We start from the raw sequence: 72089 nt of genomic DNA on the forward strand, positions 1-72089 counted from the left end.
AGCCCCTAAGAAACTCAGCTGGCCTTGACCAGAGCCCTGGCTCTTGCCTGTTGGAATGAGTCCCCAGAAAACCTCAGGGCCCTGTTGGAGCTCACTGAATTCTGCAAGGCCTGTAAAATGGAGCTCTTCCAACATGCCTACAGTTGAGACCAATAAAATCTCATTTGGCCTAACTCATATATCACAACCTTACTCGGGTCCTAGAGTTCTGGCTTTAGACTTCTGGTTTTAGATATTTGTGTGTGTGTGTATTTATATTTCTGTTTTACTGTGACTAACCTGTATCACAATGTATATGTTACCAGCTGCCCTGAGTCTGCCTTTGGCGAAGTGGGTGGGTTACAAATCCAAACAAACCAACAAACCAACAAATATGTTCCATGTGGTCTAAAGCCATAATTGGCTGCTTCTCCCGAGAGGCAGAGCTTGAAACTTGTCTTCCTTAAGTTGGGCCACTTACAAAGCAAGGCTGAGCATAATTAAGTCATTAACCTGGGGCTCAGAGAATAAAAGTGGAACACAGAGAGGCAAGGTTAGGAGAGACAGGCTGGCAGACTCAAGCACAAAACCTGGTAACAACTCGTTAACAATATCAGGGATCTGAGTGTCTTTATCAGGTGAGATTTACAGTCAGGTGCTTCAGCAGTACACCAAGTTTGATCAGAGACCTGCAGTCATGTCACAGTCAATAAAGCCACTGCTGGGAATACCCATACTCATCTAAACCCCATTTCTTGATCCAGTTCAGTATTTTAGTCTGTCCTGAATTAACCATATTCGAGTCCACTCCAGATTTATAGTGGAATAAAAAGACAAAAAAACGAAGCTGTTGCAGCAAGTTCAGTTTCTTGTTGCTCAAACTCTGTGGAGAGAAGGGTCTTCCTTACTGCTCATTAAAAGCTGTTCTGTTTCCAGATATGATTGCCTCAACTTCTGGCTATAACAAATACTAGCCAAATATAGTCCTCAAATGACTTATTAAACAGTTCCTGTTTCTTCACTAGCTGGCAACTCCCAGTCCCAGCTCTTCATCTCCTTATGACACTGTTAATCATTCCTTTAGCAGTATCTGAAGTCCCTCATTGGTTATTATATAACATTATGGAGAGCTTGAGTTGCAGAATAGTCAAGTAAACTTTTATCGTCACTATTGTCAAGGTGGCCTTGGCATCCTCCGCTGATTTCCTGGAGGATGTTCATTCATGCAATAGTTGCTAGCCCTGACGACTGTGTCACTGCTATGCACGGGGGAGGAACCAGGCCTCTTCCTCTTCCACCCTCTGGGGGGAGAATGCTTCCTTTGGTTACACCAGCAGGAGAGAGCTTTTCTTTCTGCTGCTGACCCCGCATAATCTTGACATTGTTCTCTCCTTTTTGCTTATCTGAAATACATTTTTGGAAAAAAGAATTTTTTAAACCCAAAATCAGAACATGCATTTCTAACTGGTGCATGGCAAATGCTTGGCAGCAAATTTGGCAGCAATTGCACCACGGCAATGAGAAACTGCTAGCATCTCTTCAGCGTTCTGGAACCTCTCTCCAGCATGGAGTAAAGTTGGCCACAGTTCCTTGCATTGGATACCAAAAAAAACATAGGGCTCCTTCTGAGCTAACATCTGCTTAGCTTGGCGAGGCTTACCTGGCTCACCTGGTAGACTTACCTTGGGCTTGGTGATGGGGATTCTGCCTCTCTATCTAACATGCTTTATCCAGCCCTATACCAAAGAATCTGAAAGCAGCAGGGGCCTGTTGAAAGCATGACTGGGTTTGTCCCTTCTTATAGGGGCCAAATTTTAATAAGCCACTCCTGGAGATGTATGAATCCTACTGGATTCCAGAAAGCTCTGGCTGACTTTGGAAGTTGATGGAAACCCTGGCGACAGTGTGAGAGATTGACTCATTCATGGCTAGAGACAAGACCACTGGCCTTTCCTTCCTTAATATAGTCTGCTTCAAACCAGCTTGGTTGATGTTTGAAAGGGATTGTAGTATGACAAGCACCATGACAATCTGGACATGTTCCCAGAACAGGATGTTCCTGTAACTGTATGACCGCAAATATCACTTCTTCCAGGAGAGATGTTCAGATTTATAGGAACGAGAGACAAAATATCAAGACTATCAACTCGTACAATCTCGATGTGCCTCTGTTTATGAAACAAAATATTGATCTTTCCTTCAGTGCCTTCTGTCACTGCACATCAAGACGCAGGCCTGAAAGTGCAGCAATGAACTACGGGTAGGGAATTTGTCTTACGGAGGAAAAGGCGGCTTATTCCTAGCAGAAAGGACTGCGAACCGAGGAGGGGAATGAAGTATGAAAACCATCTGGGATGGCAATGGCTTGCAGAGCATTCCTGACCTTGAATGCTGTTTGAGTTGTTCTCATTGGTCTCTGTATTCTGAGCTTCCTCTAATGCCTTCCGGGCCTCCTGTGCTTTTTGCTTGTTCTTCTTTTTATTTTCTTCAGCTTGCTAATAGTAAAAAATAAAAAACATCCCGGAATTATTCTTATGAATTCTTATGTCTAACCAGGGTGGGATGGGGGAACGAACAACACCGAGTGCAACATCCTTACACTTTGCAATTTCTTTTTGAGCTCCAAAATGGCTTCCTGGTAGGATTTGGATGTTGCATTGAGATAGTAGATACTCAAGCTGATGAGAAAAACAAGACGTGCAGAGTCATATAATGGTTACATTAATGCAAGCCCATTTTACTACTCTGAAACTATGGGAAAATCACAGAAAATCTCTACTGGCATGAAGAGATTTTTGTCAGTGAGTGGGACTTCCTTGCTTTTCCGCTCCTGATATAGCCCCAAGGGCACCGCACAGAGGGATGGGGGGCCTTCAGGAACAGCACGAGGGGGGTTTGCCTCCCCTCCCCTCTTGGGTTTCCCTCCTCCCACTCCTCTGCTGGCATATATTACCAAACCTGCAGGCCAGGTAGAGGATGGCTGGGGGGGGTGGGTGTTAGTTCCTGATAATTTAAATGTTAATTTTAGGATTTTATGCTGTTTTAACTGCTTTATTGATTACATTGTCCTACTGTTGCAAACTGCCCTGAGCCAGTTGAATTAATAATGATGATGATGATGATGATATGATTATTATTATTATTTACTGAATTTCTAGTCTGTCTTCCTCCTTGGACTCAAGGCAGATTGCATAGTAGAACCCCATAAAACCCCATAACTCCCCAATCTTTAATTATAATTAATTAAAGGTGGAGGAAATTGCTCCCTTTCCCAATACACCCCTTATGTTGCCAATAGCAGATCCAGGTTAACTGAAATGCTGCCCGAAGGTTATTCATTAACTTGTAATACAATTCCCCCCAAAGGCATATGCCTGATCTGGCACCTGTTCTAATGTTGTTTCCCTCCCCTCTTTGTTGTGCACCAGAGGAACTGAGAGGGGGAGTTGCCATCACAGACAGCCTTAAAATCAAGGGACATTAAACATAAAGAGTCAAATGCAAGATCCCGCAGAAAAGCAGAGGGGTGATGCTGTACATACACCATCAGCAGTATAACAGGGAGGATCACTCCAGGGTTTGAGGCGAGATTAAAAAGTTTCCGAAACCAGGCAGGGAAATCATGCTCCAGAGTTTCTCCAATGACCTCAAACATTCTCGTTTTCCCACTGTTGATATACACACAAAAATAAGTTAAAAGCATTTTTAGTCAAGAGGACACTAAGCAACTTATATCTGCAGGGATACCAGAAGAGTAACTCTGACTTCAAATTCAGTCCTGTGTAGACCACATCTATTTATAGTGCAAGCCCACTTTTAATAGCAGGGAGAAAAGGATAATTCTAGCCTTAAGAACTTCTCTTCTGGGGCTGGTTCACAGATATAGTGGCCACAGGGTTCTCAATTCTGGATTCACATAGTGATACTGTTGCTTCCTCAGCCACCTAGCTGGTAAAATGGATTGCATCACGTCAGGCTACAGGTGGGGAGAGGGCTATCATTTGAGTGCTGCCATCAGATTGGGGTTAAATACCTTTCCAAGCAAAAATAATACTTGTACAGCTGGGGAAAAGCCTAGCCAATTTCTTAATATTGAGAGCCAGTTGAGAGCCAGCTTGGTGTAGTGCTTAAGAGCTGTGGCCTCTAATCTGGACAACTGGGCTTGATTCCCCACACCTCCACATGCAACCAGCTGGGTGACCTTGGGCCAGTCACAGTTCTCTCAAAGCTCTCAGCCCCACCTACCTCACAGAGTGTTTGTTGTGAGAAGAGGAAGGGGGGAACAATTAGAAGCCCCTTTGAGACTCCCTCAGGCATTGAAAAGCAGGGTACAAAAAAACCAGCTCTTATAAGCTGGTAATAATTTTGCAAGGAATTTTATCTGTGAGGAACATTCAAAATAGTGATCCCACCTGTAATCTGGAATGGAACAATCTGTTCTATTGCCTTATTTTGCTACTTCTGGAATGCAGGCCAAACACATGACAGTGAAAGCAGCAGATTGACCTTAGAATTGGCCCCAAGACAGGTAACAGTGTTCTTAGGCAGCAGTCCCCAACCCCCGGTCCGGACACCGGTACTGGTCCGTGGATCAGTCAGTATCGGGCCGCGGCTCCTCCTTGTCCTCCTCCCTGACTGCTGCCTCATGTCACTCTGTGCTTGTGCCAACCTACAAGTGTTCATCAGGTATGAGTAGACAGGCCTGAGCAAAGAGTCCAGCAGGAGGCACGGCGGTGGAGTAACTATTCCTACCCTCTTGTTTGAAAGAAAGACTAAAGTTACACTCCCTAACTTGCTGTTGGATTTGAAATCTCTCTAATATTTTGGGCAAGCAATCTATAATCTTGAAAAAGTAGCTAGTACTCAAAATCTAGAAATATAATATGTTGTTTCCCACATCATAAGATCAATATAGGGCATTAAACATTTTTCATTATATTTGTTTGGAAAAATATTTTTATAGACTTTTCCAACTTGAAAGGTTTTTAATTTTTAAGGCATATGATAAGCAAGCAGAGAAGAAGGGGTGGGAAAATCACAGTAGTTTATTAATGACTCCTTAAGGGCCAAAACTCATTTACTGCTTATGTATAGGTTCTGAGATTGCATTTACCTATAACCCCCTCTAGATGTCACCCATGTTTTTCCACAAAAAGGAGCTCACCTCACCTGCTCTGTAGCTATTATGGCTCATCTAGGAAATATATACTTTCAATAGTGATTACATCTGTGTAGACCAGATACCTACCCACTCCTTTTCCGCCGTTAAGTCACAACTGACTTATGGCCACCCTGTAGAATTTTCAAGGCAAGAGATGTGCAGGGGCGGTTTGCTATTTCTTGACTCTGTTTCACAATCCTGAAATTTCTTGTGGTGGTATCCTATCCAAATACTAACCAGGGGCAAGCCTATTTAGCTTTCAAAATCTGTTGAGATCAAGCTATCCTGAGCTGTCAAAGTCAGGATAGATCATATTTATCTGTTACACATTCCCATAGTAAACAAATCCATGTAGGTGATAGTTACCACTGAGAATGGCCTGAGGGGTAAAGTGGCAGGGAGAAAAGGCAACTGTATTGATGGATGCCATTAAGCAAAATATTTGCAATTCCTACTTATGTATGTAAAATATAGATAGCTCCATATACCAATTGTTGACAACATCGGATTGCCAGGTCCATCCCCTCCAACCACTGGTGGATGATGGGGGTAGGGTTGCCAGATTACAGGCTGGGAAACTCCTGGAGATTTGGGAATGGAGCCTGGGGAGGACAGGCCCCTCAGTGGGATACAGTGCCCACCTTCTCAAGCATACATTTTCTCCAGGGAAACTGATCTCTGGAGTCTGGAGATGAGCTGTGATTCCAGGGGAGCCTGAGGACCCACCTGGTGGCCAACATCCTTAACATGTGCTTAGTTTGGTTTCCATTGATATCTCTGAAACATGCCATTGTATGTGTTTAAGTGCTGTCAAGTCACTTCCGACTTATGATGACCCTAAGAATTAATGTCCCCCCAAACACCCTGTTGTTAACAGCCTTGCTCATACCTTGCAAACTGAGGAGATTAAGACTGGGAAGAGCAGCCATGAAGGAACTAGAAAAGACACTGCTGACCAAGATCAAGGTAATTCATACCTGTTACTATATATGGGCATGAAAGCTGGAGAATGAAGACAGCTGTCAAGAAGAAAGTTGATTAATTCGGAATGTGGTCTTGGGGGAGAATTCTATGGATATTGTGGACTACCAAAAGGACAAATAACTGGGTTCTAGACCAGATCAAGCCTGATCTCTCCCTGGAAGCTAAAACAACTAAGCTTTGGGCACATTACGGGAAGACAAGAGGTAGCAGGAAAGACAATAATTAGGGTTACCATATTTTGAAAAGTAAAAAATAAAGGACATATATCCTGACTGATTACTTCAAACAAGTGATCACTCTGACAATTTGGGACAGAAATGCCCCTACTTTTAAATAAATTACTTTTAAGATGTGATCATTTTTAATAACTAAATATATTTCTAACCTTCCAACCCAAAAAGGCATTTCCATCAGGTTTCTTTAAAGAGTCCAAAAGAGAACAGACACAAAAAAAAAGAGGCTAACCGGTAACCCTACAAAAATGCTACGAAAAGTTGACGGCTGTGGGAAAAGAGGAAGACCCATCAAGAGATGGATTGACTGAATTAAGGAAGCCATGGCCCTCAGTTTGTAAGACCTGAGGAAAGTAGTTAGCAACAGGGCATACTAAATATGCCTTTAATACATGAATAATGTGTAAATTAATCAACAGGAAAAACTTCCCCTTTCACTCCTCCCTATATGGAAAAGGGCCACTTGTTGAAATTGCTCTTGTCACTCGTTAATAAAGGTGAGGGGATCTTATTTGAGAAAGGTGTGAAGGAGTAAAATCATCGTGCACTAAGCTCTTATGTAGGAGCACACCTAGAAAAAAGTTATCCTTCTTTTAAAAACAAAATAATGTATGAAAATGCAGTGACACAAAACTTGAGCTGGAGGTGAAAACAAAAGAGATTCAAGGAAGGATTTAACCTTGAAAACACTACTGAAATGATTTTGCTACTCAACTTGTAGTTTGGGGGTACAATTCAGTGAAAAGTGGCCACAGAATTTTTTCTTCTTAGGACATTGTCACCTGTACACCTGTCCCCAAAGAACGATCAATTACAATTGGTTTACTGTTTAAAGAAGCACATGGGTAGAAAATAAACCCAGACAATCCATGCATTTTTGACAGTTGGGGTATTTTTTTTACCCATTGGAGAACCAAATTGTTCCACTGGAGTGCTAAAAATAGCCCTATTGGGCTCTACATCATGAGTTTACTAAGAAAATAGTAATCCGGGGACCTGTTTTTGCATGCTCTACATAGATACAGCTTGCTGGGGGGTAAACGGTAATGACTGGGGAAGGCACTGGAAAACCACCCCATATTGAGTCTGCCAAGAAAATGCTAGAGGGCGTTACCCCAAGGGTCAGACATGACCCAGTGCTTTACCTTTAGATAGATACAACCCTTCATGACATCCACAAACAAGAAAATCTTTGTGAAATGTTTTTAACTCCTTGATGCATGGGGAATTTGACTTGGGACATATATATACCCCCAAAGCAATATATCTTTTCACTGCCTGCATTAGGTTTTATTGCGGCCCAGTCGTGCATATTCTGTTTCCTAGAAAAATGTCACCCAATTTACACAAATATTAATGAGATTTCAATCTGAATCACAACTGCAATATTCCCAAGTATTTGTTCTTGTACAGCTTGATCCTATGCTTACTTAGTCAAAAGCAAATCTTACCAAGTTGCTCCCAGCCAAACAAGATTGCAGTTAAAATGATCACAGAATTACATGTTCTAACTACAATTACAGGAGCCATCTTCTCCCTCCCTTTTGAGGCTGATAACTACAACACTCAAGCAAATCTCCCTGTCCAAAACTTGTCTGGTTTTAAAGAATACTTCAGATAGTTGAGGACCCAACCATCAATCACTGGTTTGTCATCTAGTCAAAGGAAAGATACCAGTGTTTCTCAGCAAGTGTGCTCAGGATTGTTGCCTTGAATCGTTTTGTTGAACTTGACGGGACTGAGTCACAGCTGCCTTTCAAAGCAGTATGCCTGGCATCTTTATTTCTTGAGCTTTCCCCCAAGAGCCAATGAAGACATGCAACAGACCTGAATGGGCCACAGTCAAAAGATGGTGGGATAGAAACAACCGTGTAGACAACTGGCAGTGTGGAAAGGAAAAGAATAAACAGCAGCATGGCCATGTAGAAGTTATTCGATCTTGAGGCTTTGAAAACTCTCTCATGAGGGACATTGCAGCACATCACAGCCCAACACTGCAGGTACATGGAAGTGTGGAGGCGAATCACGTTGATAGCTGGGAGACATGGCGCATAAAAGGCTCCCATCCTGAAAACAATCGACAAACCGTTCTATCATACAAAAGCAAGAAAATATATACCACCACCAGGTGACCAAATTCCTGCAGCTTCATCTTGTTAAGAATCCAATTAATTTAACTTCCTTGTGATTTAGTCCATCAATCTTCTGTCTAAGGCTACAACTCCTTTCTTTTCACCACATTTTGAAAAGCCATTCCCCCCCCCCCAAAAAAAACCCAACCTATCTACCAAACTCACAGACTCTGGAAAAGACGTTATCCAGAGCACCTCTCAAGAGTTTTCAATCTAGAGATCATGGGGGAAGCATCTCCATGTCTTGGCTAAATCTCTGTGTTCATCAATTTGTTCATTTATTAGTCCAAGTTCACTTGCGAACATGGGGAGTGGGTGTTGTTCTGAGGCCTCCAGGCATGATTATTTTTCCTGCCACACCAGTGCAGAACTGGAGCAATCAAGACCAGAAATGACCAGTGTGATTCTTCTGCATTTCTAATAGTGTGAACAAGCAAAGTGAAATAATTCAGTCAGGCTTTTGCCCAGATGGTTTATACGGATCTAGTTTGCTGGTTTTGCTTACTCACCAGATCATGCCTTGATTGAAGATCAGACCCAACACATTGCCACTAATATCAAATTCTGAATAAGAAGGCTGAAGGGAAAATAAAAACATATCAGATTTGCAATAAAATCTTGTGCAGTTTTCATTTCCAGGAACAAATAAACAAAACTCCAGAAACATGAGAGAGAGCTGATACATTATGCAGGATTCTACTTCCACCATATTAGTAAGTGCTGTGATAGAATCAAACTCTGGTTTTTAAATGATAGGAAGTCACAAAGCTGGCAGTGGAGAAACTCTCATTTTAAAAATGCATGTCAGAAAGCAAGAAAAAAATGTTTTTAGATGCATATCTCCAGGAAGGCAGAAAAATCTGCTGAAAGAAGCAGAAAAACGTTCTGTGTGTTGCTACCAGAAAAATCTGGTAGATAAATAGATATATCTTGCATTCTCGAGATAGTTTCCTACACAAGTTATAAAATGCAAGGAGGGAAATGGCATATCAGCAAAAGCCCTTAGTATAATAATCAACTTTTTTTTTCCTGGCAGGGCATCTCTGCCTACAACAACAACATGGCAAGCAGAAATTCAGAAGTTTAAGCTTTCCCAGGGATGCAAGTATACTTGGAACAGCTTTGTTTGCTGAATTTCTGCTTGTCACATAGCTATTAAAAACAGTCTTGCCCCAAAGGCCAATTATAACCTATATAAACCTAAAATGCTAGGATGGGCACATATGTTTTCTATTGGTGAAGTAGCAGAAAGAGATCTGAATTCCAAATATTAGAATATTCTCTTAGTTACAGTGTTACAAACTGGACAAATCACCTAGTAATTAGACTTGGTGTAGTGGTTAGGAGTGCCAGCTTGGTGTAGTGGTTAGGAACACGGACTTCTAATCTGACGAACCGGGTTTGATTCCGCATTCCCCACATGCAGCCAGCTGGGTGACCTTGGGCTCACCACAGCACTGATAAAGCTGTTCTGATGGAGCAGTAATATCAGAGCTCTCTCAGCCTCACCCACCTCACAGGGTGTCTGTTGTGGGGAGAGGAAGGGAAAGCAACTGTAAGCCGCTTTGAGCCTCCTTCGGGTAGAGAAAAGTGACAAATAAAAAACAGCTTCTTCTTCTTCTTCTAATCATCCATGGCCTATCTGGCACCATTATGGGCAAAATCATCATTGGCACTGAATAAAAACAAGGCACTGGCAATCATGTGAACTCTTTCTTGAAGCCTGAATAACTTTTCAGGGGTTTATCAGTGATATAAATGTTGAGAAAGGCTGGATTAGGCCATTCAACAAAGATGGGCTTATTAATGGCTCTTCACAAGGCTAGTTTAATTGAAGAGTCATGTTCAGGAGCACTCAAAGAAACACGAGCTGACCGTCACTGGAGACAGAATACTAGACTTGACAGAACTGGGTGCTAAACTTGACATTAAACCTATTGGGACTTGATGGCACTTAATTTACACAGTATGATACTGGCAGTTTTATTCTCTGTTTCACTTCTAATTATAGTGTACGTGTAATTTTCCTTTTTCACAGCAGCTACACATTGGGTTAGCATCTTCACTGAGCTATACACTGCCACCCCAAGATCCCTTTCTGGGTCTGCTGCTGCCAGCTCAGATCCCATGAGTGTACATGTGATGTTGGGATTATTTGTCCTCAAGTATATCCCTTCCTACTTCTGTCCCCGAGTATATCCCTTCAAAAACACTGGCCACAATACAGGTCTCTGAGAAACCCCACTGCTAACATCCCACCATTGCAAGAACTTTCCTTTTATTCCTACTTTCTGCTTCCTGTTGTTTTAGCCAATTTTCAATACAGAAGAAGATTTGTTCTCTTATTCTATGCATGGCAGGAAACCTCAAAAAAGTCTGCAAAAAATACTTTTCTTCAAATTTCTGAATGTGGCATTGGTTTTTCCATGGAAATCCCATTGTGGTAATTTTGATTCTGCATGGCAGTCACCCCTCATGGCAGTGAGCGCACATTTTCTGCATCGTTTCCTCACAGTATTGTAAACTTGCTTTGCTATTACTTTTTCTTTTATGCCAGTTCCAGGGACACTTTTTATGGCATGCATAAACATTACTGTGTTTTCTGTCTCCTCCCTTAAGCTGTATTACACCAATGGCTGAATGGAAAGCCCATGAAATAGCATTCCCATGAGGCTCTGCCAGCAGCATTTGTCAGTCAGTGAGCTCCTAGTACAATGGATGAAGTACCCTCCCACTTGAGGAAAGCTCTCTCAAATGCATAATCATTTTCTTCAGTCTAATATGGTATGCAAAAAAACCCTGCATGTTTTTAAAAGGGGCAATTTAACAGCATCACTGTACTAACTTCAATGAAGAACTGTGAATGCATAATAGCCCCAAGACTCTAAAATTTGCTCAGATGTTTTTGCTGTGAGACTTTATCAAAAACCTTTAGATAATCCAAATAAACAATGTCTACTCTGCTGGCTCATTCCTGTCCATGTGTTTATTGACATTTTCCAAGAACTCTAAAAGGTCAGTGAGACAGGATCTAAAACTGAGTCTACATCTTCGAAAATTTAGTAATTAGCATAAGGCTGCTAATACTATAACTCAGTAACACTGAGTATACAGCTACTTTTAGAATGGGCTGCTTAGAAATAGGAAACAAGAAGAAATGGGATACTTACAAATCCATATTCCAAGTCCCAGCACCAGCAGTAATTGAAAAATCTGACAAAGACAGCTTTCAAGAAATCGCCAATTAAGATTGTGACATAAGTTGTCACAGTGTCAGAGACTGTCAGCCGCACAAATTCCTGCTGAAACAAAATTTCCCTTTTTAAAGAGAAGCAAACCATTTGAGTTGAGTTGCGTTTTATATTGGGGTGCTTAGAAAACACCAAAGAGAAAGGGAAGAAGAAGAATGATTCCAATGTGAAGCAAAATTTGAGTGCAATAGCACCTTTAAGACCAACAAAGATTTTTTCAAGGCGTAAGCCTTTGAGTGCATGCACTCTTCCTCAGACAATGGAACAATGATCATAAGAGTACAGACATAAGTCAAAAGCACATTAGTAGCAAATTAGTAAACTGTGTTATAACATCCAAATTATGCAGTCCGGTAATTTTTTGCTTAAAAAGGTAATCAGTCTTTCATGTTCAGCTGTAATTCACAAAAACACTGGAGAAATAAAAATATCAAGGTTATGTGATGACATTATGTGAAGTAAGTTTCACACCTGGGAAAGTGTCTGCCATTGATTGCTAACCTTGACATTTTTTATTTCTCCCTGTTACCACCAGGAAAGAAGTTGGTACTTTCATACACCAGAAAGACAGTAATGAGACATCCAACTCACAGACTGCTCTGTAAATAGTTGGGTCCACACTGCAGAAAGATAAAACTGCCAGCTTTTGTTCCTTCCTATCTATCTGTTATGAAAACTATCTAAAATGTATGTCTATGTACAAAGTTTCACTGCCCAGCACAGTAGAAGGAGCTGACCTCATGATGGCTTGCAAATAAAAACAACAACAATTAATAACTTTATGAGAACCAGCAAGAATAGTTTCATGAGAAAAAATAGCGTTACCTGACCAACCATTGTTTCCCAACATGGGCCTCTAGGTACATCAGCAAGATGCACATGCGGTGGAGGATCGGTAACATTTTCAGGGATTGTCCCATTGTACAGATTGGTTAACCAAATTGTCATGTTCTGCCTAACAATCTTCTCTTCCTCCAGCTAAGAAAAACCAGGACCAAAAAACATTTGTTAGTATCATAAATCACATTAGTTGGAGATCTTTGATCTACCACTTTTTCCTTTACCCTTGTCATATTATTGTTTATTTTATCACCCCAGAGGGCATGAATGCATGTCTAAGTGTGATGGATGTTCTGACCACATGTGAAGGTCTTCCTGAAGAAACCATCTTTGGATTCTAATGAATTTAACAACCATCAAACAGTTGTAAATGTCCCTTTTTAAGTTAAGGTGCTCTACCAATTGATGGCTGTTCAACACCAGACATCCTTGGATGAGATTGGTTATCTGAATCACCACCTTTCTAATTAAATTTGATAAAAACAGTTTTATTCCCCTGGGGCACTGGATAGAGGTCAGTTTATGCCTGTGTAAGCATGTGTGTATTCAGACTGCTGTGGAATTGTTGCTTTCTTTCACTGATTTGTTGCTGCTGACTGATGTTCTTGTATTTCGTTATGCATAGGTAATTTAAGATTGATTTTAATTATTTTAATAGTGCCCTTGGTACTTGGTCCCTACTACTGTTTTATTGGACACACTATTAAGAAACTATTCAAGTCACTCATCCTGTCAGAGAAGCTTATTGTATTAAGAATACAATTGTATTCAAAATACAATCAGCTTTGGGCTGATCCCGTGTAGAGCAGGGGGTTGGACTAGATGGCCTGTATGGCCCCTTCCAACTCTATGATTCTATGATTCTATGATTCTAAGAATATTTAAATAGAAAAGTCAAAATGATAAAAATGATGTATTTCAAATTGTACTTCAGTTAATTTTGACTTAACTCTTTCCATTTGTTTCAATGGGATTTAGTAATGACTATCTGAATCAGGGCGCACAAACTGTATCTTTACATATTTCTGGAAGTCATCACTTCAGCCATAGACCTGCATAACAAAAATTGTAAGAAAAGATACAATATAGGAAAGATGACATTCCTTGCCTTAAGATTGATTTCATCCATCAGAGCAATGATAAACGTGTACAGGTTGCCCAGGAAAAGAGCAAAGATGCGCCCCAGCTGCCACCGTAAAGCTATTCGAGGGTGATAGTTTTCCAAAGCACTAATTATATCAAATACTGTTGGACAGAACATTCCCAGAAGAGACATGACCATGTTCACCTGGATAAAAAGAAAAAAAGTGTGAAGATTTCATTCTACGTACATTTATCTTGCACAGCTAATATACAAAGAAAGCTTCTGTTAAATCTTTAAAAATAAATATGAGATGAGGGTGTAAGCTGCACGGAGCTTTTATTCCAATCCCAGGTTAATTCAATCCCTGCCATCTACACAGAATGCGATTTCCATTTTGATTTTGGGCGATTTAACTTTTCCCTCTGCAACAAGCAGGACTGATCCGGAGTCACCCTACCTTTATCCTGCATTATCCAAGAGTGGAAATAACTCTCAATATTTTCAGAATTGGATTGAGAAAGCATGTGGATCCCCGGATGCATTGCATTTGCTGTGGTAGAGAAGCCCTGATGGGTCAGGGCTGACTCCCATGGTGGAGAAGTCCTGATTGGCCAAGGCTGCCCAGGCTGTAAGCTTTTCTTAAAGAGGAAATCCTAATTTTCTCTCCTCAGAAGCTTCAGAAGCAGTAACTTCTGTGGGTAGAAATTTGCCTCGTGGTTTTTTTTTTCTCCCTCCTCTGTTGTCTTCAATCCTCTCCCCCCCTTCAAGAAAAGAAAAGAAAGAGGCTCCATCTGGGCTTGGCTCCCCCCTCCCCTCCTGAGCCTCCCTAACCTCATGCAGAACACTTTTCTGTTTCAATGGGGAGGAGGGGGGGAAGAGATAGACCGAGTTGAAATCGATCTGGATTCAGCAGGATCCACACCAGAAAAAAACAAAGTAAGTGCAGAATCAGCCTAGGTTAAAAGACTAAGATGTTTCATGAACATGGGCAGTTTTATTTCTGTTGCCTCTTCTACATGATAGTTCCCGTCTGATACTTGAGAATTTGATAATGAAAAGGAGCAGGAAAGTTTTTGCAGCAAATCATACCACAATGCATAATTTTTATGATTATTGCAGTTATCTGAATTTCTTTCCAGTTATTGATAAGTAAAATCTTTTACTGAGATTGTATTTAAAAATCAGAAACCCTGAGAATATGGCTCAACCAAATATTGCAAACAAAACAGAAAAAAAGATGTCTTCCAGATCATGAATAGCATCTTAATTGGGGATAACAACATCATCAGTATTGAATAATCTAAGGAAAGGGATGACTCGCAGTTGGAAAAAAAAAACCTACATTGTTCTAAAATTTGTGATGAATGCATCGATCTCATTTAGACATTTTCTAGTTTCTAGTAACAAAGCTTGCCAATTTCCACTGAGCTGTAACCATGACTGAGGTTCTCACAAAGAGGTTCACCATCAGGAAGCCTAAATGCCACACTTCCAGCCTGATAAATTATACTATGTAATGATTTCTCAGTTATGTGATATGTGATATTTAATGGCCAAAACAGAAATTGCAGCCAAGTCTAACTTCTACCCCTAAGCAATCTCCAACATGCTAGCACAGAAATGAATATTTAATTCTGCCCACTCACATTGTAATACATTTATATGCATTCCAATAAATGTATATATAGTTTTTAAACTGTTTCTCATTCTAAGTTTGGCTCCTGCTTGCCTGGTAAACACTCCATTTCTCCTCAGATTTCAAAAATGATGTTTCTCAGGTACGTTGTTAATTTCACCATTACTACATAGTTGTAAAGTTTATTTTCCTATTCTTCTAAGTGTGGACAAATGTCCAATTTCCATTTTTCTGTACAGATTATTCTAGATTATTCTAATATCTAGAATAACAGATTATTCTAATATCTAGAATTTTATATTTTACATTTTCTTTGTATTTCTTTCCAGTATCTTTTTGCTTTTTAAAAAGTCCACCACATATGGTAAATGGTTCTGCCTATATAGGCTTTCTTAATCAGGGTTTTGTGAATGGGTGTCGTCCTATGCCCCCACAGGGCCTTGTGCTCTGCAGGTTCCAACTTACTGGTCATTCCTGGCCCCAAAGAGGCTTGCCAGGCCTCAACTAGGGCCACAGCCTTTTTGGTCCTGGCCCCTACTTGGAGGAATGAGCTCCCGGAGGAGCTATGGGGTCTACAGGAGCTTTCAGCTTTTCACAGGGCCTGTAAGATGAAGCTCTTCCACCAGGTCTATGGTTGAGGCCGGTGTGAAGAAAAGATCTGTGGTCCCCCCCAAGGAAGGTATTCCACCACATTTGAACTTTGGTGGCCAGTAGTTCTCCCCTAGTCCCCAGCAGAGGTAAGTGGGGGGTTGGTTTGTCACTGTGTTTGTTGTTGGTTTCTGGATGTTTGTTAATGGTTGTGTTTTTAGTGGGCGGTTTAGGGGACTTTGTATTTTTATTTTTATCTTGTAACCTGCCATGAGCTGGCTTATCTGAGAGTGGTGGGAAATAAATTCTAATAAAAATAATATAAAATATATAATGTTATGTCAACCCACCCTCATCTCCCAAAATAACCAAAGATAAGCCTGGAGGGGAGGGGCCCTGGGTGGATGTGTATACAGCTATGCTTCCCAATCATATTCTGCATGATTGTGCCATTTCTAGAGCTTCTCAAAGCCAGAAGAATGCTACAGGGGTTTCTCAATGGTAAAAAATGTCCAAGAATCAGATTGTTGCAGATGATGTGGAACACCCATCAGGAGTGCAGGTAGATGAGGGATGGGAGGGGGTCATTCCAGAAGATGTATTTCACATCAAAAAGGTTGAGAAAGGCTGGCCAATATCTGGACATTTCCAACAGTTCCCTTTGTTGTTTTTATTTACTTTCTCAATATCCTTTGGTATACTAAATCATCTGAAAAAACATTTGTACCAATTTTCTCTTAACATCTGACTGGTTATGAATTTAATTTCTTTTTCTTATATCCATACCCATTGGTGCATAGGCATTTGCTCCCTAAAATTCTGCATCAATTTAATCATACATTTCCCACTTCTCCTTATGTTTCAAACTGAAGTAATGACTTTTATATCCATCATAGTAAATGATCTTTTTGTTGTAATCAACTGTTTGAACACAATTATCTCTCTTAGAGCTCCATCTTCCATATTGATGATCTTCTTTATACCTTTGTTGATTAAGACCAACTTTGTTGGTCTTAAAAGTGCAACTGGGCTCAAACTTTGTTTTGCTGCTTCAATATAACTTTTTAAGTTTTGAAACAGATTGGTAATAAACAGATTGGTAATATAATAACCACTAAATATTAATTCCTTCCTCTCTGATATCTTTCCAGGACTTGAGTTTCTCCTATTTACCACATTGCTGTAAGTTAAAATCCACTTTTATTTCTCGTATTCTTATCATAAGCTTCTGTTGGAAATACAGGAGAGAATCTGGAGGACTCAATATATTCTGGCATGTGTACTATATTCTCAAAAATCCATCTCATATGACACCTTTCTTGTGTTATGATCATTTGATTTGATTTCTTTATCCATAAATAATTGTGTAAACTTTCATCTAGGTGTGCTGATTCAAGTTTTACTATTCTTTGTCTTGGATTTTTATGCTGCAATCTAAACCAAACCTACCACTTGATAATATAATTTTGTATTTGGAACCGCTAACTCTCCTCTATTTTTCTCAAATTGAAGTATTTTAAAACTCATTATTGGTTTCTTGCTATTTCAAGTAAATTAATTTATCTGTCATTGCCACCTTGTCAGCATTCTTTCTTCTATATCAGGCTTTCTCAGCCAGGGTTTTGTGAAACCCTTGGATTTCTTGATGGCCTTGGAAGGGTTCTAATCCTTGGGTGGGATCTAATTTATTTTGTATATATTTTTAAAACTTATTAAACATGTATTGGGAGAAATGATAATAGATGGTTATATTGACCCTCTCCCAAATGGCCAATGATAGGACTGGAGGGGGTGGGAGCATGACTGTTTACACACTGGGAACTTCACTGCCCCAGTTCCAGTATAGGAGCACAAAACAGGGGCTGATGAGGTGCACCAGGCCAAATGCTTCCCCGTGTGGGTGCAGGAAGAGATGGGGCAACCTGCCACGATTAAAACTCCAGCCTGCAGCCTGGCATGAAACCTCCAGTGTGAGGGCTAAACTACACAAAACATTGAAGATCTATGATGTTGAGAATTTAGTGCAAAAAGAAATAATGAAGGAGAGAGATTCTAATACAGGTTGGTTACTATGCTAGAGCAGAGGGTTAGATCGTTCAGCTCATACATGTTGTTTCCCTGAAAGTAGACTGCTTTTAGACTTAGCAGGGGGAAAGACAGGTAACTTTAATATTTCCTGCATTCTGTTCTATTTTCACAGACCTTTGTTCCCTGGAAAACTTGTTCCTGAAGACACATGACTGCACAGAGGAGGAGCTGTGTCAGCCAGGGTGAATTGGATTAAAGAAGGAGGTGAAATTATCCCTATTCCTTATTCCTCAAGTGCAGCTCTGCTAAGGAAAGGAAGCAATTTCATCCTGTTGTTCTCTTCATCCTAACCCACCACTCTTCATTGTTGCTCCTCTGGCTAGAACCAGAAATCTCAGGAATCATCATGCCATGGATCAGAGAAAAACTTGCATGAAAGGAAAGGAATGTGGAGAAGCTCTAGGTCTTTTTCACACATGGATGATGAAAAAGATGAAGAAGAAGAAGAAGAAGAAGAAGAAGAAGAAGAAGAAGAAGAAGAAGAAGAAGAAGAAGAATTGGTTCTTATATGCCACTTTTCTCTACCCGAAGGAGGCTCAAAGCAGCTTACAGTCGCCTTCCCTTTCCACTCCCCTCAACAGACACCCTGTGAGGAAGGTGAGGTTGAGAGAGCCCTGATATCACTGCTCGGTCAGAACAGCTTTATCAGTGCCGTGGCGAGCCCAAGGTCACCCAGCTGGCTGCAGGTGCGGGAGTGTAGAATCGAACCCGGTGTGCCAGATTAGAAGTCCGCACTCCTAACCTCCTAACCACTACACCAAACTGGCTCTCTGATAGGATACTGCCCAATGGAAGTAAGGTCAAATAAAGTCATGCACACCAGATTTAATTTTCCACAGTCTGTGGACAGATCCTTTTTGCTCTTTTCACCTAACCGTAGGTCTCTATAGGGATAATGGAGACATAAATGACGATTCCCTTTGAGAAGATTTCGTTCATAAACCATAATAATTACAGCTTCATTATCACACAACCCAGGTATTCTATCATATCCTGTTTAGAAGGCATGCTGGGACTCACTTCATTTCGTTCCCACCACCCATAGTTTTCCAGGCCTTCCAAAGCGAACTGTTGGGATCGCCTCACAACAAAGTAGATGAGATAACCACTCCCAGCCAGTGTGCACAATGCAAAAAAGTTAGCGAGGACCCTCAGAAATCGGACCAAGTGGACATTCTCTTCTTTGCGGCTCTCTTGTTCCTCCACAATTGCTTCCTGTACTTATTTGAGTTAAAAGAAAAAGGTTAATGTAAATAAGTGCACTGGAAAACGTCAGTTCCTTCAGCTTAAGTTGTCGATGGTTGCCTTGCCATGTCCAGAAAATGATACAGGGCAAACACCTAGTTCCCTCTTTCTCAGTGCTACAGTGCCAGTAAAGATTGCTCATTCCTCTGCCATACCTGGCAATTATTTTTTAGACATTACATGTCTAAAATTACAAAACTGCTAAATTACATGTAGCCTGTCCCTCAAAACACTGCAAAAAGTGTGTGGGGGGAGAATTTTGGGTTATCCACACTTCCTTCTTCTCAGCCACTTCATTGGGTGGCAAAAAGCAACGATTAGGCACTGGGATAACGCAGGAGGGGTCTCCCATCAGGATGTTTCCTGTCACACATTTACAACCAGGAGGTGGTGCACATTTTACGCCTCAATGTGGAATTGGTCCGAATTTTAGCCAGTTGATAGTGTTATTTAACTACACGCAAACATCTGTGGTTAATATGGAAATTAGAGACACTGAGGGAATTTGTTGCTATGGGATTTGATTGCACTGGTTTTGTTTATATGCTAGATGTCTTACGTTTGGAATTCAACCCATTGTCCTCCATTAAAAACAATCAAACAAATAAACAGCATTTTGAACATTTTAAATAAGCATGTCTAAAATCTGTGTATAGTGTCTATACATCCCTATATCTATAAGTGGTATGAAAAAGGTAAAACAAAGGTACTATTCTTTTGATGTATAACTTTTGTATCCGGTTCAACAAGCAATTTTCTTATCAAATAATAGGCAGAATAGCCTCCCTGTTCTCCCTGTCAGCCTTTTCATGAAAGGATACATGGACTCCTCTGTTCTCTCCATCTATCTTATCTTACAGGGCCATAAAATAGACATGAGCTGACAGAAACCATGTGAATTGTGTAATGTGTAACAAGACTCTATGAGACCACAATGTTAAAGAATATCCTGCAGCCCAAGTATTCCTCTTATATGCATTTACTAGTCAGGTGTAGTGGTTAGAACATCAGACCAGGATCCAGGAGACCCAGCTTCAAATCCCCACTCTACCATGGAAGCTTGATGGCTCATGGAGTGAAAGGTATTACTTTTATGATCATGTTATTTTTATTGCTATAAATCAGTAATGTAACCTGTAAAATAACTATATAATGTCACTATTTTCTATTGTTCTGTTAAGTGATTTCCTATTCATTCATGGAAGTGGGCAGAGAAAGCAGGGCACTTTTTTCCAGCAGGCCATATATTACCTTGAAACTAGTTGTTATGGATGCAAATTTGTTATCAGCAGTTTCAGGATTACCAATTAAGTAATCCCAGCTGGTGAACATTTTCCAGCTGAAATTAAAACTTGTATCATCTCCACCGCCATCGTCGTTTGCGTTCTTTGCCATTCTGAAAATGCCCAAAACATCTGAGTGTAAGTTTTATCTTTTTCTTCCCTATTACATTCATTTTAGTTGATTAACCAGCACATTAAGTAACAAATCACATTTAATTATATGCACACATTATTTTAAAAAATACAGTGACTTGGACCCCACAGTAAATTTCCACAAATGTGAAGAAGAGGCAAATGTCAAGAATGCCCCTCTCCCCAATTAAGCTGTTATGCCCCAAGAAGCAGTATTTTGGGAAGCACTTCAGCCTGCAACAGGAATGGGGAGATTAGGCAGTCCATTCCATTCCACTGACAGAAGTACCTTCCCTACATCTTTAGGGGAGGTACTTCTGTCAGTGGAGGTTAGTGTAGCTGAGATTGGATTCAAGCAGTTCATAAGACCTATGAACAGCAGCAAATTAGCATACAAACACAAGGGTTAACAAACAGATGTGAGTCCTAAACTTGAGTCCAGTGGCATTTCTAAGGCCAACAAAGCTCAATTCTGGGTATAAGTGACAATTGAATCAGCATGCGTAGATACACACTTCTACAGGTATATGGAAACAGATTTCCTCAAGCATTACATAGAAGTAGAGAGGAGGACTTGCCAGGATGGGCTAATTATGACTATGACCCAATTCCAATTCAGAGAGGAGTTAAACATGGTTGTGTCCTGGCCCCCATTCTGTTTAATCTTTATTGAATGATATTGTTCTGAGGTTAACTGGACCAGAGTTTGCTCCTCCCTCCTTTGGGCAACAAAAAGTATCAATCTTATTATATGAGGATGATATGGTTTTGATTTCACGCACCTGCATTGGTTTAAAGAGGTTGTTGGTTAAACTAGGAGATTACTGTAATGAGGAGGCTCTTAATATAAATTACAACAAGACTAAAGTCATGATCTTTAAGAGAAGGCGAAGAGATTTAAATGGAACATCCATAATATTCCCATTGAACAAAGCAGCTCATTCAAATACCTGGGAGTGACCTTCACTGAGACACTGAGTTGGAACAACCATTTAGACTTGATTAAGGCCTCCTCTCTTAAAATAATTGGGGCCATACTAAGATTCTATGCAGCTAAGGGAGGATTTCTTATTGATCCAGCAATAAAACTTTTCGTAGCGAAGGCCTTACTCCATCTCCTTTATGGTATCGAAGTCTGGGGATGGAGGGATCATCTGATTTCTAGTTTGGAAGCAATTCAGAATCACTTCCTTAGACCTATTTTGGCCTTACCTAAAGGAACTCCTGCCGCACATATGCGTGCAGAGTTAGGGCTTCCATTGATCAGGGCTCAAGTCCACTTAGCTTTGTTAAACTTTTGGGCAAAACCTAGGAAAAACACTACCAATTCAATATTCAAGCAATGTTTTGAACTAACCTTGAATACTGATCCTTTCTGACTTGCCAGTTATGATCAAATACAATCACGGTATTCCATCCCAGATGATTTATTAAGAGCAGAAGTTGATGGGTCTATTCTGAGAGATTGGATCTTTAATACCGATGCCATACTGAATAGACAAACAATAATAAACTCTAACTTTTCTCCTTTGTTTAAACTATTCAAAACAGTCCATCTCAGACCAGACTATCTTGTAACTATTTCTGTACAAAAACTTTGAATGGAGTTTGCTCATTTACGCTTTCAAGTTATGCCTTCAGCCCTACTCTCAGGCCGTTTTTCTGGTGTACCTTTGGCCCTTCGCCTATGTATTTGTGGAGAACCTGCTGTTGAAGACCTTTATCATTATGTTTTGGATTGCCCACTATACTTGGAGCCAAGAACCAAATATATTGAGAGATGTTTGAGTGGCCAGAACTTCCCTATGAATTTGGACAAAATAGTCTTTTTATTATCGGATACCAACCTCCTAATTAGTTATAATGTTTCACTGTTCGCATTAGCAGCAAGGAAAATTCAAGCCAAATTTACGCGACCAGAGAGCTAGAAACCTGAATTCTTATTGTCTTTTATTATCTATGGACTACCGCATGTATTGTTCTAATTCTTTTACTGTTTTTATATCAACTGATATGATATTGATCGCATTGTAATGGCCTATGGCTGGAAACAATAAAGTCGTATGTATGTATGTATGTATGTATGTATGTATGTATGTATGTATGTAATTATGACTAGCAAAGTTTAGTTCTGGACATAAATGAGAACTGAATGGCTTAGCATGTGCAATGAGATAAGAAGCTGGTATTCTGGATGTTAGATTTGTGTCCATTTATCCTTTGGCATAGGATATGACCTGACCCTAAAGACATCTACCTGGCCTTGACCCGAGCCAGAGCTTTTTCAGCTCTGGCTCCAGCCGAGTGGAATGAGTTGCCAGCTGAGATCCAGGCCCTGATGGGCATAGGCCATGGTATATAGAATCATACAGCCCTCTGTCCTCTCCCCAGCTCACCCTGTACATTATAGTACCCTGGCAGATGAAATTAGATGGTGGAGGAGGGAACAGGTGTTTAACTATGTTTTAACACTGTTTTTATATTTCTTTTATTATGGTAAATCATCTCAAGCCCACTTGCAGGGAGGAACAGTATAAACATCAAATAATAAATACATAAATAAAATAACCCCCCACCTATATGTAATGCTTGAGAAAATCTGTTTCAGTGGATCAGAAGACATGCTAAGTCTTTCAGTTCTCACTTATACCTAGAATTGGACTTTGTTGAACTTGGGGATACCCCGGAACTCAAATTTAGTTCTATTTGTTAACTCTTGTATTTGTATGCTAATTTGTTACCATTCACAAATCTTACTAACTTCTTTAATTTCATTTCAGCTGTACTTATCTCCCAAGAACTTATGCATCTTGACTCTAAGTAGGCCTTTCTGACAACTAATCCCCACCTTCTCTCTACCAATATGAAAGGCCTGAGGAAAACCATTTTAATGTATCTGGCAGAAGGTGCATGCACATGAAAGCTTAAACCCAGAATTAAACTTTGTTGGTCTTAGACGTGTCACTGGACTCTAACTTTGTTCTATTGCTTCAGATCAAAAATGATCAAAGTACCTTCCATTCGTGGAGATTTACCATGGGATCCAGAAAAAGTAAATCTTTTGAGAAATTAATTTGCAATGTAACTTTAAAAGGTACTACATATTCTTGAAGAATTTCATGGATACTGGGACTTTTTCTTAAAACATAGTAATATATAGGTTATTGGATGGTTACACTATTCCTTTAATTTTTCCTTTATTTCTTTATCTGTTTGCTTACCATTTAATTTTTTTAAAGTTATAATACACCCCCTCCCAAAAACAAGAGGTATTATTAAGTTTTTTCATTTTATTCTCTTGACTATTAACACACAATAACTAACAAAACCTCAAGCTATAATTCATAGCCTCACTGAGTAGTTATTCCATAAACAGAGCATCACCATTGAAAAGTCCTACAGGTACCATTAAAAAAATACTTCTATTGCTTGAAGTTGTTATTGCTTCCACTTGACATACAAGTCATATTTTATCATTTTATAATTCAATTATAATTTTAGATTTTTTTTATTTTGTTTTTAATTTTACTGATAAACCACTTTGGAGGTTTTATAGGAAAAATGAATAAATAGTTAAATAAACTGAGCTTGTGTAAAATGTATTTAATGGGTAGTATTTCAAATTTGGCAAAATTACAGTATTTGCAGGCGTATAAGACTACTTTCCCCCCCTGAAAAACATGCCTCCAAGTGGGGGGGTCGTCCTATACGCACTTCAGTTGGGATAGACATAGCTGCCCATAGTGGCCCATAGTACTGTAATGTAATGTAACAAACTATATTTTGAGTGGAAATGTTGCGGGGTCGTCTTATATGCCCAGTCGTCTTATACGCTGGCAAATACGGTACCTGAAAGTATATGAAATTAAGATGGCATCAAATTAACTGCATTATCAAAATTTAAGATTAACAGGTAATTTTGTTCAAGGGCTTCAAAATGAGAAGGTAGGGATGATGATGCCCTAGTAACAGTTCTGACAAACACAATATCAATTCCTTTTTTATTTTGTCTCTCCCCTTTTCTGAAGTCTATCTAGCTAACAGCTAAAAAAAATTAGCAATCCTAATAAAAAGCTCAATAATAAAGGAACTTCACGCTTATCATATTGTTTATCTGTGAAATCATCAACAAACTGAAGAATATAAGAGGATTTACTCTTAAGGTTACCTAAATATAGATCAAGATTATCTTGTGGCCAGATGGAAATTTAGCACATACAGAACATTCTGACCCAAGGGTATTTCTTTTGTTTTGGCCCCAGGGATTGTGCTGTAAGGATTTTTTAAATTCAGTAACTGGCAGCCACTCAGTTATAATTCCCTGATAGAGTCAAAAGAATCTTCACAAATCTGTATCAAAGTAATATTTATAATAACTTTCTTCAAACTGGGTCAAAAAATGTGCATTAGGTATTGAAAACCTTTATATGTTAATCAGGCATATTTTGGCAGCTAATGGGTCTGAAACGGCAAGGCCTATGCAGCTTGCTGTCTGTAAAACTTAACATTATTTGTTTTCAGTCTCTCTCAAATACTGTATGTTAAATTTCTACATATTCTGTAGCGATGACATTTATCCCTTTATCCTGGCTTTGATCTTTGATCATGCTGAGACACACATGCACCACACGCATACACAATGTCTATACTTTGCACAATAGAAAGAGTGTTGTGATGGTATCCTTCGATGCTGACATCTTTCTCCACCACATGCCAAAGTGGTAAAATACCTATGGGATGAGCAATTTTTCTGAGGTAACTTATTAGGTTAAATTGTGATTATGTTAGCTCATAGTAAATACAGCAACTGGATCTCAGAAGTTTCCTTAGGACATCAAAGTCTACATCTTAGTGACATATTTAGGCTTTGAGAAAAATACTCTTTAGGGCCCATTATGCATGGAGTGGAAGGTCCGCATTCGGGGTGGAATGGCAGCAGCTAAAATCACCAATTATGCACGCTGCAGGTGGCAACCAGGCGCAGAGTCAACGTATGCCGCCAAAAAAGCCGCATTAGCGAGACCCGGAAGGAAGTGGAGCTTCCTGGGACCAGGGCTCAACCAGAAGCGGCTCCAGAGTAGCCGCATGCATAATCGGATACTCTGAGTTTTGCCGCCATTGCGTTGTGTTCCGTCTCGTGCAAAAACGGTTTGCTTCGCTTCTTCCTCCTCCGTGTTCTCCATGCTGCCGTTTCAGCGGCCGTGCATAATAGGCCTATGAGGCACAATGTTGGCCCAAGAAAGGAAGGGAAGTATTTTTTTAGTTCACATTGTGGCAAGTATTGGAGAGGCAAGTTCTGTGTAGGATCCCCCCCACACACACACAAGTGACAGCGCAAGTGAATATTTTCAGTCCTTGTCATCATCATCAATAAATCTAATTCTCAACATGACCTCACCTGTAGAAAAGAGATTGGATCATGAACAGATAATTTCTACAACCTAAAACATACCCCCCAGGTTTGCAGAAAAATCTGAAATCTAGAAAAAGCACGCAAACACAAAAACCACTGGGGGGAACAGAAACCACATAAGTAGCTTTGAGAAATTAATGTTCTCTCACTGGCAATTGTAGGGATTCGCTAAGGTACCTCAATAGTACATCAAGCCTTCAAGCCTTGGATTCAGTTAGGGTGAGTCAGGGAGGTTCAGGGGAGAAAAGAAAGAAGGAAAAGGGGAAAGGATATGGGGGTTTCCAGGAGGAGGGAAAGAGGGACTAGTGTGGAATAAGGAATACAGAGGAAAGTCAGGTGCCCCCACAAGTCCTTCAAGGAACTCTCCAGTGTAGCTGGGCTCAGTGACTGGCACCATACCACTGGGCCTGGCATCCAGCGCTGTACAAGTTAGCCAGAGTTGTCCCAACTGCCAGGAGGAGGGAAGGAGATAAAGCAGAGGACTGGGAGGAGATAAAGTTAGGTTGGCTGGTGGGTAGGAAGGGGAGAAGTAAGCAAGAAAAGGCAAGAGATTATGGGACTGCCGGGGAAGGGGGAAATTATGTACATGCCCCTCCTGCAAACCTTTGTAGATCCCCCACATATTGGCACTAATTGTTGGAAAAAAGCACCTATGTAGTCTTGTGCACAGCTACTGACTGTGAAGCATTCAGCGAGATGCTTCACAATCTGCTCCTAACACTTCCCTCCTCTTCTGTCAAGAGGAATGATTGTAATTTCTAGATGATCTTTAACACAGTGCAAGATAGAATGTATTTTTTTAAGTTGACATTACTGTTCTTTTTGTTACACATTTAATTCACACTTCTGAGCTATATAGAAAATGTGTTATGCTCTTTTAATAAAGTCTTTTTCCACCTCTGTAAAAGTTGTTCTAATATGAATAACTTAATATTGACATTACATTGTAAATAATGCTATAATAATCCAGGGTTAACTACTCAGGTTCCCTACCACTACACAAAAATCCTGGTGTTTATGGTGCAGCTCTAGAGAAAGCAGTTCAGCCAATCAACACCCCATATACAAGCTAAAAGTGCTATAGCGTTTTCATTTTGTTATGATATAGTGGATGAGTTTATACTGAGATGTGAAATTGGCTTAATGGGAGTTTTAATCTTTAGGCTATAAAACCCTTTTTTCGTTATAATTGGACAACTTGAAAATGTATTGGAGGTTCTGTCTGGGAGGTGGGTGAGGGTAAAAATTCAAATCAGTCAATGCATATATATCCTACTCTTAATTTCTTTACTGAAGTGGAACTTACGTGCGGATGACAACCATGAAACTGTAACCAATGCATCCAACTCCTACAAGGAAATAGGAGAGAGGCAGTCGAAACTTCAACCATCCAATGGTTCGCTGATTATCATAATAGCCATAAAAGAGCACAGAATATTGTGCAAAGCCCTGAAAAAGAACAATTTAGAAACTCTTAGCTAGCATCTTCAAGCAATACTGTGGAGGAAACAGAACAGCTGTGGCAATAAGAAATACAATGTAACATGTAACTCTGCTTAGGATTGCAGTAATTTTGTCAATAACCCCTCAGATCATTATATAAATCTCAGGAGAATTCAGAAAGGCAGGAAGGCAGGCAGGCAGACAGGAGAGCTGCAAGATGATAGAAGGATCCCTTCACAGGAGGTGTAAAGAGAAGCCAGGACCCATTGTGTTTGTCCCCCTTTTTGCAAGCCAAATCCCCCATTTTCTTTTATCAGAGCTTTTGGGGTAACATGGGAATAGATAAGCACTTTTCTTCATGAGGGACCCTATATGCATGTCTCACCAAAGTCAAGGCTTGTCTCAACCCATCTTCTGTTCTCAAGCATTTCTTCCCCCAGTTCCTCTCACTTATGCCAGCTGTTACTTTCCTGAGGTTCTGTGTCTCTGCTGTCTCTTTCCTACCAGAGCATTTGCAAATCTGTTTCAGAGACAAGTTCAGTTGATGATACAGAAGGTACCTAGATGAGCATGAGCAAATCCCATGGGCTTCCAGTGCATACAAGCAACCTGGGAACAGGCAGTAGCCCCACAGCAGACTTCTTACATGACCAATAATTGAAAGTATAAACTGATAATTCAAAATAGTAGCTCAGGTTATTGCATACATTGCAATTCTTTACAGAAATATTAGTCTTCATGAAGGCAAAAGTCTACATTATAAATTAACAATGTCAACAAATTTCATCATTGAAGACAGTTAGAAATTAAACACCACATGCATGCTATCTAGAAACAAATTACTTTCATTCAAACCCTTGACTCAACTAATAAATTAGGCCTATTCAAAGATAGTCCATGTCTTGTCCTCTCATACTTATCCTCCAGAGAGGTGGAAGAAAGCAAACTACAAAGGAGGCAGTTGCTTTTTTAGCCTCTGATAGGTGCAAAAGTTTAAGTTGAATCTCTTTCTGTTAACAATGAACTCAGAAATCTTTACACTGGAACCTTCTTGTGAGAAAGGTTTCTGAAGTACCTTTGGGGAGCAGCTGTCCCTTTTGTCCCTTCTATCTCCCCAGTATCTTGGTGGGAAGTATGTTTTAGGAAATAACACACTCAAGAGAAGAAAGAACTAATATCTTCAAGCAGGCCACAACCGTTGAAAGAATGGCAGGAAAGCATTTGAATCAGGTCCTGAAATTTTAGAAAAGTCTCATAAGAAGCTTGAACAGAGTAAAGTAATCCACTGGGGGACATTACTTCTCTAATTGTACTGAGAGCATTCTGAATATATCTTACAAGTGGGAACCTGCAAAGAAAATTGCAGGAACAGCCATCCCAGTCCTCCTGTCATTTTTGCTTCCCCCCCCCCCCATTCCCCTGTTTCTCATAGCATCTCACCCTTTCTCACTCCCACCACCCCTTTCCTTATTCTTTCTCTCCCTCATGGCTGAAACTTTATTTCTTTCTGTCTTCCATCCCATCACTGTTTCTCTCTCCCCCATCACATCATCATGTTTTCTTTCTAGCCCCATCTGTCATGAACCCCGATTCATGCCAGCTAAGTTTCATTTTCTTGCAAGCCTCTTTGCTTCTCACCAGCCTGGTAAAGCCAAGGCCATAAACCCATAAATCTACCTATGGGCTCCTAGCCTCCCTTCCCTTTCCCAGTGGGAGTTTTCAGTTGCTGATTTATCAATCTCACTATAAGTGTCCTTGTGAAAACAACCCAAGTCTCAAGAATGTGGCAACGACTTATATAAGATTCTGGGCAATCTGGTCTCTTGGGAATCAACTCACCTTTGCTGCCCTCTTGCTCTCCCGCCAAAATGCCTATGTACCCCTCCCTTATGTGCTGGGCTCTATATCTGCCCTGGGTTTCCTATTGTTCTTTGTTATTATCAAGATCTTTGCTTAGGAAGATCTTGGCTTGCTTTAGCGTTCTGTGGACTCTGTTTAATAAAGCTCTCTTTGGATTTACAACTGCCTGTTGGATCTCGGATGTGTCTTTATCATGGACTCTGCAGGCTAGGCTCAGCCTGGTTCCTGACACCATCATACTTCCAGCTACCTGCCTGCCTGCTTCTCTGCCCCACAGCAGTATTAGTGATGGCTGCCCCCCCCCCACATGATTGTATTGGTGCCAAGGACCCTGGGTGCTGCTGTGTCCGTGCCAAGGTCCCCATGAGTAGCTGCAGTAGCTGCATGGCCCCTTAGTGCTGACAGAATATTTTTCTTTGGGGATGGGGGGTCAACCCCCCTCAATGTATTGTTTATGTTTTTAGGTTTTTCAACAAACCTGGGGATATCCCCAAATTTGAAGAAAAATCTCCTTTCTTACACACATACACACACAAACAAACTCATTTCCCCACATTCTCCCCTGCCCTCGTTCTTCTTACCATTCACTTCCCTAACCTACTCCCTAGTCCATCCCCCCTCCCCCAGTCATAAAGCCAGGCTCTCTTCTTCCTCCCACCTCCCCTCCCCTCCCCTCCCCCCTCCTTAACTCTTGCTGCAGTGCTGGCCAGGCCTATTGTCACACTTCCCAGGTCTGCAGAGGTGGCACAGCCGCTGCCTCCACCTCCACCCAAAGAGGCTTCACAACCACTTCCTGGACACACGGAGGTTGCACTGCTGCTGCCTCCACCCACAGAGGTTTTGTGGCTGCCTCTTAGACCCAAGGAGCCTTTGCAGCTGCTGACTATATCCACAGAGGCTTTGTGGCCACTGGCTGGGACCACGGAGGCTGTGCGGCCACTGTCCCCATCCACAGAGGTTTCACAGCCACCACCTGGGTGTGCAGTGGTGTCGTGGCTTCTGCCTCTGCCCACTGTGGCTTTGCAGCAACCACCTGGGCCTGCAGAGGCAGTGCAGCTGCCACCTTGACCACAACTTTGGCATCCTCCACCAACCACCTCCTGCCTCTTCTAGCACATTCCCTGGGGCGGGACTACGTACATCACATCCGTATCCACATCCATTTTAGGGGGTGCACTAGAAGATGTGTTCCACATTTAAAATGTCAGACTTTCCTGCAACCCTGACGTGTACACTAAGGGCCATTCCACACAACAGGCAATGTTGCTAAATCTGAGCGCTATTGAAAAGCGCTGCAATCAAAACAAGCAGGTCTCGGTAACGCACACAGCCATTTCTATCAAAAAAAAGGCTCTCCCACTAGCGCTGTTCTTGTAACACACAAGTTTCCGGTCTCGCTGAAATCGCAACAAAGGAGGCAATATTTTTCCGCGCTTCCTTCTGCCCCTGGCCGTCAATCAAACAGAACAGCCAATTAACTGTTGTGTTCGTGCTAAACTGTTTTTTAAAAACCCGAAAACATCAGTAGCAACGCATATTTGTTTATTCGATGTATCAGAAAGACCTTTTTCACTGGCGTAGGAGCTGGCGCTTAATTGTTTACATGCTCTTAAAGTTTAAAAAATCCTCCCCCCGCCCGTGCAATTTTTGGTTGAAATTACGGGCAGTGTGGAAGGGAGGGCTGTATTGTGCTTGGAAACTTTACAGACAATTGCTTGTGGACGGATTTCAGCCAAAGAAGTATTGTTTGTTGCTTTTGCCAGTTTAAGGGGGGGGGAGAATGGCAATCGCGACGCCGTAAGCTTGGGTGCGAGAGCTTAGGGAGGGACATGCTTGCTACCGCTACATTGAGAACGCACATGTCTTTTTCGGATGTGTTGCAGGTTGTTCTCAAGAGTCTAGCGGGTTTTTTGTGGATTCCCTGAAAAGTGCTACAACAAAGCGATTTTTGCGGGAGTGTTGCAGGAGTGTTGCAGATTGTGTACGACGTCATGAATAATGAAAAATAAATAGTGTTACACAATGGTAACACTTCAGCAACATTAACACTGTGCGGAATGGCCCTAAGTTTGAAGAAAGATATGCTTAGCATCCTTGTGGCTCTGCTAGGTGGCTTTAGCTATCTGCAGATGAGGACCATGGGTAATTAATAGTATATAAATATTGCACACACACATTTGAGAGCAGATATATGCAGCTGGCACCTTATCCATGCACATGATTGTGTTAGTTTTGATCTGGAGATTTAGTTCAGCATAAGAAATTGTAACATATGTTCTTGGGCCTTCATTGTATGAACTGGCCACTAGACTTTATCTCTGCTGCAGATACAACAGATTAACCCTCTTGCACTGAGAGCATTCCTGACTGATATCCAATATCACAAGGGAACATGAGGGAAGATGCTGCCTCTGAAGTGTGTATGCTTTGAATAGAGATAAAGTGATACAAGATGCTACAACCATCACCCTGTGTTGTGTACAAAGACAATAAAATATTCTAGAGCACTAAATGAAATCATTAGAAAACACGTTTAAAATGTGTTTAAAATGTGTTTAAAATGTGTTTAAAATGTGTTTAAAATGTGTTTAAAATGTGTTTAAAATGTGTTTAATGGTTTAAACAAACCATTTTGTTACATAAAATTGATATTGCTTTTCCACCTTATGGGCTAAACAGTAAATGTCTAGTGCAAACAAACAAAATTATTCACACAAGGTCAGTCTTTTAGTTTTAGCCACCATCTGCTGCTGCTGGACAGCAGACCATTCTTTCCTGAATGTCACAGAGCAGAAAAGCCTGCATGTGACTACTAGCCTGGATTCCAGTCAGACACCAGAGTTCAGTGTGTGCCCGTATAATCTGCCAACAGCATGCACATGAATCAGGAAAGGTTTTAATTGACTTTGGTAATGCAGCGGGATTTAGTCCTTCTGAAAGTAAAATACATCTGTTCCCTCTCCTTCTGCTGTTTAGCTACTGGTTAGTTCTTAAAAGTAAGCCATTAGTAGATTAAAATGTCAATACGTTAACATCCTTCTGTTGCATTTATCCATGAGCCATGCATTTAATGTACTGTGACTATTAGGATGTCTGACATGAGTCACAAGGCCTGCCTGATTAACTTTTGCAATCCTGGGAGTGGCAAAAATGAAATATTAACACATGACAAGGAAAGATGAATTTCTGCAATGGAGATTAATTTGTTTCTTCAGTTGCTTCAGTACTGACATTGAATCCCAGGACAAGGCATGATCAAAATCTGAGGATGCCTAATGCTGGTTATAGAGCATGGCACCATGCAGCAGATGGGATGGCATACTGTAAGATCCAGAAGTGGTCCATTTGGGGGTCCGGAGGCATCATCTGGCTTGGACACTGGTTGGAGGCAGCTGCTTTCCTGGACATTGTTGCAATGGCAGACTTCCTGTGCAAGCATGACAGTGGGAGTCTGTATTCCTCGAAGCATTGGTTGACCGTCATGGGACGCTGGCTTAGCTATAGTTGCGAACGTTGAGCTGAGCACCAGGCCACATTGTTGCAGTGGATGCCATATAGTACTTTGACAACTTTGGCAGGGGCATTGGTGTTGGGCTCTGGTAACCTCCAGGGGCAGTTATGGTATGGGCTAGGATGCCATGTTGCTAGAGGCTAAGTCTCATGAGAGGTCCCACTAGGCTGGGCGGACATTCACCAAGGAATGGTCCATGGTGGCAAATGACCCTTTCATCTGTCACCCAGAGTTCTTTGATCTCAGGTGGCCCTAAAGCCTGAGTATCAAGCTGAATTGAGATGTGTGTTACTGATTGGATCCCCCATGGTGGGGCATTTGCAGTTCTGGGCCCTCTATAGAGCAATGGGGTGCACTTGTTGGAGTGGGGCATGGACATCTGGCTCCATGGAATCCAGCATGCTATTTTGAATAGGCTGCAAAATTGAGCGGTGGTGGGAGCCTGAAAAGGTATATCCCTATTTGGGCTCCATGGCAGAACTGGAGCATGGGAAGGATCAATTTTGGGGAGGCCAAGCTTGCACGCTGGCCTCCCCTAGATTTGGGGGCCCACTTAAGGGGCTGTGCAGATGCAGAGTCTGATTGAAGGCTATCATTTCTGGAAGGCAGGAGAACCCAACAGAGGCTGGCATCCAGAGGGGTCACTCCATGTTGCCTCCCCCCTTTTGCAGCCTGCCATTATGTCCATGTTTTTGGGCTGGATAGCCAATACAACCCATTGAGGGGCAGGCTGCTGTGGGCTGCTTTGTGGTAAGGTGACCTCAAGATGGCAAATTTCTCTTCCCATGCTTGCCACGCTCAATGTTGAATAAAGGCTGTGGCCAAATATTTTATGTCAAATTATGGTTGTCAGTGTCCTCATTAGGTGGTCAATATCCCCCTGCAAGGCAATGACTGTTTATATCATGTTCTTCTTGTTATTGCCCTAATTCCTTTGACTTGGTCAGTTATACATGCAATACAGCATTTGTTCTCAACTTTATTGTAACTGAGAGAGTCATCTTCAGATTTTCAGCAGTAGATATTCACATTCTAAGTATAGGGTGGTTGACAAAGGTTAATCTTTGGGTGAATTTGAGCATACCATCTGGAGTAGGGCTTATGCAGGCATCATTAGACGCATCTGTTACTGTATGAAATGGATATATTTTTTACTTTCCCCCTCATCTGGTCCCCACATACACTGCTACAATAAAATAGTGGTTCCGAGCTGCTGAAGATCTCTTCTCCTAGGCCTAGGCCAGGAGTTCAGGGACTGATCTCCACTGTTCTAGCAACAAGAGGAGATAGTAGGCCATTTTCTCCTCCTACCCAGAACAATAGCAGGAATCTGACTGGGCAGGCAGTCACATCCCAACCAGGAGCCACAGTGTGGTCAAGGAAGGAAGCAACTGCCTGGTCTGACCCTTTGGCAACTTTCAGCCTGTTGGTTAGAAAGGTGCTTTGCAGCTAAGGCAGGGTTGTGGAATATAAGGGGATTATGACTGCATGTGTCCCACTGGAGGCCTCTCCCTGCTGCACTTTAAATTGCCAGGCAAAGTTCTACCAGCAATTGAAGACACTCAGGAAAATAGACTTCCAAGTCACACTTGCTGCCAAAGCAAAGAGTACCTCGGAATTAGAAAGGTAAAAAGCATGAAACGCAGGAGTACAATTCTTGTATCACCTATTTTATCTTTCTTGAGCTCTCTTGTCATTGTCAAGTTACAGGCTTGTTATTTCAGACAACCACAGAGGGCCAAGTTAACCCTATAAGGCACCTTTACTGAAGTGAAGCTACCTGCTGTGTTTTTGTACGTCCTGAAATGGGCCTGTGATGACCCAGCATGGGGTCCCTTGGAGCTTATTTTATGACACATAAACTCATGAACTCGCAAGGGAAAATGACAGTCTTTCAGATGCAGCTTTAATCATTCTTTATGCAGCTTTCACTCACTTTGTATTAATCTTAAATGTCAGAAGCTCTGGTGTCAAGTATAAAGATTTCGTTCATACTGGAAAACTTTCAGAGTTTTTGGTGCCAAATGGTGTCCCTTGGCTCAATGTTAAATAAACTGTTATATATGTTTGTATCTCTTTTTTTACCTGCTTAAAAATGAGGGGACATGAACAATAAATTGTTGAGAAGTGAAATACAAAAGTCTCTCAATTAAAAAAACAAACAGACAGCTAAACACATGGTTGCTTGTGAATGGCACACTTACACTGAAGTCGTACAAAGTAGCAAAGTTCATTGCATTTGCTTCTTCAGCTCTTGGCACAGTTTTTCTCGGTAAGCTGCCATAGGGCTTCCCCATCAGTGCCTGCACTCATAGATAGGAAGAAGTGTTCATATTTTAGTCACATTTCTAACAGAAGATCAGCATGCAAACACAGTGTTAAAGGGATTGATAGATTCTGCAATTTATAGACATTCTCATATATTTTATAGTATTAAGGAACTGGTAGTTTGTGGATTTGCCCTAAAATTAGATAATCTAGCAGAAGGTTTAGAGCCTGATGTATAAGATGTTTCAATTCATATGTAAATTGTTTTAAGCCATTCCTCTTTTTGGTGGTCTTATCTGTGGGATTGAGAAATACCGCAATAAGGAATTTGCCAGTAATTTTTAGACATTACTTTCCTATTACTGCTTCTGCTGTGCCTGTGCTGAGAAGTAACGTTGAGCAATTTGCATGTGAAACATTACCTTTGACACTAATTAACAAGAATGAGCAGCACATCGTCTCACTGAAATTTCAGTTATTCAACTACATGGTTGGAATTTAAGATCTACAAAAGGAGCAGAGTTTGTAGAAGGGATCTTTGTTGTTTCCCCCTTGCACGGAAGCCCCCGTGGCCCTTTCAAAGCTGCTTTTGAGAACTGGGGACTCTTGGGGACAGTGTGGGATGCTATGCAGGGGGCTGCGGCATGAAGAGAGACTCTTTGTTTCCATTTTGAGTGTTACCACTTTGATTTAGTACTGGTCTTCTTCATAGTGAATTAAAGGCTACAGTTCTTACTGTAAACTTTAGCACGTTGGACTTAGCTTTGATATTTAAATCAGAGATATTATAAAAATGGGTGGTTATTTCCACTGAGCTATCCTTACCTCAGGCACCATAATAAGACCAAAGGTCAGTCCAAAAAGAACCATATTTATTCCATACATCCATCGCAAAAATATGAAATAGGAGGCAACTGAAGAGCCAAAGTGACCTATTAAAGAGATAAAATTGGCATGTGTATTTTTCATTTTCTCTGAAGTCTGAAATTGGAATAAAATCAATCAAAAATGTTTATGACTAGTAAACCACAAATGAGTGATTTCTTCATAAATTGCTGATAATAAATGTTGTGGAATGTCTGTTTAGAACAGCAATGTAAAACTGTACCATTTGTAAAGGTGGGTGAAAAATACAGGCTATTTTCTTAATCCCTTTTAATTATTAGAACTCTACCTTCTCTGCAGCATACTGAGATTCACTTTGATTTAAACCATTATGAAATTAAATACTTGACTTGCATTAATAAATAAATTACTTGACCATGGGAGAAGCCATGGGATACAAGCTCCTGAGATACAAGCTCTGGAGATACAAACTGGCCCCAGCATTTTGGACCATGACTGGCCAAACTGTGGTTCTCAAGATGTCCATGAACTACAATTACCATGTGCCTCTGCCAGCACCATTCTGTGATTGTGGTTTGTCTCACCTGGGCCAGGGATTTCCCATGCCTTTCAAGTTTGGCCCTAGAGTTCTGACAATCATCTTGCCGCTGGTGGCCCATTTTTGAGTCTCAAATCTTTATTCTCCAATGAGTTATTATCTGATGCCAGTGTGGTATAGTAAGTGCTGAACTAGGATCTGGGAAACCCAGATTCAAATCCCCACTCTGTGAAAACTTGCTGGATGACCATTGGCCAGTCACACACTCTCAGCCCAATTCAGCCCACAGGGTTGTTGTTGTGAAGAAGAAACTTATGTTAGCTGCTTTGAATCTGATTTAAGGTTGACAACCTCCCAGTGGCACCTGGAAATATCCTGCTATTACAATTGATCTCCAGATAACCCAAATTATACCCCCAAGAGTAAATGGTTGCTTTGGAAAATAGGGTCTATGGCATTATACCCTGCTCAGGTTCCTCCCTCCAAAATCCTGTCTGCCCCAGGGTTTTCAGCTTGGTTAAGTTCTGAAATACTCAAATCAATACTGATTTGTATCCAGGGTATAGGATTCACTTCAAACTCTAGAAAGTATTTCTCATCCCAGAGCTGGCAACCCTATTCCCATTGGGGAGAAAGGCAGGATATAAATAAAGTAAATGAATAAATGACAGATTGTCCAGATAGGCTATTTTTATTACTATAGATTCATGGAAACAGTGAGCCAAGTGATTTGTTCCACGATGATATTTTGTTTGGATTAGGGTAATATGGGGGTGCAGGTAGAATCTTTGTTCCGGGGCCCATGGTGGCTCTCAGTAGCTCTAGGCAGTTGCAAGTACCCTGTGAGAACTCACTTCTAAAGCACTGAAGAGCCCCTATTTGTTTCAGTCTCATGTTGCAGGGACCTCTTTCCATGCTGTTTTTTCTGACCTACAGTATTCCTGAGGACACTGGGGGGGGGGGGAGGCTGCACCTGCAGCTGCACTGTGGACTGCAGGTATATATGGTGGTAAACAAAATAATACCCCCCAAAGAAAACGGTTGCTTTGGAAAGTAGGGTCTATGGCATTATACCCTGCTGAGTTTCCTCCCTCCCAAATCCTACCTACCCCAGGGTTCTCAGCTTGGATAAGCTCTGAAATACTCTAATCAATGCTGATTTGAGTACTTTTGTGGTTTATCTGAGCGAATCAAACATCCCATCAATTTAAATCAGCTGATCACAGAATCAATTCAGATGTGATTCAGCTGACTGAGAAAGAGCCCACCAAACAGCTGATCCTGAGGATCTTTAGATGCTTCCTCCCAGACCTCTCCCAGGCTATGCAGAGCCTGCTCTCCACAGGCTGAGAAGGAGGGGAAGAGACTACCAAGAGACCATCCTGAGGATCAACAGTTTGCAGGCTTTCAGTGCCTCCTCACAGAATCCTTCCCGGCTGTACAGAACCAGCTCTCTTTAAATGCCTCCAGAGCTTACAAACAGCTGATCCCCAGCAAGGCTTCTCTCCACAGCAGGTTCAGCCACCTAGTAGGTGTTTCGGCCAAGTGGTTCAAGTTTCCCAAATCAGTCATACTTGAATCGATTGAATCTGAAAAGTAGCAATTTTCCCCCCTCAATGCACATTGCTGAATGCACAATGCTGAAATCCTAATCCCTGTGGTTTAAAGTTTCTATGGAGGTCATGTCTTGAATTTAACATCTAATAGGCATGACAAATCCCCCCCAAGATATTATTTTGATAACTAATATTGCATTGCATGTGTTTGCAAAGTGCCATCAAGATACTGCTGACCAATAGTGACCTCATTGGGTTTTCAAGGCAAGTGAGAAGCAGAGATAGTTTGCTATTGCCTTCTTGTTTGCATTGCATAGCAATATTTAAATACTTCAGGGGGGGCGGGTTTGATACATTGTGAACTTTTTCTTCAGAACCAGAAATGAAACCCCCCTTCCCAGGTTCATTGACATGTTAACTGAATGGGCACAGAAGAAAAAGAGATTTCATCCACTGACGCTGCTCTTCATCATATATATATTCTGACTAAATATTGCAGCAACTGCCTACACAGGCAAAGTCTCCTTTCTGCAACTGAGAATGCAGTCACATGATGGGACCTATTTGCAGACATTTGGATGAATATGTTGGAGGAAGACAACATATTCCTCCAGGTTGGGGAATTCTTGGAGATTAAAAGACAGAACCTGGGAAGTGCCACATTTGGAAAGGGGAAGGGATTCAGTAAGGATGTGATACCATAAAGTCTTCCCTTCCAAGTAGCCATTTGGTTTAGGGGAACTGACCTGGAGATCTTGACCTGAATAGCCCAAGCAAGCCCGATCTTGTCAGTTCTCAGAAGCTAGCTAATCTTTGAATGGAAGACCTCCAAGGAACACTAGGGGCCATGACACAGAACCAGATTGTGGCAGACCACCTCTGAATGTCTCTTGCCCAGTTGCCAAACAGTCCTGGGGTTTCCTGGCTATGCTACACATGCCATACAATAATAAACAAAAAGATTTCAGAAGATCATTGTGAGGTTAGCAAGCCTAACACTAGGAGGTGCTCTACCCCTCTACTTTTACTTATGAAACACATGACCAATATATGAATATGGATTTAGACACACTGGGGTTTTTTGTAAAACTCTTACTTTCAATTTCTTTGATTTTCATTTCCCAGGGAATGCAGGCTGTTTTAAAATTCTCAAAATCACGTTGAAATTTCATCCATTTCTGAAAAAAGAGAGGTAAACGTTTAGACTATAAAACTAAGAGCAGAACAGAAAATGAAAAATGTTTTGAATAAACACTACATTTAATGTGGTAAAGCTCTCATATTCATAAATTATCCCAAATCTACACACATTACAGATGGTTTGGAAATAATAGGATAGTGAAAGGCCTGTTTGATTGATGGCCAGGTGCGGGAAGAAGCACAGAAGAATATTGCCTCCTTTGTTGCAATTCCGGCGAGACCAGAAACCTGTGGGGAATGAATAGACCACTACTGGGACTTCAATATTCCACTAGAATTGAAGGTATGCGGAATGATGACATTCCACTATTAAATATAGTGTTTCTGCATGCTGCAAACATTTAGCAACATTGGTCATTGTGCGGAATGGCCTTTGGAATGAAAGCATTAGAACTCAAGCATGATCCTAAATATGAGATTAAATATCTTTTAATTTTAATTTTATTTTATTTTTAGTTTATTTTTATTTTTTAGTTTAGCACTGCAGCACTCCACCTATAACATTAAAAAACAAATCTCCAAGGAAGTTTGTGCAGCAAAAAAGGGTGGTGGGGGAGAAAGTGTCACTGTGTGAAATTCATAGCACTTCAGAGACGGCTCCTTAAGAGAAGAAAATTTACTGTAGGAAACCCCATCCCTGTAGCACTCTACTTAAAATTGGGCCAACAACAAAAAACATCTAAACTAAAATCTTCCTCTTCTGAAAAAGTGGAATGAGTATAGAGTCATTGCCACTGAACAGAAACAACGAAAAATGAGTCTTACTTTCATCATCATCACTTTATAAGCGTAAAACTGTTTGCCTTTTCCTTTGCCAAGAGCCCCTTCAAATTTGTCCACAAAACGCTGGGCTTCTCTGGAAGAAAAGGAAATAAAAAGGAATACATGAGTATAATTAAGGAATAGACTCATAGTCGCTTTCACTGAATTGCTAAAGGGCCATATGATATGCTTCAAGAATGAGCTTCCCAAAGAAGATCTTTGGACCTAAATAGAAATTATACATACATGAATTGTATCACTGCCACCAAGAAAAGAAGCCAAGCCTCGTTTCTTCTAATGCCTAATACAACTGACTCATGTCCCAATTGTTGATGAGGTGATCTTGATTCTCTGTCAGTATAGTAGCTAAGAAGAATTATATCAAGTCACACCTATTTGTGCTTTCCCCTATGTAGTCTGGGGTCAAATAACGTTAGATTAAACACAGAACTGACAGTAAAAATGGCAGCTGCATACCTAATTCCTCCTTCATGCTTTCAACAGCTGTCTTGATGTCAAGATATGTTCCCTATCCGTGTTCCATATCATTATCTCTAACTGGAAATGGGTGCAGAAATGCAGGGAAAGCACAAGTAGGAGTGACTTGACATAATTCTTCTTAGCTACTATACTGACAGAGAATCAAGATCACCTCGTCAACAAATGACATTGTGAAATAAAAGTCGCTGAAATTTTTGTGTGTGGAATATTTTTATAATATTTTTATAAAACCTGGAACCATGGCAATTCTGCCATGAGATAACTTATTTGTCTGCATAATTATTATAATTTACCACATATGTATCCCATATTTCCTCCAAGACATACCCACCCAATTTGTCACCCACTGATCTCAACACAAACAGCAACCTATAATGGCCCAATAGATGCCTTCAACCTCTCCTGTTTCTCCCACATGCAACAAAAACAGGGTGTTTGTCATAGTGCTAGTGCATTGTGGACTGCACCTGGCTTTGCAGGATAGAAAAAAAGCTCATATTTACACAGCCCCCTCCCCCTGCGTTTTCAGGAGCAATGGCTATTCTGTTATTACTGTTAACTGAACAAACTGTTCAGTTAAATGTTTGCTTGGGGTAGCTGAATACGATTTGTAAATTTTATCAGTGATTGAACACAGTGATCTTCTTTCCACAAAATAGGTATAGTGCACTCTTCTGCTGAAGAGGTACTTTACTCATCTGGAAATAAATGGGCTCATTACGCACAAATCTCTGGACTGTGGTGACTGATTATGTTTTACAATAAAAGGAATTGTCTGTTCGTGACTCCAGTCTCTGGATTTAACACCATAGATGGGGTCATGTTGTGAATTAGACATATTGATGGTGCATTCCTGCAAGACCTTAAATCTGATCTATTTAGAATATCAGATAGAACAAAAGTTATTTTAATTGCATAAATGACATAGTTGAAATAACACTGACATATCTTACAGGTTTGTTAAGATATATAAGAAACTGTGTGTGTGTGTGTATGTGTGTGGCTCTATGAGTGCTTTATAAGTGACAAGTCATTTTTAAAAACTGAAAATATATAAAGTCTCTTTTAAACACAGAGCAAACCCTGTGCTTTCTTACTCAAGAATGAGCAAGTGCCAAAACCCAGGAAGTACAAAACTAGGCTTTGTAATCAGTTGGATCATTATTGGTAAATTATCGATAGCACAAGGTAGGCCAAAGTGTACCCTTCTAGCTGACAATGAAAGCATTATTAAATTCAAAGAAACATTAATCTAATTACCAGCACAAAGAGCATCAATGTTTCATGAGGCCAGGTATTGTTGTCCTTAAATGGCCTGGCTTAATAATTAATGGCAGGTATGAGGTTGCAGCTCCCAAAGTGCTAGGTGTCCTGTACTTGGGCTGTTTAAGACTTGCAAAAGTGGGGAATGAATTACTGAACTTAAGAGGTTGCAGCATAAGAAGACGATTCAGGTGGGTTGCTCAACTTTTCAGTAACAGGTCAGGATGGATTCAGCCACCAGCTCGAATCTCATTCAAGAGCAATGCGCTGTTAATATTGATCAACAGGGACTTCTCTGAGCCAGCGCTTTAAAGGAAGGGTTTTGTAAAAATAGTAAAAGCACTATCATTGCCAGGTTGTTGTCATTGTTCCATAAGGTAATATGCTCCTGATTTGTATTTGTTATCATTCAACTGAATCAAGTTCCCTGACAAATAGCAAAACAAAGCAAGTCCACTGGCACCTTCCATACTCACCAATGTATTGCACTATGAGTTTACACAGCCAATAGTTTACCCTATCAGAAGCATGGGGCAGGGGGAACCACATAAATAAATAAATAATGAGCCAATCTGATGATCAGCACAGACAGCATTTACTTCCTCAAACATGAGAGTGGAGTCACTTCTGACGTTTATCCGTAATTAAGAAATATATATACATATACATATACACACACACACACACACACACACATATATATATATATCCAATGGTCCTCCAATCAAATAAGGTATTATGAGACCATACTTCAAGACTTCCATTTTCTTTTTCATCTTCCAAGGCTTGTTTCGTAAAGTTGCAATTAGCTTCTTTTTCTCTTCCACAGCTTCCTTCAGCTTAGCCAGTTCCTCCTCTGTCATTTCATCCTCATCAGAACTAGATTCAGAGCTTTAAAAAACAAAGACAGGAGAAAAAAAAACACTGGAAATTGGTTGAAAGTTCTATATTGCTTTTCTTTATACTATGTTTACAGTACTGATTTGTGTATTGGAAGCAAACAGAAGACATCAATGCACCACAGTAAATCATGTCCTTACAAAGTTAATTTGAAACTCAGTTCTGAACTACTGAACTCTTCATCAATTACAGTCCAGGGTGCATATTTAAATCTTCCTAATGTAAGATCATAAACAGCTTCCAAGATGAAAATAACAGTAGTATTCAAAAGGAAAGGAATTGTGCAAGGTTAGGTCAGTAATAAGAAACTTTACTGCTGCTGCTGCTGCTGGGAAATTCCTAGAGATTTGGGGGGTGGAGTCTGGTAAGGGTAGAAAGGGACCTCAGCAGGATATAATGCAACAGTCTACCCTGCAAAGCAGGCTGATTCTTTAAGGGACCTAATCCTTGCAATCTAGAGATCTGTTGTAATTTCTGAAAGTCTCCAGGCATTTGGAGATTGGCAAACCCACACTGAGCTATGACCTAATCTTCCTAATGTTTTTAAAATGTTTCATTTTGATCAAGGCCATGGGAGGTGAAAGAGGGAGGGGTCTACACAAACAAGCCACACCAAGTTTTTAAAGCTCACACATAGGGTTGCCAGCTCTGGGCTGGGAAATACCTAGAAACTTTGGGGATGGAGCTGGAAGTGGATGAAATTGGGGCAGGGAAGAACCTCGGTGGAGTATAATCCCACAGAGTCCACCCTCCTAAGCAACCATTTTCCCTGTCACCTGGAAATAAGCTGTATAGCCAGGGGATCCTCTGGTCCCACCTGGTATTTCTGAACAATATAGTTCAAATAGTTTTTGAACTGATGTATGAACTTTATTTATATTGTCTGTGTTGCCTTAAAACATCTTTGCTGTTCTATATAGATCTGTCTGTGTCGTTATTCACTTCCAAAAGCATATCTCTTTATACTTTATAATCTTTTTTAGTTTTCAGGATGTCATTTTCAGACTTACCATCTTTTGGACACTCTTTGTTGAAAAAAGGAGGAAGGGGTTGTATCCTGCAGATCTTCCCTTAGTTAATAATAGTTTGTTTCTATAAAAAGACTGTGATCTTCTTGAACTGCTCATGTAAATCTAAGAAGTGTTTTTATAGGTACTTAGACTGTTTTGAAAAAGATTCTCACTTTTCACCTTTAGACATGCTGGGTTGTTACAGGTCCATTTTCTGATAGGCTTTTTATCTCTAGTCGTCACAATCCCATAGAATCTGATGGATGTCTAGTATTTCCATTTTAAAAACATTTCCTTAGAAATTGCTTTTCTTTCAGATCATAGTTCTGAAGTATGTCTTATTGTGGAGATTTTGGTCTCACAGTATTACACAGAGTCTAAAAGTCACCCTGAGCCCTTTTGAGTAAAATACACATGATAGATAGATAGATAGATAGATAGATAGATAGATAGATAGATAGATAGATAGATAGATAGATAGATAGATAGATAGATAGATAGATAGATAGATAGATAGATAGATAGATAGATAGATAGATAAGGATTCTAAGGAAATGGTTCTTGTTGCGAATGGCTTTAGCAGAGTCACCTGAATCTCAACCCCTCCAAGACGGAGTTCCTATAGTTGGCGGGTAGGGGGGGAATCAGGAAGCGTGCTTACCCACCCTGGCAGGGACACAACTTATGACTGTGCCCCAGGCAAAGAATTTAGATGTGACCATTAATTCCTCATTAACTTTAGAGGCACAGGTCAAGAGGGTAGCTGGCCAGGCATTCTTCCACCTTCGCCAGGCCCGGCTACTAGCTCCCTACCTGTCCCCCCAACATCTAGCCACCGTGATCCATGTGACGGTCACCTCCAGAATAGATTTCTGTAACTTGCTCTACTCAGGCCTGCCCTTGGACTTTATCTGGAAATTACAGCTGGTCCAAAATGCAGCTACTAGGGTCCTCACAGGAATACCTTGGAGGGCCCATATCCAGCCAGTGCTGAGGCTGCATTGGTTGCCAATTGCTGCCTGTATTCAGTTCAAAGTTTTGGCATTTTTAAGGGCATACACGGTCTGGGACCCATATATCTGAAGGACCACCTTTTGCCCTATGCCCCCCGCAGGGCCTTACACTCTGCAGGTTCTAATTTATTGATCATCCCCGGCCACAGGGAAGCATGACTAGCTTCAACTAGGGCCAGGGCCTTTTCGGTCCCGGCCCCTACCTGGTGGAATGAGCTCCCAGAGGAGCTGCTGGTCCTGCAAAACAGAGCTCTTCCACCAGGTCTATGGTGCAACAAGAAAGATCTGTTGGCCCTCATCCAGTATAGTGTCTGCATGGCAGCTTTTCATCTGCCCCCTCTTCCCACCTCCCGTTTGAGTTACTGGGAGAAGGGATAGGTTTTTAAATATTTTTTCTGCCATTCTTCTCTTTTACATTGTTCATTTGGATGGTGATGGATATGAAGAACATGACCTAAGGGAAGAAAAGTTCATGGTGCCTTCCTTATATCAGGATGGTTTCCTGATGCTTCTTGAGAATTTCCAGTTGCCATGGCTGTCCAGTCTATCAGTGGTTTGGTATACGGATTCAACATAGGCTGTGCCCAGGCTGCACACTATAGCACCAAGTTGCCATCTTTAAGTTAGTCAAGTCTGTTTGGTTCACTAGCTTGGGGGGATGAAACAACAGGGATAATAAACAGAGAAATTATGGCAGTTCCCTCCCTCATAGGAATCTAGATGTCAGACATCTACTTTTGCTAGGTACATTAAGCTTGTTCAAGGTGTAAATAGGAGCATGATCCTATAAGATGTATATGCTTGGCTCTTGCTCCTGCTTGCTACGTAAAGCAGTCAAGAAAGACTAGACAGATAGTTCATGGGGTAATAAGTGCTTCTGAGAGGGAGGATTCTCATCCTGCTAAAGGAGGCTGTAAAGAGAGTCATCTTCTCTCCCGGGTAAACAGACTGGTTAAGCTCCCTCAACCTTTCCTTTAGGGGACTTATAGTATCCCATGAGTCAAATAACATAGATGGGTCTTAATTTTTTTTTTCCACACAGGCATTTTAATTTTTTTTTTGAAAAGCTCATTTTTAAAATGGCTATAGGTAAAAAGGGCTCATCTTCTTCTGACATCAGTACTGCACTGTGCTTCTCACAACACTTATGGGGGTTTATAAAGCAGATATGATGGTTTTACAGCACAAAAGCTGAGACAAAATGAAGACAGTACTAAAATGGAAAGCCAGAAAGACAAAGCGGCAGCTCCTGACAAAAACAAATCAGCGGAGATCAATCAACAGTACACAAAAGATAATAGGAAGTAAAAAATCTCAGCAATCCAGCTTTTCTTATTAGTATGAAGAGTTAAATTTGGAGGATAAAAATCAGAGAAACAAGATAGTGCAGAATGTAGAAACAGGATGTGGATTAAAGGGATACTGACTTCAAGTCAGTACGAATCAAAATTAAGCTGTGAATGCAGAAAAGCACCCTGACTGAGTCATTTGGAGACTTCCTCCTCCTTTGAACATACTTCCTCCCAGATTGCCTCCAGAACAAACTGAATGACTGAAGAACAACAGTTAGATAGTTGCTTAGGACAGGAAGGCCTGGAAGATCATTGTCCATGGGGTCGCGATGGGTCGGGCACGACTTTGCACCTAACAACAACAACAAGGACTCTCTGTCTCTCCTCTTTCATTACAAAGTTGTTTCTCTTCACAATAAAATTATTTTATTCTTTTAAGTAGCCTGGTGATCCTCTCTTGCATATTTAAACTCTGCCAATAGTTTAAACCTCTAAATGGTCTGGGACCATAGGGATTTAAGGATTGTCTTAACTCAAGTAGTCCTTCCTGGACTTTTTAGACAATTTTAGTGGTCTTGTTTCATGTGTACCTATCATTTAAAATAGGATGATCACAAAAGAGATTACCTTCTTGATAGCAGCGCCTCAACTCTGAAATATAAGAAAAGTCTGCTTGGCCTTTAGAATTGTCCGTACTATGTTAAGTGAACCTTAAATCTGCAAATGCTGTTTAAGCTGCTGGATAATTTACTCTGTGATTGTCTTTCTACTGTATTTAGCTGAGTTATTGTTTCACTGGCTTCTTTTTATCACTTGATTCTTTGAACTGGTTTTTAATTGATGTTACTATTTATATATTACTGATATATTTGTTGTTGTTGTTAGGTGCAAAGTCATGTCCGACCCATCGCGACCCCATGGACAATGATCCTCCAGGCCTTTCTGTCCTCTACCATTCCCCGAAGTCCATTTAAGTTTGCACCTACTGCTTTAGTGACTCCATCCAGCCACCTCATTCTCTGTCGTCCCCTTCTTCTTTTGCCCTCAATCGCTCCCAGCATCAGGCTCATCTCCTGGGAGTCCTTCCTTCTCATGAGGTGGCCAAAGTATTTGAGTTTCATCTTCAGGATCTGGCCTTCTAAGGAGCTGATATATTGTTACTATTTTTATATTGGTGATATAGTGTGTGCTCTTTATTATCACAACACTCAAATGTACACAAAAATGTACACATACACAAATCTGCTTTTGGTGGCAGAAGTGTTTCACAACTCCCAGAGCATCTAAGACATAGACAGAAACTTTCACAAGAGTCAGAATTATTATTTTGATTGTCTCTTCTGCTGTTCACACATTTAATAACATAGACCAACTCTGTGAAATGCTAAGGTTGCTACTTCTCCCTTGGGAAAGTCCTGGAGGTTTGGGGACAGGGCCTGGTGTTGACAGAGTTTCAAGAGAGAAGGGAGCTCAGAAGGGATATAATTCTATAGAGTCTACCCTCCAAAACAACCACATCCTCTGAGAATATGATTTCTGTAGACTGAAGGTCAGCTGTAACTCTGGGAGGAAAGCATGTCCCACCTGCTGCTTGGCAAGCTTAGTTATCACAGTTATTCTGAGAAACGAATGAGGGAGATGTACACATTATCGCTGAAATTATATCCATTTTCTTCTGCAGGATATCATGATACTTCCATGAGCTAATTGATGTCCAAAGGATGATGGGCCCATAAAATGGGTGATGAGAAAGTCAAGAAGTGGTAAAAGATGCAAAGGTCAGAATTTTTTAGAAGCAGTTGGGAGTTCATAATGGGAATCATTACCCCACCCCACCCCACAAATTACTGATCCAATAAGTAATCATATTTTCAAATGGCTTTATTCCTTAGGGTAATGAACTGTCAAAATATGTTTATATATGTCACACATGCAGTTTCCAAATGCTCAGTGTTTTGAAAGAGGCTGTGAAGTCCTATTGTAAATAATACACTTATATGAGGGCCAAACAGTTTTAGTCACGGCTCTGGGAATTTAAGGTTTCACACAAGTTTCAGTTAGTGCACAACAGCATAAAAATATCAACCACCATTTTCTAGCTGAGAGATGTGAATAATAATGCATTACCCTGATCCTTTTCTCTTTTTCTTTTTCCCCCTGTTCTTCATTTTTCTGTCCCACATCTCATCTTCCGATGATGACCTGCTCCGATTTGATCTGCTCCTCCTGTTTGTGCAGCCTTCTCCATCCTCAGAGTCATCATCCTCAAGCCCGGCTTCTATTCTTCGACGTCTTTTGTATCTCCGCCTGCGTTCTGCAGCTGTTATTTCTTCATCCTCATTTTCTTTTTTCTCTCTGTTTTTCTTGCTAGCTGCTTTTTTCTTTTGTTTAGCATCTTGATCAGAGATAAACAAAAATCAGTTCATTTTTATCAAACACCCATTTCTTTCCCAACCTCCCACAATGCAAAAGTCATCTCTGGTGTCATAATTTTACCCCAGATGAAAGCAAGACTCATCCCAACTGTGTTAATTCATGTAAGAGATAAAATGCTTATATGTGGCTATGAGAAACCCAGTTTCCTGTGATTAAATACGTTATTGTATTTGAGCTAAATACTGCTATATCTAAAGACATGGTCAAATAACGATACCTGATGGGTGAATCTCAATGGAGTATCTGACAATTCCACATAGGCCTATTATGCACAGCCGCTGAAACGGCGGCATGGAGAACGCGGAGGAGGAAGAAGCAAAGCAAACCGCTTATGCATGGGATGGAACGCAATGGTAGCAAAACCCAGAATATCTGATTATGCACGCGGCTACTCTGGAGCCGCTTCTGGTTGCACCCTGGTCGCAGGAAGCTCCACTTTCTTAGGCCCATTATGCACGGAGTGGAAGGTCCACATTCGGGGTGGAATGGCGGTGGCTAAAATCACCAATTATGCACGCTGCAGGCGGCAACCAGGAGCAGAGTCAATGTATGCCTCCGAAAAAGCCACGTTAGCGAGATGCGGAAGAAAGTGGAGCTTCCTGGGATGAGGGCACAACCAGAAGCGGCTCCAGAGTAGCCGCGTGCATAATCGGATACTCTGGGTTCTGCCGCTGTTGCGTTCCGTCCCGTGCGTAAGCGGTTTGCTTCGCTTCTTCCTCCTCCGCGTTCTCCATGCCGCCGTTTCAGCGGCTGTGCATAATAGGCCTTCCGCATCTGGCTAACGCGGCTTTTTTGGTGGCATACATTGTGCCCGGTTGCTGCCTGCAGCATGCATAATTGGTGATTTTAGGTGCTGCCATTCCACCCCAAATGCAGACCTTCCACTCCATGCATAATGGGCCATATAGATGCTCTATCAGCAGATAAGTTTGACTGTTAAAATGTTCTTGACACTTTTGACAAATAAAAGTCATTAGCAGAAGCAGAAAAAAACTGAGGAGATGCTCAGACATCTTGTTATCTCAGAAGGGCACTTGGTATCGAGTTTAAACTGAAACTAAACAGATATCATATATAATGTAGATCTGTATTGAGATGATAGTTTATTTCTTCTGCGTGTTCTTTTGTGGCACAAAGACAAGTGTCTTAGCAATAGAGCTGTGTGTGGCACAGAGTAATAGAGATGTCTGGCAGAATCACACTTCCTGAGTTATAGCTACCAACATATTAGTATAAAGATTGCAGGATGGGAAATTTTTTCTATCTGACATATCCTACCCTTCCTCCAGAGAATTCTGAGTGGTGTTTGCGCATGTGGTGGTGTTTTGGCATTTCCGCACATCTGTAAAAATAATGTTATGCCAGCCAAATGGCGTAACATGAAATATAATCATGCCTCCTAGCCCTTCCTCACCTTTTTGATGTCTCGCTCTTCTCTGCTTTCTTTTTTTTGCTTCTCATCCTCTGCATCGCCTGCTTGAAATGGCGGAAGAGAGCAATGCAATTTATACACAACTCTCTTCTGCCTGTCAATCAAACTAGGCAGCCAGTCCCCTTTCTTTGTGCTTTAAATGTCCCACAATTCCTGCTAATTTTTAATGCATACATCTAATCATAGATGCATAGCACTTTTTGAACAGTACCTCTTATTGAATCATAAGGCTTGATAGTTTAAAAAATTAATTTCATTCCTAGTGTTGTGGGGGAACTTTAGAGAGGCATGCTTTGTGATATAATACTGGGGAAAAAAATAATTCTGGCATCGCCTGCATGCTTGTTTGCCTATTAATTGCTCCAGGATTTCAGACATTTTTAAAAAGACGTTCCCAACCCTGGAAGAGGAGAGCAGGAACGAGGGCAGGACAAGGCAGGTGCCTTTCATGCCTTTTAGCCTCCATAAGTTTCTTCCACTGGTTGCTTGTTGGTTGTTCTCCATTAGCTAGAACTACACTTTTGGGGATTCACCACTAGTCCTTTAAAATGGAGGATGTAGCTGTCCAGTTACAGCTCAGACACTGCATGTTGGTGACATCATATGGAGGAGCCAGAATATAATGACAACAAAAGGTAAGCATTTCACTATTTTTAACGGGTTCAGAAATCCCCTCTGTTTTTCTTAAATGGGTGACCTTACCAAAAAGGTTGGGAAATACTGTTTTATATTACCATCTCCGTACAAGGAATATGTTCTTGGACAGCCTTTAGATGTTGGCAGCTCCCCTCCACATGACATTGGGCTGCATCCCAAGGCTGTCCAGTAACTGGGTTAAGATTTGGCCATTTTTAAATTGATATTAGTGAAATCACCAAAACTGGATTCAGCATTCTAATTCACTCATGCCATTGGTGAGCAACCAGTGAGCAACCAGGGATAAGACCGTATGGAGGGGGAAATGCACGTTAATCTTGGCCACTCCCACTCTCGCACCCGCCCCCTCTCCATTTCCTGCTCCAAGTAATATTTTTAAAATGGCATGGTCCATGTTGCAGTGCAACTGCAAACCTACATTGTCAAAGGTGAAACAAAATGTTATTTTAAGTGTCCACAGACTTTTTGAAATCACACAGGCAAAAAACAACCCTTTTCCTGTTTTATGAAGGTGGGGAATGAGCTCAGAAAGGGGGGGCAGGTGATCAGGCTGCCTTCTCCCAATCATACAGGGGTCTGAGCACCTTGTTTTTAAGCCAACCATTTACACAAAATATCATTTTGGGCTTCAGTTACCACGTCCAGCCCTCTCACAACTTGGGCAGGCAAAAACAGCCCCGTGTTTGTATTTTCTGGAGGTGGAAATGAGCTGGGAAAGAAGGGGGGAACAGGTGATAGGTCTGCCTTCTCCCAATCATACAGGGGTCTGAGCAGCTTGTCTTAAAGCCAACCATTAGCACAAAATGTCTTTTTGGGCTCCAGGGACCATGTTCAGAATCTCATCAATCCAGCCAGACAGAAATAAACTGCAAAAGAACATAAATTCAAAAAAAAGGGGGTGGGTAAATGCTGTATTGTTCTGCCATTTATCTGTAGCAATGCAGCAGTGTTGGTTTTTATTAAAAATGCATCTCTGTTGTGGCATTACTGCATAGCAACATGGAAGTGGTTTTTAAATATATATATTTAAATATATATATGTATATATATATATAAATTTTGGAGCTTGGGGGGAAGAATGTTTCAGTCCACAAGAGAAATGCTATGATTGGTGTCTTGCTGTGATTGACAAGCCAAGGAATGGAGGGAGAAATTCATTTTGCTTTCCCCTGCAGCCTCATCAGGAGGCAAAAAGCCATGATAAGGGAGAGGGAAAATACAGGAGGGGTTTCACGATGACTGTTTATGTACTGGGAACTTCACTGACCCAGCTTCCATGCAGGAACACAAATCAGGGGTGGATGAGGTACACCGGGCCAAATGCTCCCCCATGTGGGTGCAAGAAGAGGTGGGGCAACCGGCCACGACTAAAACTCCAGCCTGCAGCCAAGCATGAAACCTCCAGTGCATAAACGGTCCATGAGGACAGCTGCAAATGTGAGATTTACCATCCCGTGTTTGCAAGCAGGAAGCCACTCATGTTTTACCCCTCTGTGCAGAAATGGTCTGTGAATGTCTTTTTTTGGGGGGGGGTTTGCAAAGTTTTCTTTCCTGGGAGGTATCTCATGATCATTTTTAGTCTTCTTGTTGCAGTTTATTATTTATTGCCAGGCTGGTTTAGTTGTATAAATTTTATGTGAAATTATTGTAAGCTACTCTGAACCCAAGAGAGTGTCATATAAATTACTTTAATTAAATAAATTGCAGGCAGATATGCTGACACAAAGGTTTAGCGATAATGTATTTACACATGAACCTGATAACTGGGAAATGTCCCTTGTACTGCGTTGCCATTCTGTTCTGTATTCATGATTGCTTGAGTGCTTGTTAAGTATCCAACCAAGATGATTTGGAATTATAATGTATAATAAGATGATTTGTTTACATGCAAAAGTATCTGAAGAATACCCATTGTCTATTTGACACTAATGCGTTCCCTCCCTCCCTGGTTTCGTCGCCCTTCAGAAGACAAGTATCTACAAAATTCAAATGTCAACCTCCAGTTACCTTTGATATCCTTACCTTCTCCACTTTCAGCACTGCCTTCAACATTGCCAACATCTATGTTCACTGTGGAAGAAAAGCAAACATGCTACAAAATATAACGGAAAGGCAACTAGAAATATCTAATAAAGCCTGGACTGAACATTTGCTGCTTCCTTCCTGCAAGCAATTTAAACCCTGGACATTCTGACAACTTTAGCATAACTGAAGGACATGGGACAATGTTCATGGCAGTAACATGACACTATCTTGTGGTTTATCATCTGCTTGAAAGGTGAATGGAAGCTTGTTTGGTGGTATCTTTCTTTGCACTGAATTTTCTGTACATTTTTAAGCTGCATTCACTCTCCAGAGTGAAAGAAAAGAAGGAAAAAATATAGAATAAATAAAATGAAGACTATCCTCTGATCTTTAATGTCATTGTACTGAATATATTTATTGATTGTTTTCCAGCACTTTGGTTTATTGAAAGACCAGTTCTAGCACTAAACCAGCAATCCCCATAAATTGATTCAATTTCTCTGAAAGATAAAACCAAATAGTTTCTCTTCCCCCAAACCAAAAGCTTATCCCAGTTTCCCCTGTGTTAATGTAGAAGGTACTTCAAAGGAACCCAAGAGATATCAGCTTTGCATCTTCAGATAGTAGAAAGTCCACTGAGGTCAATGATAGGGATGGGAACAATGAATTAAAGTCCGTGATGAATTTTATCTGGTTTGTGGTTCACAAACTCAAGTTCATGGCAGGTCAACTGGCATGAACTTTCTACAGACTTTTAAGCAGCTTGTGGCAGTTCACACTGGTTTGTGAATTGATACATTTCCGGATGGACTATCTCCAAACTTCAGAGCAATGAAGGGGGGGGTGGAGACCATGTAGAGTCCCCTGTGACTTTGATATCCCTAGCATCCACAGGATCTGTTCTATATACTCCTAAACCTCCTAAATCCGTGTTTGTCAAAATGGCCACCTTTCATTTTCTCAGAAAGCATTTTTCGGCAGACACCTTCTTTGGGGGACCATAACTTGGGCCCTATAAGTCCAATCCTCACCAAACTTGGAGGGCAGGTAGAGGAGAGTCCATCAAAGACATCCTTTGAGTTCAGTTTCTCAGCATGCCACATAATGAACCTCATAAATCAAACCAGTTCATTTGGAGGCTAAATATTTGTAACATTGTTGTTTGCATATTGGGCACACCATGAATCACAAACCAAACTGTATTTTTCTGGTTTGTGCTCATCCCTAATCAATGGGCTTAAGAGAGTGTAGTTTTGTTTATAATTGCTAACTTAGTTAACAATTGCTTTGCTTAAGATTGCTTGGGTTGCAACTGGTAGGAGTCTGGGGCATAGAATGAAAGGTACCATTGGCAGTGGCATGACATCACTTCCATGAAAAATCTTCCAGGGATAAATGCAAAAACAAAGCTAATCCTCTCAAGGATTGGGCAGAAATTCAATGCTGTTGTTATTGTTTTTAACAAACACTATTATTTTCTAATGTTGTTTTTGTCCTGCCAGCCACAAGAGTAGTATTGGGAACCTGGCAGTTAACTGTTGGCACAAAATGTAGCCAGAAAAGGGAAGGTTTGGAGAGATTTGTGAAGGAAGAGGGAATGAAAAAGCACAATAAAGTCCTACTGTAAATAAAAGAGGGAGGGACACATTTATTGGCAATTTCAATATATTTCATCATTTAGTTAACATTTTGGAAGGGTCTCTTGCATTGGTATCTGAGCAGAGAGCTCAGAGGGCAAAACAAGATGTGTGAGGCCTGGGATTGGCAGCTTTGGGTTGAGAAACACCTGGAAATTTTGGGGGTGGAGCCTGAGGAAGGCAGGGTTTGGGGTGTGTCTTCTGCCATAGTGGTCATTTTCTTCAGGACTGATCTCTATTGCCTGGAAATCAGTTGTTACCCCAGGGGATCTCCAGCCACTACCTGGAAGCTAACAATCCTAGTGTGACCCTAATTCAGATCAGTAGTGTGGGAAAAGGCAGAGGATGTTTAGTTTGCTTCTTTGGTTTTGTTGACCCGAACGATCCCTGGAGTTATTTTTAACCTTGAAAAGGAGTGGAATTGTTGGCAAAGATATTCAGGGCTGTTTGCCTTTAATTAACACTGGGAAAGTGTGATTGATTGCCAATATCCTAGTGACTTAAATAGTTAGTCCCTCAGTTTATCCTAATGATTTAACAACAGACCTTTTAGTTACTTTTCCATAATCCTATCATAATTTTTCTCCCTATTTTCATTCATTGTTATTTTTCCAGTATATTTATTATTTTTTCATTCAGTATTATCTTTGATTTTTCTTGTGGCTGTAAGCAGTCAATGTATTTATTAATAAATCAAACCATACTAGTAGAAGCCTACCTAGTGTTTTGTTTTTAAGTATGATGCAAATGCTATTTTATTGAGCAAAAACTGTAATTGAACAAAACTGAGCTATTCTTTGATAAAGCAGGAGATAAAAGAGTAGTTAAATATGTAACGCCATGAAAAGAACAACCATGGGTCTTGTTTCTTCCTCCGTGTTACTGTGCAAAGGGTTATTTGACAGGCTTATTTTTTTTAAGGCACACATGCAAGAAGCAAAAATTCTTTCCACAAAGCCAATAGCACGTTCTGTCATTTCTACCAACATCTGCATAATCTTTTTTCCAAGGATTATGCAAAAATGTTATTCAATATCAAGAGTGGAATGCAAAAATGAGTGCTCTTTTGTTTGGCCTGGAGATATGCTTTTGGTTTGAGGCAGTAACTGGATCTACATTATACAAAGATTATTACAATTGCCATAGAGTGCCTGCAGTGAGGAAGACAAATGCTTCTGAAAAGATGCTTTGCATGCTAGATTAGAGTCTTTTATTTGCAACAAATGCCTTTGCTGATTTTCTTTCATTCAAAGAGACAATTCCCATGGAAGCATTGTAAAGAGATGGAATTGGCGGACTGCGTAGCAGATCCCAATGAGCATGTGCAAGAAGTGAACAGCTGGAGTTTTCTAATATATGTTGGGATACACATTACAGCTAAGTGGATGTCTCCTGCAGAAATCAATAATATTATATTTAAAAACAAACAAGGCATCCTCCCTAACTGAGACTTAAACACATTGTCAATGTAATTGATTGACTTTAATTAAGCATGGTGGCACAGAATAACTAACAAGCTATGAAGAATTCCAACAGGCAAGATAAGATTTTGATCTAAAGAAACACTTTGCTTATGTATTTGGTGCCGGAAGTGGGAGAGAAGTCAATTTCTTCCAATTTCTTCCTGTGTGTTTATCTAACCAGCATCCTGATGTTAAAGAGCAGGGCTGTGGTACAAAAACAGACAGCAAAGCTAACAGCCAAGACAAATAGTTCTGCCAAAAACCTGAGAATGAATGGATTAGCCCACAATCACATAGTAAAGCTCAGGATGGATAACAGAAGTGTGTACAATGTCAATCATATAAAGCGCTAGGATAACATAATACATCTCCCCCTACCATCCTTTAAGGAAATAAAGGCTGAAAGCAAAGCTATTATAAACAATTTACAGCACTGGAAAGAAATGCAGCTGCTGTCTCTCGTTTAGGGGCACAATTCACATTTGTTACTCAATTGTCAGAGTGTTATTTTGCAATTTCAGACACTGATATCGTTGTCCCTGGAACACAATGGAACTGGGTAATATTTCATGCTGATCCTAAAACTCTTAATATTCCTGCCTGTTAATTATTTATAGTTATGACTTAAGTCTCTGGTGCTTAGGGAATGTAACAAGGCCTTATCTTACTTTTTAAAAAAGTTTTGTCTTTTGTTCCCCCACCCATCCTGTTATATAAATGTTGCTATAATAATATCACTAAAATGCTGCAGAGAGGTAGGACAGCAATGGGTTTTTAAAAAATGAATACTGGATACAAGTTAATTAAGCACACATTAAAATAATCTTTCCAATGATCTTTTTTATTATCAGACTGATGTGTCATAATATTGAGACTAATGAATTTGGCTTTAAAATGTCATTGTAAGCATGATTTAGGGCCATTCCACACAGCGTTAATGTTGCTGAAGTGTTACCATTGTGTAACGCTATTTACTGGTCGTTCCCTGAGTGATCTATTTTTGTAATTTTATTCAACAGATAGTAAAAGAAACTGATACTAACTACAAAAGATTTGATGGACACTTCTTTAGAAAAGACATCCATGAAGCTATGCATGTTGATGAGTTTCAGATCAAAATAAATGTGATTCTACCTCTTACAACCTACTAGACCTTCACATACTTTGAGAGTCAATGGAAATATGTTCAAGAGGAGGTTGTTTCCAGACAGACAATACAATCATAGGCAGGATCAATCTCATGCAACTCTTTTCAATGGGACTTACTCCCAGGAAGTATTCTTAGGATGGTGTGGTTAATGGCTTCCAATTGTGCATTCCCAGATACGGCAACCTTTAAAAAGAACACGTAAAACAAGTGTTCTTGATGCTGCCAGCACTAGCTTGGAAGAACTACCAGAACTTTACCTTACTACTGATAACATTCGACTATAATAATATACGGGGAAATAGAACTCTGCCAGAACAAAGACTCATCCCAACTGTGTTAATCTCTTTCTTGGTTGCCAGAGGCTGCTGTTGCATAGTTGTGATTTACAAGTTAGTTAGGCTGCCAAAATGAAAGTGTGACACTTAAAAACAAAGAAACAAATGCAAATTTCAGGGTTCAAGCAAGTTCTCCTCAACAGATCGGTAGAGTTTCAGCTCCCTATTACCCCTGAAAATACACACCTAAAGAATACAGGAATAAGATGTATAATTAAAATTGTAATTACCATTACTTGGTGAGGCAGCTGGCTTTTCACTTCTAGGCATCCTGACTGTATTTCACAGGGCTGTTAGAGCTACTGGTTGCATGGGCAATTACCGGGATAAGTAGTTCAAGATAAAGTATCTAGCACATCACCATACTTTTGTCTGTCGGCGAAAGGGTGCTGGTGCAGTTTCATCCTCTGAAACATAAGAAGGTACTAATTTCCCAAGTCATTCATTTTTCATGAATGTTTAGTTTGTCATTTAGGGGTGGCATAGGAGGGTCAATAGGATTGAAGAGTTTCTTTGCCTTGCATTTTTTCTTCTGCCAGCTCAAAAAGAAGGGGAACAGTGTTCATTTTGACATTTGAAATCTTACTGGAAATTGGCACAGCAGGGCACACCATATTGTATTATGAAGGAGGATTTTTACATATGTCTCTTCCACAGAAACTTTGGAAAAGACAATATAAACTTCTTAGGCAAGTAGTGAGATCAATACGTTTTATGGGCTATAATTCGCATACCTACACCTAGCCACTGTAATCTCGCAAACCAGACAGTATTATAAGCCAATGCTTCAAACAAGGGTCCTGACCAGAAAAAAACAAAGTCAGTAAATTAGTGTCAAAACATCAGTTATGAAGTAAATCTGCAGTGGTAGTCTGTGTCACTAGGACATTTTCCGCACAAGGAATTTGTCCCTACTCACCGCTCATCTGGTGGCAAGCCAAATTCCCACTTCTGCATGACATCAGTGCCAGATTGGGGTCATTCTAGGCCTGACCTGACAGGCCCTCATTTGCCCTGTGGCAGCAACAGTGCTGGCCTGACCCCCTCCCCTGCGCTTGAGTATGACATCCTAAAAGGCACAAAATAATGTCCCAGGCAGTATTGTATTGTTACAAAATGCTACATTCTTAAAAAAAATTAAATCCCATGCCACCCACAGCACAGTGGAACCTCACCATGCTGGCTGCCATGCAGGAGCACAAATCCAGGGAGGACAAGATGCAGTAGACTAAATGCTGTTCAATGCAGGAGTGGGAAGAAGTGGAGCAACCTGCCCCAGACTAAACACCAGGCAGCAGCTCAGCACGACAGCCTCCATGCAGTAAAGGTCTAGTAGATCTCTTCTGAGGAGTCAGACCTGTGAAAGTCTATTTGTCTGTCCAGTTTCTTTGGTCATAGTATGGAGAGAATGACCATCTGAAAGGAGAAAAAGGTGACTGATAGTTTGAAGAACTATATTTACAGAGCAATCCTAATGAATTCCTGGGAGTAAGTCTCCTTAAGACATGAGTAGGATTCTGAATAGACCTGCTTAGAATTGTTCTGTCAATGTAGGACAGTGGTCCCCAACCTTTTTTGGGCCAGGGACTGGGGGGGGCAGAGGGAGGCCCGGAAACCTAGGGGAGAGGGATGCGTGGACGCTGGCGTGCCAGCAGGCACAAATGTGCAGGCACGGAGCTGCTGCACCTGCGCGTTTGCGCCCGGCAGCATGCCGGCGCCCACGCCTCCCCCCACACACAGCATGGCGCTCGCTGCACCAAGAGCCATTGCCCACTGACACGGCCAATCACTCCCAGCACAGTGAACACCACGCTGAGGGGGGGGGGGAGAGGTGCCGGCGCACCAATGGGCGCAAACACGCAGGGGCAGCAGCTCCATGCCTGCACATTTGCACCTGCCAGTATGCTGGTACCCACGCCTGCCCCTCCCACCACGGCACGGTACTGAGGGCTCCACAGCCCAGTATCAGTCTGTGGCCCAGGGATTGGGGAACACTGATATAGGATAAAGTCTCCCAATAGGCCTCCTGATTACCATCCATGGTGGAGAATTACCAGTACCTAACCCCAATTTCCAACCTCTGAGGAACTGAGAAGTGTAATAGTATTGATATTTCCAATGGTCTCTGTGGGGAAGCAGTCTAGAGCGTGGATTCTCATCTGGGGTCCATGGACCCCTGGGGGTCTGCAGGAGTTCTGAAGGGGGTTTGTGGAAGCTCTGAAATAGCTAGAATGGGGGGGGTCTGGGCTGTTTTCTCCGCTTGTACTCTTCTTTCTGGCCTGCATGAGGCAGAATTGCTATAGTAATAGTAATGGCGGGGGAGTGGGAGCAAAAGGAGGGCTCATGGTGTGGGTAGTGATGTCACTTCCAGGGGTGTGACAGGAGATGTGGCTGTCTGACATCAGTTCTGGGGTTTCTCAAAGTTTGAAAAATTATTTCAGAGGCTCCTCCATGGTGAAAAGGTTGGAAAAGTCTGGTCTAGTTTGACATCCTTTCTAGACTGTTCCATCCCCAAGCACTGCTCTCTCAAATTCAAAAGAATTTTCAGCTAAACATCCAGAAGAAGTTCCTGAAAGAGCAGTTCCTCAGTGGAAAAGGCTTCCAATGAAGGATTTTCCTTCATTGGAATTTTTTAAGCAGAGGCTAGATAGCCACCTCACAGAAATTCTGATTCTGTGAATTTAGGCATATTGTAAGTGGGTGGGCAGGAAGGGATGTGCCAGTCTTTTGTGGCCCTTCTTGCTTGCCCAGGGAATTACTAATTGCCGCTGTGGGACTGTAGGCAAATTTCCTCCAGGCAAGGCTGGATTCTAGAGATTTTGGGTCTTTGTGTGGGATCATTTTGGCATGAAATTGGAGTCACTGTGGGTATGCAGGTGGTTGTGAGTTCCTGCATTGTGCAGGGAGTTGGACTAGATGACACTGAGGGCCCCTTCCAAATCTATGGTTCTATGATTCTATGAAATCTCCCAGCATTTGCCAAGACATTGTTTGGGAATCCTAGTTCCCAAATGCCAATTGCTGTGGTATCAGGCAGGGGAACTGTTGCCCTGCTTTAGAGTCCTGTCAGTGTTCTTGATACCACTGCAGTAATTATTTCAATCTCCATTCTGATGTCAGATCTATGGACATCTAACAACAAGCCTCTGTGTGGTTTCTGTGGTAGAATATACAAGTATGTATTCCCAAGAAGGTATCTTCTTAGTTCCATTTTATGATGAGGAACACAATAACATTTTCAATTCAAATTCATTAATTCCTCTTAATGGTTGTGCAGAGCAGAACAGTTTGGTTTTCTCAGCCAGTTTGACAAGATGCACCTCTGAAATTCTCTCTGTTATGCAGATATAAAAATACAGGATCCCTATCCTCCTTGGTACTTAGTTAATCTCACAGGCCTCCAACACATGGATGGGAGCCCTTCTGTTCTCAAGGTGAATTCATACACAATCTATGTACAACGTGCATGTGATATTTCTTTATACACATGTTGAATAATCCCCATGTTAAATGTGCAACTCATGCACGGCAGAACGTGTGACTGAAACCACACATTTATTTATTTAGGTACCAGCACCCAGTCGCCTTTGTAAAGTGAACAAGCATTGGCTCTTCCTTACAAACAGGTGCAAACACCTACATGCAGAATGCACGTGAATTCATCGTAGCATGTAAACAGGGATCATACTGCATTTATTTCTGCTGTGCCTAACGCTGAATGCATTCCATGTAGCTTCACCACCATTCGCCTTGGCCATTGCCTAATCTTATATTTGCTGATGAACTGGGGCAACTATCAATATTATTATGTATAGGAAGTTAGACCAACCTTAGGAACGATGAATTACTTTACAATATGACATTTAAAAAATCTCTTTTAAAGAACGCTCAGTGCTTTAAAATATAATAAATAGCTTTTCAGTATTGCAATTCCCCCAAAGCAAGGGAACACAGCATCATTTCCAAGTCATATACATAACGCTAAGCACTAGACCTGTTATGAGCATGTATATTATCACGCCCTAGACCTCATTCATACATGCAGCTAAATCCCAGGGTACAAAGCATCCAGCTTTCCTTCCCAGTGGGTACTGGATTCACTACTTTTTAACAATTTAACCAACCTTCCCCAGTTTTTCTTCCTACGGAAGGGAATCCTTTTTCATACACAGTTGAGAAACATGATAACTTAATCTCATGCCCTGCCTTTCCATGCCACTCCAGGCTGCTGCCCTCATGAGATCTGGTAACAGCATAGCCTGGTCCAGTTAGCTGCTTCCTAGAAGAAGCCACAATCATTGCACTCGCTCAGATCTACAGAACCATTAGTTGCTTCTTGCATTTATGCGATGCTCTAAAAAAATGGTTAGTTAAATATGACTTCAAGATTAATAGGCATGGCATGATGTTGAAACAAGTATATTTGTAACAGTTGACTAGACCAGGATCTCTTCACAGGCAACCTTCATTGGCATTATCCACAGAATGTATTTGGCAAAGCACTCCCAATTTTATTGACAGCTGACCACCAGAAATAATAGTCCAGCTTGCTTTTGTTCTTGAGTGGTAACTTAATGTATAGAAATCATTAGCATTCCCTCTCTGTTGGGAATCATGTGACTTGCAAGTTCAAACTAAACAATTTGTTGGAAGATCAAAGAATAGATCAACAACCATATTTATTGCTAAATAACAGCAGTGCAAGCAGGCTGGTGTTGAATCGCAGGGCTGAAGGGAGGTGTCACTTTTTCCTTGAGCTTTTCTTTTTTATGATTTCTTGTAGCCCCACATAGCAAAAAAAGCTCAAGCAAATTTCAGAAGGAAATCCTGACCATGCTACCTAGGGTTGTCAGTTCTAGGTTGGAAAATATCTGAAGATTTCTTTGGGGGTGGGGATAGAGGGGTTTGCAGTGGGGCAGGACCTCAATGGGATATCCAAAGGAACCATTTTCTCTAGGGAAATCGATCTCTTTCACCTGGAGAGAAGTTCTAATCCTTGAAGACCTCAAAGTGTATCATGGGGCTGGCAACCCTGATGCTACCCCTTACAGATGTGGAATCTGCTTGGGTCTCTCCACAGATACTTTTGGCAATAGACTCTCATCTTCGAAGAATCTTTGGACAGATTGCCTTTGGACAATTAGTCACCTTCCTGTTAGATGTCAGAAAGGCATTTTCCAAGTTTTGTTAGTACTTGTTTAGAAGGTTCATTAAGTGAGCTTAATGTCCAATATACAATGTCTTAGATAGGTTGTGGATTTTTTTTATTTGTATGGTTGGGATACATTTTCTGTATGCCTCTATGAATGGTTATGGGAAGCCAGGATGTAAATATTTAAACAAAATCCCAACCTGCATTTGCTATCATTGGAACATAACTGGATGCTATGCAACTAGAGTTTAATATTTGATAGACTTTAGCAGAGCTCAATCCTAGGAACCCGTAGGGCTGAAGCTTGGATTATATTAAACAGTAATAATCGCACATCTGAGCATGTACAGTGTACCTCTTCCTCACTATCATAAAAGCTTCTCAAACTTGACAATCATCAGTGGAGATCACAAGCAGATGCTGTGACTTCCCAGAAATCAGGGCCCTAGCGAGAGTAAGGTTGCCACATTCAGCAGAAGGCAACACTCCTTGGCCTTTGGTTGTTGTGTTGAAGGTGCAACTACAAAGGGCAACTTACAAACTTCCTTCTCTCTTTCTGGCTCCTCCTCTGACTGCCAGGCTATCCCCCCCCCTTCCCCTGTATTATTTCCTGTCTCAGTTTACATGTGTGTGTAGTCAGACCCAGTTTATCCATATAGCACATGTACTACATGCTAAGGGCCCCATACTTCCAGGGGGGCTGTGTAGTATCTTCCCCCCATGGATCAGGGCTGTAGCCTCTCTCCTCCCCCCTTTTCCCTCTTTAAGGACACTCGGAATGGCTCCCCTTTCCGTTGTGGGGGGCCTTTGCACCCCTAGTCTGGGTGCAGCCCTCTGCCATTATACTCTGCTAGGGCCCCATACATCTGTAAACTGGCTCTGGTGCTACAGGCCCTGCAAATCCTTAAACCACTCCTGTGTGTAGTTTATCCAAAAGCCACAAAGGAAGGACAGGAAAAGTTGCTAAGCAAAGATACGATGTGTGAAGATTATGAATAGCAGCCATCCTTTGAAAGAGACAGCCCAGCTGTTATAACATCAAGATCATCTCAGCCTTGGAGTTGGCACATTAAAGTCCTTTCATTCATATTCAAGCATTTGGAGCCTTCAAAACTGCCCGATGTGCAGGAATGTTCTAGTCTCCAAGAGCTCCTGTATGACCCAATGAAACATTCATTGTGTTTTCTGATTACAAAGCTCATATTTTGTAAGGGAAGTAAGCTTCACCTCCCGTGATCTGTGCTGATATCAGCAGTACTTGGTGCTATCGGTAGAGAGAGTGTAACCGGACACTCCAAGAGAAAGTTCACATTTAATGACTTCCAGCAGGCGGCGATGTTTGGCATGATTCATCACACGTCTGGATTCGCAGCCATCTAAAGAATGTTTTCTCATGCAAACTGCATTCAGCGCAGCATCACATTTCAAGTGAAAGGAATAAAAACAGCTGATCAGGGGAAACAGCCAGGAGGAAAATGCTAAGCATCGGAGCCCTTATTTGATATGTTATTTTCACATTTTACAGGTTAATGTTTTATCTAGCCATGAAGTATATTTTCATCATTGTGGTAAACTGGCTGAAGGCCCAGGCTGTAGAATGATGGAATTTTTTAAAAGGGAAAATAAATAATATGAATTCCATCGTCCTCAGTTCCTATTATTTTTGCAATTTGTTGGGACACAGCCAAATTCCAACTGTCTTTCAACTGTCCATTACCATCTTAGGATATATCAATCTTTCAACTCAGTGGTATTTATTTATTTATCATATGGCATGTGTGAAATGTTGCCAGGAGGTCCTAAGCTAGTCTGATGGCCAGGCAAGAGACAGCCAGAGTCAGTTTGCCATGTCCTGCCCCTGCATCACCCAACCCAGGTATTGTCCTTCCAAGGGCTAGCCAGGGCTGACACTGCTTAGCTTCTGAGGTCTGGCAGGATGGGGCTTGCCTGGGCTCCCCAAGTTGGGAAAGTCAAACACTCAATGCTGGTCTATAACAAAAAAAAAAGCAAACAAAATAAAGGGAGTCTTGCAGCACCTTAAAGGTTCAACCTCTGATGCTGAGCCAGAATTCTGGTGTATTGAGGTCTCCCTCTGGTATAGGTCTTCCATATTACACTCCACCTGATACTTTTGCCTGAAGTTGCTAGAGATGACATGTAGAGATTTTAGTTTCCTCTACATGTAGAGATTAAGTGCTAGTAGAGATTCACCCTCCCCACCCTCTCTCTAAACTGGCTGCCTCCTCCGTAGGACTCCCTTTGGGAAAAGAAATGCTGTTTGCTTGAGAAAAGGGTAGCTTCTGCACAAGAGCACCTCTCAGTACTGGGCGAGTTCTCTTCTGCAGCTTCTCTGCGCTTAGCCGAGTGTTACCATGGGCCCTTCTCAGAAGAAAAGTGGGCTGTAGCGCAAGGAAGCACACATTTACAATGCAGATTACTTACTATTTACAGGAGTCCAGCAAATACCTTAAGGACTAACAAAATTTGTTCCAAGATAAGCTTGCATGAGTCAGAACTCATGCCATCTAATCATTTATATTTAAATCTACAAACAACAGAAGCAAAAGGGGAGACAATGTTGCAAAGAGAGGACACTTTGAAATGAGATCCAGTCAAAGTTTGCTCAGAACTGTGGGCAAAAAACATTTCCAACTCTTGATAGACGACTCTTGATAGCATTAACATAAAATCAGTTCTTATCCAGGAAAATGCAAGGTAAAACATAATCTGCTGAGGCAATTTGAGGCTAGTTTGCAGGAGACCAGTGACCATTAGATGGGGGTGGAAGGATCCAGGAGAGCAGTGAGGAATGTTGGGGCAGTAGGGGGGGCAGCAGTTCTTCTTGCTGCGGCTGCATTTTCCTAGTGAGAGACATTCCAAAGAAGCTTTAAGAACCACTGCTTTAGATCATAAGCAGAATGCCCTGGATGATTAAACTGTTTTCTCATTGATTGCACAATAGTGTGGTTGTTTATGTCAGATTTACATTCATTTATTCTTTTGCATAGGCACTGACCTACTTGTCCAATGCAAAGAGCAGAATTTCATTTTTGACACATGATGGCAGATATTACATTGGAGAAGGAACAACTGGATGAATCCAGGATGGTATACTTGTTGGTAATAGAGCTTGTAATACTGTACATGGGTACAAAGCTGGTACTTTGATTTGTTATTAGGTCTAATCCCTGAATTTTGTGTCTCTCTTAGATGGGTCATTCTGGATGATGACATTTCTGCCTCTCAAGCCTTGGTGGCAGGCGCTTTTCCACTTAAACGAAAAGTTTTTCACTCACAATGATGGACCATCTAAAGACAGCCATTCCAAGAACCAGACTGTGCAACAAATCACACTACCAGCTTGGGACTTCTCCTCTCTTGTCTTCTCTTCAAGTCACGCAGGCCCTTCAGTGGCCTCAGAGTAGCTGGAGGCTGGTCAATCCCTGGCATCTTCTATTGAAGGAACTGAGATGGCATGTTTTGAGAAAGATTGCCTGAGTACCTGGAAAGTTCCTTTCAGGTAGAAAAAGCCACACTGAAGCCTTTTCCGCACCAGGAAGTTGGCCCAGCCCAGTGCTCCTCTGGTCACAGGGCCAATTTCCGCTTCTGGATGACATCAGTGCTGGTTCAGGGCAGTCCCAGGCCTGGCATAAGACAAGCCGTCATTTAGTCCATGGCAAGGGAATGCAGGAAATGGGCCAGATTCCTGAGGCAGAAAAGGTCTGAGCTGGATCATCTATGGTCTGCTGCTATAAGGTGTTTTTAGGTATCATAAAAACAGAAGACTCCCCTCCACCTATCAATCAAGCCAGGCTGCCAATCACCTTTTCCATGTTTTAAAGGGCCCACAATGGCAGTTAATTTATTTTTAAAGTAAAACTTATTGAAACACCTATCCATCTAAACATAGATGCATAGTGCTTTTTATAATGCCACCCCTTATGGAATCACGAGCCTTGAATCTTTTAAAAATTAATCTCATTCCTGATTTTGGGGAGGGGATTTTAGAGAAGCATGCTTTGTGTTTTAACTGGGGGGGGGGATGTTTTTGCTTTGCCTGAACGATTTACCACCTATTCATTGCTTCAGGCAGTTTGTTAAAAAAAATAATGAAAATCCCCAGGAGAAGGGAGCGGGAGGTGGGTACAAGGACAGGAATTTGAGGTAGAGATAGAGCTACTTCGGCTCCACACATTTCCTTAGTGTGTGGCTTGCTGGTTGCTCTCCTCCAGCTTGTACATTTTAGTTGGGGGAATCCACTTTATTCGATTCCCCAGCTAGTGCTTTAAAATGGAGGATGTAGCTACAGGTTTGCTGCTTGGATGCTGGATGTTAGCAACGTCATGCAAAACACCAAACATATGGTGTCTGAATAAGGTGAGTTTTTCACTATATTTATTGGGTGTACAATGGCCCTGAAAAACTGGGCACATAGGAATTGAGTCCCTCCTCCATTTTTTTTTCCTGTTGAACTTCTCCTGTTAAGCAACTGAACATGAAATCAAAATTTTCATGTTAAGCAACTGAACATGAAATCAAAATTTTCATGTTAAGCAACTGAACATGAAATCAAAATTTTCATGTTAAGCAACTGAACATGAAATCAAAATTTTATGAAAAATCCTATGTTTCTATTATTTTCCCAGGAATTTCTAGCATTGCCAAATAGTTTCAGTAAACCTGGCAGGTCAATTGGTAGCAGTTCTCAAACAGAGTTGTGCTGTTAACTGCTGCAGTAACAATGAAATGACACTCCTGTTCAGAGCAAGGATGCCTTCTAGGCACATCCAAGTGCTCCATTTCAAACGCATTTGATTCCTTTGGAGTGTTCAGGAGAACAGGCAGTCAAGGTCAGCTCTCCTCCTGCTTGTTTTCTTTCCCCTATTCTGTCTGTTCAGTTCTGCTGAAATGGTTAAATAAGCCCAGTGGATGGAGAAGGCGTGATTTATAGACCACTAAGCTGTGAAACTTGAGAAGTGCAGCTTCTCAGAATTGCAGCACACATAGTCTCACTGAGGCAAACCAGGTAAACCCTTATGAACTTTAAGAACTACCAAACAGCCTTTACTTTTTATTGAGAACTACCACCCAAAACTCTTCATTGGTATGCCAAGGAAAAATTGTCTACGATGTTCACTGTAAATTCTGAATCTGAAGACTTTCCTAAAATCTTCCTCTAATCAGCTCAGTTTATATGGCTGAAGTTTAAATTCTCCCCTAGTAGATCTGCTTCTCCAATATGCTGGATACCTTATCCTAAAAGTAAAACAATCTACATTGCAGATCTGCTGAGTTATATGCCATATTTTACATGGGTTAATTGGCTTGAAAATATAATTGTGGGTTTCTTTAATATTAGTTTCCTCTACTCTGTGATAGATGTCTCAATTTATGTGACCGCTGGGAGCAGCGTTCTTCATAATTTGCTAAGCCCTAAGTGGGCAGAGAAAGGGGTGAAGCCAGTCCAGGTGAGGGGCTAATTGGAAGGCGTGAATGGCTGGAGTGCGGCGGGGGCAGCCGAGGCTTCCCTGTGGGCCTCGGAGCAGGCCCACTGCATCGGTGATGCAGTGGGCCTGCTCTGAGGCCCGCAGGGAAACTCAGCACTTGGCGGGGAGGGCGGGGTGGGGGAGACTTCCCTGCAGGCCTTGGAGCAGGCCCGCCATGTCAGCGACGTAGCAGGCCTGCTCCAAGGCCCGCAGGGAAGCCGGGGAGGAGGTGGGGAGGAGGTGAGGGGCCGGGGGGCCCCGCTCGGGGGGTCCCCAGGGGTGCAGGGACCACCACCACAGGCCGCCCTTTCAAAGCCCACTCTTACGAGCGGACTTTGAAGCCTAGTAAGCTATAAGGTAGTTAAGGTGGAGATTCTGATCAGCATTCTTAAAACAGGTTTCTGTTCTGTTGCTCCCTGGATGGCTTTAATAAGTTAGAAGGTCTAATGTCTCAAGTTACTCCCTTCTGATATATCAGAGGAATGGATGACACTGAAAGCCACAACAGTCAATCATAACATTAAGTTGAGCCATGCAAATTGGGAGCATCTGTCAAAACCAGCCACAACAGTTAAAAATAGGAGTGGAAACACTGTAGACAAAAGAGAAGTATGGTCAGGAATCATTTATAAAGTTTATAAAAGTAGGAGACAGAAAAATATCTCCCCTCCTAACACTACCACTCAAGAACATGGGCAGTAGGTTCTGACTAAAGGGAAGCACATCTGTGCATCTGTGTTGTAATAGGCTCTCTTAACTGCTCTAGAAAATGATCTAAAAACTTAAGAGTGCTGGTGCCCACCTTTTGACATGCCTGAGTCTCCACGAGAACATGTTGAAAGTATGCTATCACACTTTCTTTAATTACTTTTTTTTTCTGAGCCCAGTTTAAACAGTCTGGGCATAAGGTACATCTAGGATGCTTGCTCATCTGCTTGCCATCACTGGCCTCGGGCAGTAACCACGCTGTATGTTTCCTAACAGCACAAGCTGAGAAAGAAGATTGCATGTACATGCCTACATGTTACTTTGCAACAGCTGCCTCCACCAACCCCCCCCCCCCACCACCCCCCGGTCACCACCTTCTCTGTTGCCTCCAAGTGTTAAAAGGCATTTCAAAGTGTTTTTTAAAGATGATTTTACTATTGTTATCCTTATATCTCTTATGGAACTGTCATTTAGTGCTCATCAATGGTTGCTGAGCTTTATAGATTCCGATAAGTTATCCCTGTCCGTTCTCACACTACCTCATGGGAATTATAGCCTTCTCCCTTCACACTTGTCTGCAAAAGTTTTGTTTATCAAAACTACAGATCTGCAGGCACTTTTGTGGAATTATTTCTGAGATTCGATGCCCACAATGAAAGCTAAACAAAAAGACAACCAAGATATTTTGACCAGGAAACATTCATGCATCGCCATTCTTGCAAGCAGCATATCTACACAGGATTGTCTACTCTGCTTTGGGACATTTCTGGAGATTTGGAGGCAGAGTCTTGTGAGAGTTGGGTTTATAGAGGGGAAGAACTTCAACAGGGTGTAATACCATAGAGCCCATATTCCAAAGCAACCATTTTCTTCAGGGAAACTGATCCCTGGAGTCTGAGGGTCAATTCCAGGAGATATACAGGCCCCACTTGGAGAATGACAACTATTAGCCATTGTTGTTGTTGTTAGGTACAAAGTCGTGTCCGACCCATCGCGACCCCATGGACAATGATCCTCCCGGCCTTCCTGTCCTCTACCATTCCCCCGAGTCAATTTAAGCTTGCACCGACTGCTTCAGTGACTCCATCCAGCCACCTCATTCTCTGTCCTCAATCACTCCCAGCATTAGGCTCTTCTCCAGGGAGTCCTTCCTTCTCATGAGGTGGCCAAAGTATTTGAGTTTCATCTTCAGGATCTGGCCTTCTAAGGAGCAGTCAGGGCTGATCTCCTCTAGGACTGACCGGTTTGTTCGCCTTGCAGTCCAAGGAACTCACAAGAGTCTTCTCCAGCACCAGAGTTCAAAAGCCTCAATTATTTGACGCTCGGCCTTCCTTATGGTCCAACTTTCACAGCCATACATTGCAACTGGGAAGACCATAGCCTTGACTAAACGCACTTTTGTTGGCAGGGTGATGTCTCTGCTTTTTAGGATTAGCCATTACTAGGGTTCATTTAAATAAAACATTCAACTATATGGGCATAAAGATGGATTCAAGGGATTCTGTGCTGGGCAAGTAGGTCATATAATTGATCTCAGCATTAATCTTGTGATTCTCTAGTCTTATCCTTTTTACCCACCATAAGTAACAATGGCAGTCAAATGGGGGCACCTTCTTTGGGTGCCCATAGAATTGGACCCCCTAGTCCAATCTTTTTAAAATTGGGGAGTTCTTTTGGAGAAAGGCTCTAACAGCTACACTGCAAATTTCCCTTTAGAACATGGAATAGACAAAAAGACAAAATTTCCCTTTGACTTTAATGGTGTCATAGGTTATAATGGTGCTGGATCTCTGAACAAGCCCACATAATCAAAATTCAAATCACTATGCCAAATCATAGGTGATTTGGATTCAACTAAATCAATTCAATTTAATCCAAAAAGTACCAAACATTTTTTATGTGCACATCCCTGCTCTAGACTACACAAAATTGGTAAATTGAGTTATTGTTACCCTATTAAATCAGTGAAAGAACTTCTCAGCTGATGTTTTCATTAGGCACGGTCCTATTCCAGTATAAAATCAAGGGAAGCCATAGTGCTTGGCATCCAATTTCTCTTCCCAAACATGTTGATAAGCTGTTAGCATCAAATGCCATATTTTACATATCCGAATGCTTGAAACCAGGAATTTATTTGCTTCCAGAATTATGTGTGTAGAATGTTAGCTGAGATCAGCAAACTGCCTACTAAATGCCAGTATCCTTTTTTAATGTAACAAAGCAAAACCAAAGCAGAGGCAGATCAAATATCCAGTAATTATGCTAATAATTTGAAGAATCTCTTTTCAAATGCTATGTACTACTTCTAGGGATCTGTGCATAGGTTTTTAAAAGCCCACCACGCATATGGATTTCTGTAGCATGGATTAAACTTTTTTGAAAGTTGTCCTCTGAAGTTTGCACTAGTTATATTTCAGCACCTTAGTTACTGAAGTCCTGTTTTACTGAAGGTTTATCAATTCCAGAGGTTACTCAGCTGCATTCCAAGGCACTCTGGAATGAATACCTTGAAAGCTGAATTTAGCTGCTATGTTGGATGCATCCACCATTTTGCGCTCTTCACAGTGATTAGATCCTGTTCCTTGCAATCTCCCCCTTTCTCTCAACCTGTATTTGTATAGGGGCATCATCCATACTGAGGGAGTATAAGTGCACCAAGATTCCTAGAAGAACAAGGAGGAGGAGGAGGAGGAGGAATTGGTTCTTATATGCCGCTTTTCTCTACCAGAAGGAGTCTCAAAGTGGCTTAAAATCACCTTCCCTTTCCTCTCCCCACAACAGACACCCTGTGAGGTAGGTAAGACTGACAGAGTCCCAATATTACTGCTTGGTCAGAACAGCTTTATCAGTGCCATGGTGAGCCCAAGGTCACCCAGCTGGCTACATGTGCGGGAGTGTAGAATCGAACCCGGCTCGCCAGATTAAAAGTTGGTGCTCCTAACCACTACACCAAGCTGGCTGTCCCTGATGTGGCTGACAAACAGTGGGGAGCCCAGAGGCATCACAGTAACCAAGAAAGTGTATTTCTATCAACTACAGACTGAACAAAGGAGGATGCTGAGAACTGTGTGTGTGTGTGTTGCCAACCCCTGGGTGATGGCTGGAGTTCTCCAGGACTTACAATAGATCTCTACACTACAGAGACTAGTTCCTCTGGAGTAAATGGCAGGTTCAGAGAGCAGGTTGTGTGGCTTCACACCTCTACTAAGACCCCTCCCCCTCCCAAAAAAAAAAATTCTGCCCTCCTCAGGCATTGCCTCCAAATCTCCAGGAGTTTCCCAAACCAGAGTTGCAATGCTGAACACACACAGACTTGGGATAACACTATTAGTGCATTCAAATAATGTTATCACGATTTTATGCATTTTTAGGGTAACAGAACTAACTGGAAGTAGCTACATTCACTGGGATGGAGTTTTTGATATGTATTTATTTTTATTTATTTTATTCATTTGATTTGTATATCACCCCTTAGTGTGATGTTTCAGGTAACATTTGTTACTCACCAGTATGGAGTTATATTCAGGGTGATGCCAATATTGCTCTAAGGGAAAAAAACACATAATGTTTGTGAAGCTGTGTGAATCTGAAATTGG

At 41.3% G+C, this 72089-nt stretch overlaps 1 protein-coding gene across 1 annotated transcript; it reads right to left on the reverse strand.

The window, feature by feature from the left end:
* Positions 1–592: 592 nt before the first annotated feature.
* TMC1 (transmembrane channel like 1) lies at positions 593–57533 on the reverse strand. Its single transcript, XM_077344793.1, has 20 exons — positions 57378–57533; positions 52560–52607; positions 48140–48407; positions 42548–42688; positions 40037–40127; positions 39168–39249; positions 35957–36063; positions 35068–35166; positions 27356–27498; positions 20473–20617; positions 18997–19191; positions 13689–13868; positions 12566–12718; positions 11660–11788; positions 8999–9066; positions 8185–8424; positions 3522–3647; positions 2579–2657; positions 2363–2474; positions 593–1382 (listed from the first exon to the last, which is right to left on the reverse strand). Exons 1-20 carry the CDS (start codon positions 57415–57417, stop codon positions 1201–1203), a joined length of 2628 nt encoding a protein of 875 aa, XP_077200908.1. The 5' UTR covers positions 57418–57533; the 3' UTR covers positions 593–1200.
* Between the last annotated feature and the right edge of the window lie 14556 nt (positions 57534–72089).

Source organism: Paroedura picta, chromosome 7, assembly GCF_049243985.1.
Source record: "Paroedura picta isolate Pp20150507F chromosome 7, Ppicta_v3.0, whole genome shotgun sequence".
Lineage (NCBI taxonomy): Eukaryota > Metazoa > Chordata > Lepidosauria > Squamata > Gekkonidae > Paroedura > Paroedura picta.

Bases quoted from the DNA above. Each gene is read 5' to 3' on its own strand.
- TMC1 (XM_077344793.1), bottom strand. From the start codon at position 57,417: ATGCCTAGAAGTGAAAAGCCAGCTGCCTCACCAAGTAATG. The intron at 36,064-39,167 runs GTAAGAGTTTTA...TCTCTTTAATAG, and splicing joins GAAAATCAAAGAAATTGAAA to GTCACTTTGGCTCTTCAGTT. The intron at 35,167-35,956 runs GTAAGGATAGCT...CTATGAGTGCAG, and splicing joins GTCTTATTATGGTGCCTGAG to GCACTGATGGGGAAGCCCTA.